The 60,026-nt window shown below is 36.1% G+C and overlaps 5 protein-coding genes and 1 non-coding gene across 8 annotated transcripts; 2 read left to right on the top strand and 4 right to left on the bottom strand.

The window, feature by feature from the left end:
* Positions 1-3,060: 3,060 nt before the first annotated feature.
* LOC122015145 lies at positions 3,061-5,703 on the bottom strand. The gene is made up of 3 exons (XM_042571884.1): positions 5,348-5,703; positions 5,076-5,224; positions 3,061-4,271 (listed from the first exon to the last, which is right to left on the bottom strand). The coding sequence occupies exons 1-3, from the start codon at positions 5,452-5,454 to the stop codon at positions 3,157-3,159; spliced, it is 1,371 nt and encodes a 456-aa protein (XP_042427818.1). The 5' UTR covers positions 5,455-5,703; the 3' UTR covers positions 3,061-3,156.
* A 13,139-nt stretch (positions 5,704-18,842) lies between these two features.
* Positions 18,843-22,556, top strand: LOC122015147 (choline-phosphate cytidylyltransferase 2-like). Its single transcript, XM_042571885.1, has 8 exons — positions 18,843-19,208; positions 19,478-19,591; positions 20,543-20,638; positions 21,132-21,174; positions 21,273-21,428; positions 21,539-21,607; positions 21,977-22,087; positions 22,217-22,556. The coding sequence occupies exons 1-8, from the start codon at positions 18,979-18,981 to the stop codon at positions 22,310-22,312; spliced, it is 915 nt and encodes a 304-aa protein (XP_042427819.1). The 5' UTR covers positions 18,843-18,978; the 3' UTR covers positions 22,313-22,556.
* A 20,174-nt stretch (positions 22,557-42,730) lies between these two features.
* Positions 42,731-44,116, top strand: LOC122016744. 2 transcript variants are annotated; one of them, XM_042574135.1, is made up of 3 exons: positions 42,731-43,166; positions 43,277-43,453; positions 43,535-44,116. In XM_042574135.1, exons 1-3 carry the CDS (start codon positions 43,101-43,103, stop codon positions 43,799-43,801), a joined length of 510 nt encoding a protein of 169 aa, XP_042430069.1. In that variant the 5' UTR covers positions 42,731-43,100; the 3' UTR covers positions 43,802-44,116. The 2 variants fall into 2 exon arrangements, with proteins under 2 accessions (XP_042430069.1, XP_042430070.1); XM_042574136.1 differs by having other exon boundaries at positions 42,734-43,166; positions 43,558-43,829.
* A 3,456-nt stretch (positions 44,117-47,572) lies between these two features.
* LOC122017511 (nuclear speckle splicing regulatory protein 1-like) lies at positions 47,573-50,894 on the bottom strand. The gene is made up of 6 exons (XM_042575149.1): positions 50,745-50,894; positions 50,338-50,532; positions 50,135-50,257; positions 49,196-49,414; positions 48,660-49,092; positions 47,573-47,876 (listed from the first exon to the last, which is right to left on the bottom strand). The coding sequence occupies exons 2-5, from the start codon at positions 50,500-50,502 to the stop codon at positions 48,694-48,696; spliced, it is 906 nt and encodes a 301-aa protein (XP_042431083.1). The 5' UTR covers positions 50,503-50,532; positions 50,745-50,894; the 3' UTR covers positions 47,573-47,876; positions 48,660-48,693.
* Positions 50,895-53,071: 2,177 nt separating this feature from the next.
* Positions 53,072-57,339, bottom strand: LOC122016415 (TSET complex member tstD-like). 2 transcript variants are annotated; one of them, XM_042573710.1, is made up of 6 exons: positions 57,128-57,339; positions 55,070-55,087; positions 54,856-54,969; positions 53,809-53,888; positions 53,595-53,719; positions 53,072-53,408 (listed from the first exon to the last, which is right to left on the bottom strand). In XM_042573710.1, the coding sequence occupies exons 1-6, from the start codon at positions 57,178-57,180 to the stop codon at positions 53,337-53,339; spliced, it is 462 nt and encodes a 153-aa protein (XP_042429644.1). In that variant the 5' UTR covers positions 57,181-57,339; the 3' UTR covers positions 53,072-53,336. The 2 variants fall into 2 exon arrangements, with proteins under 2 accessions (XP_042429644.1, XP_042429645.1); XM_042573711.1 differs by lacking the exon at positions 55,070-55,087 and having other exon boundaries at positions 57,128-57,335.
* A 69-nt stretch (positions 57,340-57,408) lies between these two features.
* TRNAS-GCU lies at positions 57,409-57,490 on the bottom strand. The gene has a single exon. It is a non-coding gene; the product is annotated as a tRNA-Ser (tRNA).
* Positions 57,491-60,026: the final 2,536 nt, after the last annotated feature.

Consider the following 60,026-nt stretch of genomic DNA (forward strand, 5'->3'; position numbering starts at 1 on the left):
TTCAAATGTAAAATAGATAATCATATCTGATTCAATTGAATCTGATCCCAAAACATATGAAAAAGCAATGAAGTTTAGGGATGTTGCATTCTGGAAAGAAGCAATTAATGATGAGATGAAGTCTATTATGAGCAATAAAACATGGAAATTGGTTGATCACTACATGACTCAAAACCAATTGGTTGTGAATGAACCTTTAAAAAGAAGATGAAAATTGATGGAACTATAGACAAGTTAAAGGCAATGTTAGTAGCAAAGGGCTTTAAATAAAAGGAAGATCTTGACTATTTTGATACCTATGCATTCGTTGCTAGGTTTGCTACTATTAGAACCTTGATTGCATTAGCATCAATTTATTATCTTGAGATATATCAAGTGAATATAAAAATAACTTTTCTTAATGAAAAGTTAGATGAGGAGATCTATATGGAACAACCGGAAGAGTATTTTATGCCAAGACAAGAGCATAAAATGTGCAAATTGGTTAAGTCATTATATGAGTTTAAACAGACTCCTAAACAATGACATAAAAGTTTTGATCAAGTGATAATTGCTTATGAATTTAAAATCCATGAATGCGACAAATGTGTGTACAATAAGTTTAACAATGATAAAGTTGTTATTATAAGCCAAGGCATGTTGATCTTTGGAATCGATATGATTAGTGTAAATGACACTAAATCATTATTGTCATCCTACTTCGATATGACAAATTTGGGTCAAACAGATGCGATCTTGGTTTTGTTCTTTCACAATCTCATTACATTGAAAAAAAACATTGAGAAAGTTTGACCATTTTGATTGTAAGACAATTACAACACCTTTTGATTCTAGTGTTAAACTGTATCCTAATATAGGATGAGCAGTTAACCAACTAGAATATGCCAGGGTTATCGGTTCCCTAATGTGTGTAATGATATCGACTAGACTTGTTATTACATTTGCAATTGAAAAATTGAGTATGTATATCAACAATCTTAGTCAATTGCATTGGAATGCAATTTATCAAGTATTGAAATACTTAAGACACATTATGAATTATGGTATACATTATCCTGGATTTTCTCAAGTTCTAGAGGGATATGCAGATGCTAGTTGGATATCTGATTCAGAAGATCGTGTATTTACAAGTGGATAGATATTCAGAATTAGTGGAGAAGCCGTATATTGGGGTTCCAAAAAGTAAACTTGTATTGTTGATTCGACAATGGCAGTCAAGTTTATAGCTCTTGCTTTGTGTGCTAAGGAAGCAAAATGGTTGAGGACCATGTTAATGGAAGTCCCTTTGTGGCTGAAACCAATACCTCCAGTTACTATACATTGTGATAGTGAGGCTACACTATCAAGGGCATATAACAATATTTACAATGAAAAGTCGAGGCAGATTGTATTTAGACATAGTTCTGTTAGACAATTGATATCTTAATATGTCATAACTATAAACTATGTGAAGTCAAATCTCAGCTTGGCTGACCCTTTGACAAAAGGTCTTGCAAGGGATCTAGTTTTAAGAACTTCAAAGGAGATGGGACTAAAGCCAACTTACTGATCATCAATAGTAAAAACTCGAGTCAACTTTGGATAATTTCCAAATCTTGGGTTCAATGAGCAAAGTATATTATATGTATGATTGAAGCACTTAATTTATCCCTAGGGAAGTGCTTGGTTCATATAATGGAATAGTTAAGAAAAGCTTCTAAGTTTTTAATGGAGTTATAAAGGATAATTCTTTAGAATACTTAGTTACGTAGGTATGTTTTTTTATAACATCCACCTATATGAATATAGGAGATGGTGTCGTCTGTAATATGATTTGGTTAACTATATAAATATTCATGAAAAACTAGGATAGTATGACACAAGGTCAGTTAACGTGTCATCAATATGAACTATGAATGAGATCGCTCTAGTTAATAGAATAAGGTCAATGGTTTAAAGTTGGCCTACCAACCACCTTAGTTAACATTTGAGAGGTTTTCATTATGTAAATGTTCAAAACCATTGGGTACCTTTATTTATGAATAAGGCTTGTTGCTTGATAATTAAAAGTTTTCAAAATTTTATTTTTGTGGAAATGGTGAAGGATTGTTGGTGATTTTCATAAAATGAAAAATAATAAAAGGAATAAAAAACTTGAATAGTTGTATGTGTCAATTGTGTCCTTTCATGTATTAGTATCCTTTGATATTTGAATGAAAGGTTATGATTCCAAGGATATATACTTTCATAGATAATATTGCAAATACTATAAAACACGACTTTGTACAAATATCAATCATCTTTTTAATAACAAAATCTTTCCATTCTCAAAGTTACTTGCTTTTCAAAGTGTTGTTTGTATAATATTATACTACACTAACAATATACAAAATCGTTCTCTAATTTATTAAAAAAATTACGGAGTTCCTCACGATGGCAATTCTCCCACAATAGCAAATTTGAAAAAGTAACATTCTGCCAAATAAAAAGCAATAATTTCGAAACAGTATGTGCCATATTTCTTCAGAAATGTTGGAGTCATTGGGGTCCCGACCTTTCCCATAGGATTTTTTTTTTTTTTGTCTTTTCTGAATCTTCAAGTGAGCCCCTCTTCTGGTCAACAATGGGACTGTAATCTAGAGATGCTAAACAATGATCCACTATGTTTATAAACACATGATTATCAAGCAGAGACAAATCATTACACTCGCACGATATTTAGCCATTAAATTAATTTTAAAAATACTAAGATTTACATCTGCAAAATGTAACTAGAAGCTATCTAACTCCGATCAAAAGAATTCTCTTGAAAATGCTAGCATCCAATCAAGCCTGATCTAAATATTCGTGTATCAGCTCTAATTCTTTGTGAAATATACAGAATTAAGAGATAATTAAGAGTTCACATTATCGGTTTTCATAAAGACAAGGGAAAAAGTTAGTCAATACATCTTTGTTTGACAATTTTTTCCTTTTATTGGAGTAGCCACCCAGAGATTTTAACTCTGAAATACTTGGGAAAAAAGATCATTTACAATGCCTTTTCAGCAAAGAGTCCCCAAAAAAAAAAAAAAACTCAGTTAGAGAGCTCATCAGCATTCACACTAAAGCTGCGTATAGTTTTCAAAGTTTCACACAGCGCTGGCACATTTATTTTAGTGTGCATACCGCTATGCATCACCAGGTTGGGAAATAATTCTGACTGTGAAAATGGTCATAACACACTGAATTCTGATCAATGTTATGCTGTGGCATCAGATGATCAAAGGAGTGTGTTGACCAGGTCTCGATATCTGATGCGGGATCAGACGTCCAAGGTATGTGCTGCCGGATGCAGCCCAATCTTTGTTGCTGATCACAGTTTCCAGCTCCAAAAGTAGACATCAAGTTATCCATGTTCTGCTGCTGCTGATTTGGTGTGATTATTGAATTCCTGGACAAATATGCAGAGTCCTGATTTAAATGCTGCGGGTACTGCTGTTTACAGTTTACAGCTCTGAAATTGGGCATCCCGTGTTGCATTCCCACCTGCTGGTGCTGCTGATTCGGAGCTATCATTGAATTCCTTAACAAATAGAGAGAATCATGATTCAAATCCTGCAAGTACTGTCGCTGGTTAGGAGCCATTATCGAATTTCTTGACAAATGCAGAAAATTCTGGTTGGCCGGTTGCATGACAGGCAGAAGATGCTGCACTTCATTAGGCACCAAGCTCAAATCACTAGACTTCACTACTATGCCATGCCTATCACTGAACGTTGAATCCAAAATTGGCTCCTGCATATAACCCAGCCATGAGCTCAGCATGTCTGTAGATGGTACACAAGAGTTATGCCCAAAATATAGTTGTGAACCTAGACGAATGTCTGAATGAGACTCTGGATTAAGGTTAAATGTCTTCTTCCTTGAAGCAACAAGAGGCTCAAACATCAAACAACCATTTTCTTGCTTCTCTATAAGCCACTTCCCAAGTTTAGGAGAATAGGGTTTTGAATTTTCTGGATCTGATAAAAATGATTTGGTTAAGGGACTTGAATACAACTGTTCGCACAGTTGCATCACTGAAATTAATTCTTCCGGTTGCTCCTTAGCTGATCTCAGAGGTGTTCCTGACCATCTCGGCTGCACCTGCCTTTCGGACACCAAAACATTGTCAGACAAAAATCGGCATGTTTTATAGACTTCATACTCTAAGTTAATCTTCGTTTGCATTCTGTCTAAGGCCTCATCAGCTCTTTTCTTGTCTTCTTCAAACGTTCCTTCTGGATTTTTATCCCTCATGCTTATATCAGCTGCAAAGTGATACCCATATTATGGTTAAACTTCCCTAGAGACAAAAACTACTTAAAATCAATAACCAATTAAAATGCAAAAGCCCCTAGTGTATTTAACAAGCGAGGATATATATCCACCTGAACAGCATATTTATTTCAACATAACTCAAAACCTCCAACAACTTTATTCTGTTGGTTACCCTATAAAAATATTAAATGAATAGTAATTACAAAAACAATTACTATATGGAAATCCATATAGAGAATTGATCTATGCTTTCCTAGTTAAATTTACTTAATAAAAGTATTAACAAGCCAAATCACTGCCTTCTCTTTGGCTAAACTATAAAAATCTGGGCTGAACACATTCTTAGATATGAAAGTAATAGCAATAGGAGATATCGGTGATCAACCAACCATCATGGTTTCAATCACTCTTTCCGCAAGTGACAATTATAAAATTTGGCAGATCTATATACTCAATTTCATTTTGCACTAATGGAAATCTATCTTTATTTCAAAATCCTCTAACAGAAACTGTTTCTTTTCTAAACCTAGTTAACAAAACCTTAAAATAGTCTCTCGTTTCTGTTGCATTGTGGAGCTTGGATTCGAGCTGTTTTTTATTATTTGATGTACACATCCTTCCGAAAAATGACAATGTGGTCAAGAAACCAATTGCAAAATCCAAATAGATCATTAGCGTAAAGAAAAAAAAAACGACAAGAAAAAAAATCTCATTCTTGATTGAAAAAAAATTCTAAATAGAGCATAAGCAGAAAACAAATAAACGCAAGAAAAACAGGGAACGGATGAGCTCACCGCCAAAAGGAACGAAATCCCAAAAATACCAGGCATCATCCGTCATTTCCCAATCGAAAACTGGCTCCTTGTAATCTACCAACACGTCGCCGACGGCGCGAACAAAATATCCCGATGACAGCATCGAAGGCGATCTTGGTAACGATAACCTGAATCATAGCAAGCACAAAAGACACACGGGGAAAGACGAGGGGAATAGAGAAAAAATTCAACAGGAAGGGAAAAGCTTCTTCAGAGAAAGATGAGCGGGCGGCATCGCCGTTGCCGAATACCTGGGTTTCTTCTGAGGCGGCCCAGCCTTGGTCTCCCGTATTTTAAAAGGCACATCCTCCAATCTCCGCCTCTTTCTTCTTTCATCGAAGCTTCTCCCTCGCATCATCGCCGCCGGCTTCCGATTCGCTCTTGGCCGCGACCACGAACCTTGTGGCGCTCCTTAAATGGCCATGGCGCTTGTCCATTGAGACGGTACGGAAGAGGAGTGCGGATCTTGAAGACGCTGCCGTTGCCGTTTCCGTTGGTAACTGAATCGGTTGAGGGAGAGCCATGGAGCAATTCGTTGTCGGCGGAGGTGCGAGGGACTCGGTCTCCGGGAAGGGAGCCGCGAGGGTTTAATTCAAGATTAAATGAAAGAATCGAGGATTTTGATCTGATGTTGCCCGGTTCAAGTAAACCCTGTTAGGTTGGGCCGATATGTGGACCTTGATCCATAATCCAAGCGCTTGAAGACCCGAATGTGTAACAGTTGGCAATATCAGATGTAAATTTAACAAAGACATATTTTAAAATAATAAATTACAATGCAAATATATTAAATGGGTAACTTAGGCTATGTTTATCTCGAAAGATGGAAAGGGAGAGAAAAGGGATGGAAAGGAGAAGGAAAGGAATTGATAGCATAGGGAAGAGAAAAGATTAAAAAATAAAAATGGGTAATCTTAGTTAGGGGGCGTTTGGTATGAGCATGGGAATGTGAATCGGAATATGAATCATTATATTATGGAATGAAAATGGGTATGAACATGGATATCATTCTTAAAAGCAATGTTTGGTTAGTTGCATACTTTCTATCGGAATAAATTAATATTTCCTTTTTTACCCTTAAAGAAAAATAAGAGAAAAAAATAGATGTGAGAGAAAGATGAATGTGAGAGAAAAATATGATGAAAGAGAATGATGAGAGAGAAAGTATGATGAGAGAGAAAATATGATGAGAAAGAATGAAGAGAGAGAAAGTGTGACGAGAGAAAATGAGAAAAGAGAGTGTGATAGAAGAGAGCATGATGAGAGATAAAATATGATGTGAGAGAAATTATGATGGGAGAAGATGAAGAGATAGAAAATGTAATGAGAAAAAATGAGGGGAGAGAGAGTGTGTGATGAGAGAGATTGAGGTGAGAGAAAGTATGATGAGAGAGAAAGTGTGATGAGAACAAAAGAGAACAGTGAGTGTGATGGGAGAGATGATCAGAGAGAAAGTATGATGAGAGAGAAAGTGTGTTGAGGAAAAAAAAGGAGGGAGTGTGACAAGAGAGATTGAGGAGAGAGAAAGTGTGATGAGAGCAAAAGTGTGATGAGAAAAAAAAAAGAAAAGAGAGTGTGATAGAAGAGATTGAGGAGAGAGAAAGTACGATGATAAAGAAAGTATGATGAAAAAAAGAAGGAAGAGAGTGTGATTGAGGAGAGAGAAAGTATGATGAGAGAGAAAGTGTAATGAGAAAAAAGAGGAAAGAGGGTGTAATAGGAGAGAGAAAGTGTGTGATAAAATGATGAGAGATAAAATATGATGAGAGAGATCAAGGAGAGAGAAGTGATATGAACAAAAAATAAATAAATAAATTTTGATATTTGATATTAAGGAAGAAAATTTTAGTTTTAGGTCAAGGGTATTTTTGGAATAAGAGAATATTTTGATTGATGAAAATAGGGTAATGACTCATTGAAGAGGAGGTACATGGGAATGAGTTATTACCCAATTTCAAGGATTCATTCCCTTATTCCTATTCCTATTCCTATTCCTATAATTCAAACATTAACAATGACAATCAATAATTCTCATTCTCATTCTCTACTCCTATTCCCTTAAACCAAATGCCCCCTTAATTTTCTTGTTTATACTAAAATAATCAGACAAGTCCCACGAAAGAGAAAAGATAAGAATATATAGGGAATGGTGAGAGAAAAGAAAAGAATACTTAAAAGAAAAGAAAAAGCGACATGTAAGAAAGAAAAGGAAGGCCAAATAAAATAAAATAAAAATCACAGAGTTGGTCGCTCTTTTTTGTGATGCGTCATCGAAGGAATGACTCTTCATTGATCATCTTCCACAGTCGCTCGATCTTCGACGGAATGCCTCTCGATCGAGGTCGTGAGTGGTCATCCTCGTGAGGTTGCTAACCCCATGAGCTCTCGCCCCCACTAGGGCCGTCGGCTCCCTAAGTGTTTGCCCCTGCGAGGGACGTTGGCACTGCGAGCGCTTGCCCTTGCAAGAGCTATTGGTCCTACCATCAACCTTCAAGGTCGCGGTCTTGAGTGGTCATCCTCGTGAGGTTGCTAACCCCATGAGCTCTCGCCCCCACTAGGGTCGTCGGCCCCCTAAGTGTTTGCCCCTGCGAGGGACGTTGGCACTGCGAGCGCTTGCCCTTGCAAGAGCTATTGGTCCTACCATCAACCTTCGAGGTCGCTCACCCTCGTAGTGGTGCTTTGGGCGAACAACCTCCAAGGTCACTTGCACGGAAAAGGACATGGTGTGACGCGACGCAATCAGGTGAGGTCAATTGCGATTTGAAATGTTGGAGGGAATTACTTTTTCACTCGATTTAAGTGGTAATAAAAATGATGAATAATTATTCATTGGTGAATATATAAATATGTCTGTCTATTAAAAATAAGGAAAATATTTTTTTCTATTAATTTTTTTTTTTGTTAGTTTTTGTTTTCTTCGTTCAAGTAAAGTAAATATATCTTTGTGTGAAATTTTTTTTTTATTTTTTTCTTTGAAAATAAGAATTTGATAGTCTCATGAAAAATGTAGAAGATAAGAAAAAATACATAATAATAATAACAATAATAATAATAATAATAATTATTATTATTATTATTATTATTGAAAGTGGTATGGACGTCCATTACCATGCAAATCAATTCATTTAATAGGATATGGATACCCATTTAATATCAATTCGTATCATCCATTCGGAATACAAGGTTAATTAAAAAAAAAATTTAATGTCATGTGTCTTAGTCCTGACAGTTGTCTATCTATATGTATACCTCTCTTCATATTCATAAGATCAATATTGAGAGATTATTAATGTAATAGTGGATCTACATTTAATTAAAAATTTTAATAGTATTATTGTACGTATTTAAGTTTTTAGGTAAATTATAATGTTGGGAAATTTTCAGAATATTAAATCATTTACTTTTATTTTAAAATTATTAAATTATATATATAATTTTATTTTACTCTTTGGACTGTTCTCATTCGATATCAATTGTTCTAGTATAACATTGATAAATTTGTCAATTTACCCATCGATTGGGAACTATCTTGTGACCGTGTAACATTCCACAAATTGATTGAATTTAACTTAATCGAAAATGAGTTTAAAAAAATCACTACTTTTAATATAGTATGTCAATTTGATACTTGAAGATATGAATATAATCATAAAAACTAGACGAACACATAGAACATAATTTCTTATCATTCTGAATTTTTTAGGTACATCAATCTATTTTAGTTGAAATGGGACATAGACAGCTCTGAATAACATGAAATCAATTCATATGAATTTATCTAGTTCTCTTTTTATCCATACCTTCAAACATTAATTTGATATATACAAGTTATTTTTTTAACTAAATCAGATTTTTCGGACACATTTGTATTCAAAAAATTATTATTCTTAATATAGTGTGTAAAATTAATATTTTAGGGCATTAGATAATAAAAAAAATAAGACAAACGCATAATACATGGTTCCATGTTATTCCAAGCTCTCTAGGTCGATCAGCTAGTTGTGATATGATTTTGGTTAAAATCTAATGATGAACTTAGAAAGTTCGCAATGATATGAAACTAAGATATATGTGCTTATCTAGTTCTCTTGATTATATCTTCAAATATCAGTTTAACACATTATATTGATAGTAATGATTTTTTAAACACGAATATATTCAAAAATCTTATTTATGTTTAAAAAATCACTGTTCTGAATATAACGTGTCAAATTGATATTTAAGTGTATCGATATAATCAAAACTAAACAAACATATAGGTCATATTTTTATGTTATTTTGAGTTTTCTAAATTCATCAGTCGATTTCGGTCCAAATCGATTGATTGACTTAAAAAACTTAAAATGACATGTATGTCATATGTATTTGTATAGTTTCTTTGATTATATTTATATTCTTAAGTATCAATTTAACATAATAATAATTTTTTTAATAAAAATCTAATTTTTTAATAGTTCGGAGAGAAAAAAAATAAAATTGGAAATATAATGTGATAATTTTAAAATTAACATATATTTCTAAAATAATCCTACATGATTCAGTAATTTGAGGAATTTTTTATTTTTTTAAAAGTCAACTTACAGTCATCTTTTAAAATCCGTTACGACATTCTATTTTTTAAAATTAATATATCCTATATTTTAAAAATATAAATCTACCTTAACATACTCAAATTATTAAGTTATTATAGTTTAAATTATTTTAATATTAATTAAAATTTCTCAAATCTTACTATTTTATTAAAAATCTCCCCCCTTTATTAACTAACTTTGGTGAAGCCTAAAATACATTTACGTTAATGTCCTTTTTTTATTTACACTAAAAATAATTCCAAGGTTTATTAGTAATTCCACGAGCGAAACAATCAGTGATCTAGAGTTCGAGGTTCAGATACAGTGTTACTATTTTATTAAAAATCTCCCCCTTTTACTAACTAACTTTGGTGAAGCCTAAAATACATTTACGTTAATGTCCTTTTTTTTATTTACACTAAAAATAACTCCAAGGTTTATTAGTAATTCCACAAGCGAAACAATCAGTGATCAAGAGTTCGAGACTCAGATACAGCATATTATTATGAATTTTTCTCATCATTAATTTTCTCTGGTTGTTTTATATAAAAAAATATAGTTCTCTTTAGTCTCATATCTTAGAATTGACAACACTATGATCAAAGAAGCTTTTATAAATATTTTAGGCTGACGATATTAAAAAATATACTTTTCTTAATTTTTTTAAGTAAGACAAGTATAATATTAAATTAAAATAATTTTTTGCATAGGAAAATCTATTACAGTTTGTTGCTAGGATTCTCATCTTACTCAAATAATTAATTTTTGGTTTATAAGGGTGATATTAGAAAATCCAAATAATATTTTTAAAGATCCAAATAATTTATATATTATTATATTACACAAATTTGATCACACACTATTAGATTAATTTTGATAAAAACTATTGTAATGTGAAATATTTTTCATCAAATTATTGTTATAATATAAAATAGTTAACCAAAATAGCTTAGTAAGCTTAATTAAAATTGCTCTCAAAAGAGTAGCTTTACTCCGTTCCAACTCTAGCAAAAATAAAAAAGGCAATGCGTCCACATCAATATATTTTACATCATATAAGTAGTTAGCGGGAAAAAACTAAATATATTATTTAATCACAAAATTGATACAGAGTATAAGGTCTTATATAATTAAGTTAAGAAATTCTAAACTCTATAAAAAAAGAGAAAAGTCCAAATTGTCCTAAAAACTATAAACAAATAAATATATAATCTAACATCTCCCCTCAAACTCACAATGCTACAGCTAGAAGCATTGAGAGTTTGTCAGATAAGAAACGAAAACGTGAAGCAAAATGTGTCTTGGTAAACATATCAGCAATCTGTAACTTTGAAGGAATAAAAGACAATGCAATGGTGTCAATCTGAAGATGGTGACGAGTAATATGATAATCAATTTCAATATGTTTCGTCCGCTCATGAAAAACCGAATTGCATGTAATTTGAATAGCACTCTGATTATCACAATATAACGAAGTAGGTTGATGAAGAGAGACATTCATATCCGCAAGCAACCAACGCAACCAAACTATCTCACAAGAAGTTGAGGTCATGGCACGATACTCAGCTTCTGTGGAAGATCTAGAAATAACATCTTATTTTTTACTCTTCCAAGAAATGAGGGAATCACCAAGAAAAATACAGAAGCCAGTGGTAGATTTGTGATCCGTAGGATCACCAGTCCAATCCGCATCAGAATATACACGCAACTCAAGAGATAAAGTAGAAGGAAATAAAAGACTTTAAATTGAGTGCCCCGAAGATACCTGAAAATATGAAGAACAGCAGCCCAATGAACTGTAGTTGGTGCAGGGACAAATTGACTAACCACATGAATAATATATGCAATATCTGGATGAGACGCGGTGAGATAAACCAAGCTTCCAACAATAGTTTTGTACAAACTAGGATCCGACAAAGGTGAGCTGTTAGATAGAGAATATCGAGCATTAGTCTCAACAACTTTATTATCAGTAAGACGAGCACACTCAAACAGATCAGATATATACTTTGACTCAGATAAAAGAGAACCTTTCGAGGAATAAGCAACCTCAATGACCAGAAAATAGCGTAGTATACCCAAGTCTTTTATAGCAAAATAATGAGTCAACTCAGACTTTAAGGAAGCAATTCCATCAGAATCATCACCAGTAATAATTATGTCATCAATATATAATGATAAAAGAATACGACTTGCACTCGTACATCTGACAAACAATGTTGAATCATGATTACTAGGATGAAAACCAAACGAAGTAATCACAGTAGAGAACTTCTCAAACCAAGCACAAGGTGCTTGTTTGAGGCCATAAAGCACTTTATGAAGCTTGCAAACTTCACCGGGTTTGTGTGAAATATCAGGAGGAGGTGTCATATAAACTTCTTCATGAAGATCACCATTTATAAATGCATTCTTGACATCCATTTAAGATATTCTCCATTGACAAACAAAAGCAACAGTAATCATAGTACAAACAGTTGTCATTTTTGCAACAGGAGCAAATGTTTCTTCATAATCCATGTCATACTCCTGAGAATAACCTTTAGCAACAAGACGAGCTTTATATCGTTCGATAGATCCATCAAATTTAGTTTTGATCTTATATACTCAACGAGAATCAATAGTGTGTTTTCCTGGTGGCAATGGAACCAAATCCTATGTATGACTCTGATGCAAAGCAGTTAGTTCCTCGGTCATAGCACTTTGCCAAAGTGGGTTACAAACAGCTTCTCTATAGGATTCAGGCTCAGAAAGACAATGAATAGATGCAACAAATGAAGCAAAAGAACGAGAATAACAAGAGTAAGCAAAATCTGATAGTTTAGTAGACTTACGAACATAAGTGGATTGACGACAGTAGAGAGAAGGATCATCCGTAACCTCAGAAGATAATTGGGTAGTGGCAGAAGGAGGAACATGTGGAGCGGATATCTCGGGAACTAAAGTACCAGATTCAGTTGAACTATCAATACGATTTGTGGGTGAATCTTCCTCGGTATCGGTATTGAAAGGATCAATGCAAAGCAGATATGACTTTGTCATATTATGCGAACTAGCCGGAATAGAAAAGAATGGAATATGCTCAAGAAACACAACATGATGAGAGACATACAATTTTTGACTAACGGGATCAAAGCAACGATACCCTTTTTGACTAACACTATAATCCAAAAAGACGAAGAGCGGACCGAGAGGCTAACTAATTATTACGCTCTGTATGTGGACGAAGAACAAAGCAAGTACAACCAGAAACACGCAAAGAGGAATAGACAAGAGCATACCCATATAATTTTTCAAAAGGTGACAAATCTGAATTGTGTGAGGTTGGAATTCTATTAATGACATGAGCAGCAGTAAGGATTGATTCCCCTCAAAAGGCACTAGAAACACTAGCAGATAATAAAAATAAACGGACTGTTTCAACAAGATGTCTATATTTCCGTTCAATCACGTCATTTTATTCAGGAGTATCTGTACACGAGGTTTGATGAATAGTGCCATCAGAAGCAAGTAAATGTGAAAATTGATTCGAAGTGTATTCACCCCCCCCTCCCAAATCATAACGAAAATACTATATGACACTAGAATGTTGAGTTTTCATAAGAGCTCTAAAGTTATTGAAAATTGTAAGATAATCAGACATGCGTTTCATAAGATAGACCCAAGAGTAATGAGTGCAATCATCAATAAATGAAACATAATACCTTGACCCCCCCTCTTTGTAGGAATAGGAGATGGTTCCCACATATCAGAATGGATAAGATCAAATAGAGCAGAAGAAAAAGAAACACTTTTAGAAAATGGTATAAGGTAGAAAATTTGGCCAGTTTACAACCACTAAATTAGAAATATCAGAATTTTTTAAAGGTCCTAATGTTCCTGTAGAGACTAAAAACTGCAAACGAGGCGTTGAAACATGACCTAACCGAGAGTGCCACAAATAAAAATCAAAAGATGCACGACTCAGATGAAAAGACGATAAATCCACACTCAAAGCTACAACTTCTGTTAATTTGAGTTGATCTAAAACATAGAGTCCTTGCTTATGGCCTGTCCCAATTAGCCTCTGAGATTGCGGACCCTGAATATAACAATTGGTTGAAGAAAAAGAGATTAGGTATCCAGACTCACATAATTGACTAATAGAAACAAGATCGGAATATAATAAATATTAGTAAGAGATAAAGAAGATGTAATAATTGAACCAACACCTACTAATGACATAGGAATACCATCAGCTGTCACAATAGATATAGATGAACTAGGAGAAAAAGAAACAAAAGATGACAAATTGGATGATATATGATGGGAGGCACTAGAGTCCAAAATCCACAAGGATGAAGATATACCTGAAATACCAGACGACGACAAACCTATATAAGAGGAAGTTGACATGTCAGAGGGTTGTGAATCAAGGAACTATTGAAACTGCTCAAACATATATGAATCAAATTTCCATAAAGCATCTGCACGACTAGGCATGATAACAGAACAAATAATTCTCAGAATAGCCAAATTGTAAGAATATATATTTGTATGATCGCAAAAACTGATGTCAGGACGACCCATGATCACACAAAGAATATAAGGCAGAAAAGGATGACAAATGTAGAAATTAATAGCACAGGGCGTCGGTGTCAAAATCAGTAGAAAATGACGTCAGTGTCGAAATTGGCAGCATAGGGCTTTGGCACCGAAATCGGCAGAAAAGAGCGTCGGCGTTGAAATCGGCAGAAAATAATGTCGGCGTCGAAATTGGTAGGGCAAGACGTCGGCGCCGAAATCAACAGCAGCAAGACAGAAAATAGATGTCAACGCTGAAATCAATAACAGCAGTAGGAGACGACAACGACAACAGGAAGCAATAACAAAGGGCGGTAGAAAAAATTAAGTTAGAGAATGAGAACTTGACTATGATACCATGTAAAAATTAAGAGAAGGAAAAAATTAACTATATTATTGGATCACAAAATTGATGCAGAGTATACGGTTTTATATAGTTAAGTTAAGAAACCTTAAACTCTATAAAAAAAGAAAAAAAAAACTCAAATTACTCTAAAAACTATAAACAAATAAATATATAATCTAACACAACATTCACCTTTCAATCACAATATAACTACCTTATTTTTATCAATACTAGTCAACATTATATTGTAATAACACTTTGGTTTTACATAGTTAACACAAATCAACATCATATTAGAGTGGCAAAAGGTGATTACATTCATCCCAGCGCTTCCGCCGATCTGTCCTAAGGCCAATAAGGAGATAAATCACGAGTAGCTACTAGCCTTTGAAATAATGACTGGCGCATAAAGGAGACATTTACCTCGGCGAACCCCAGACTTTGTGATTGCAACACCTCATACACTATTCACTAGACCGTCCCGAGGAGATAAACAATATTGACAAAAAATAAAGTACTCACAGATTGTCGCAATTATCAACTATAACAGATACAATATAGTTTATTTGTGTTGATTATAGCAACTATGAATCATATTTCATTTGCTACAAAATAGACAATTTTTTCTGATCAATATTATGTTGTAGCAATTACTATGAGATCATAGTTATAATAATTGTGTATTATAACAAATATGATTCCGTAGCTATTATAATATGAGTATTTTATCTCCTATCAACGTTGATCTACATAATATTACAATAACACTTTGACTCTGATCAATACTAATAACATCGTATTATAATAACTACAATTCATAGTTTTTATAATATAGACATTTTATCTCTGGTCAATATCGGTCAACACATATCAACATTATATTATAACAATTATGCATCATCTCTGCTATATAGATGATTTATTTTTTGGTCAATACTAATCAACATTATGTTGTAGCATCTACAATATATAACTACTATATAATTATGTATTATTGTATCATAACTACTGTATAATTATGTATTATTGTAGTTATGTAGTCATAACTGTTTTAATTGTTTAGCAGTTATAATTTCGTACATAGCAGTTAGAATCCGTAATTACTACAATAATACTAAAAAAAAAAAAAAAATAAGAAGAATCATTTTGAAAAATTAAATGTAACAACCATTTTGAAAAATAAAATGTATAAAGACGAGATGAGATGCCATTTTATAATAAATTAAAAAAGGACATCCTCTTGAAAAATTCCAATAAAAAGGAAAGCCCTTATAATGTTTGCTTAAAAAATTTTACACAAGAGGAGCTTAATTAAAAGGTTGACTCTATGTTATAATTAAAGCTTTTTTTTATATATATAATTCAGGTATTCAAGTTTTTGGCCTGATTAATCTCAGAGATGGATAGCATTCCCTCTTATTTTCACATCGGATAAATCCAAAAATACAAGTGGTAGCGTCACCTAGCAACCGACTTTGTCATCACGACGAGCACATTCCATGTCTTCCTGAGAATCAACCCCTAACTACCAAGTTGTCCACTGTGTGTCTTTATCGCTACACTAAACTCAATGACATAATTAAAACATTTCTATAACATATAAACTTGGCAAATTGTAGGGGTGTCAATTCGGATGGGTCTGATCGGGTTGGGTCGGGTTGAGTTTTTTTTTTTTTTTTATAACCCAACCCGAACCCGACCCGAACCCGAGTTCAACCCAAAACACCTCAACCCGAACCCGAACCCGACCAACCCGATCAACCCGAACCCGACCCATATAACCCGAAAATCCGATTCAAAACGACTTTTTTTGGGCTATTTTCCCTATAATTCTTCACTTTTATCTCAATATTCCATCATTATCATACAAACATGATATTAATATACATAAAAACATCTAAATTTTTAAAATAAAATTTGATTTAACCCTAAAAAAACCCACAAAACCCTATATTTAAGTCAACCCGGGTCAACTCGAACCCAACCCGACCCAACCCGAGACTCATTTACTCTCCAACCCTCCAACCCGAACCCGACCCGAACCCGAAAATGCCCAACCCGAACCCGATTTTTTTCGGATCGACTCGGGTTGGGTCGTCGGGTCGGGTTCATTTTTGACACCCCTAGCAAATTGCATCAAATATATTTAAAGACAAATTAAATCAATTAAGTGCATACCTATTTGATGCAGGAGCATCCAGAAACACTATCAATTTATGTCCTCTGATATAGTTATATTCCCTTTCGAGCTATGACGAGAAAAAAATGAAACTACCAACCTCCCTTTTGGATTTTGAAAAAGGACAATTGAGACTATTTACAAAGAAGATAATTAACCTATAGCCTTCTGAAATGGTTGCACTCTATTCAAAGTCTAGACAAAACGTAATTACCTAACTTGATCATCGAGACTACTTAAAAGGAAGATAATTAACCTTCTGATATGATTGCACTTTATTCGAAGTCTAGACAAGTCTAAATTGACTAACTTGATCATCTAGACTAATTACAAGGAAGATAATTAGCCTACAACCTTCTGACATAGTTAATTACACTCCATTCTAAGTCCAAACAAAGACGGAATCAATTAACTAGATCATTAAAATTCTAGAGTTGGTCTTTTAACTTTTTCTTTTATTTATTTTAAAATTTTAAGATTAATTTTATTTTTAAAAATTAATTTAGATTTTATCTTGTTTTTTGAGATTAGGTTTCTTTTTATTTTTCTTCTATTTTTTTGCTACTTTTTCTTATTTCTTAAAGTACTTAAAGATGGATTAGGGTTCTTGAAAAAAATATGTTAAGTTTGATTTTGATTTGAATAAAATTTATTTTCGTTTAAACCTATTGACAACTACTCTTTCTTTATAAATTATCTTTCTATATCTTTTTCTCCTCAAACCTCTAATTTAAACGTTACACCCTGAATTTCTTCCCCTGTGTCACTATTGAATTTAAGACATCTAACAATTTTAACTAACTAATAAATAACGGAGTAAATATCAAACAAATTAAAGTGAATTACATGTAAGCATAAAATTAAAATTAACCAATAAAAAAGCCAAATTAGCTATTAATATTTTGTGTCGGCAGATTAATTTGATTTATTAATCTCAGTATTACATTATAATTAATTTAATGATTAAGTTAAATTTAATAAATATCCATAGAGAGTCCTAATCAATGAAGCTGCCAAATTACCATAAAATACACGTTAGCAAATCATTCATTCCAAGTTTATCCTAATAATTCTTATAATTAAATTTGGATTTCCGTGCCCACAAGTGAAAGAACATAATCATTAATGCTTTAATCAACTTGATAAAGAGTGATTTAACATATAATTTATAATACTTAATAATTTTAATTAAGTTGAAATATTTTTAGTTAATCAAATTTATAGTGCCGTTTGTCTCTCGCTGCGATTGCGTGGGCGATGAGTTGAGCTGCTGAAATTAAGGCTCGTCACATGTCAAACACGTGTATCGTCACATGTCAAACACGTTTCCGGCTTACTTACGTAGTCCGTGAACCAGGTAGACGGGACCACGTCCTCTTAAAAGGCTCTTGTAGTCTTGTGTCTCAAGTCCTCGACCTCCGTATATTTGCATGACTGCCACTCTGCCGTCCCGCTTCCTAAAGACTATTTAATCGAATATAAAAAAATAAATATAACTTAAAATACAGAACCAAATTATTGCTGATAAAAGAGGGATGGTAAAAAGAGCGCTCTTACTTTATTAGACGGCATTTTTTTTATTTTTAATCGAACGGCCCATCACACTGTTATTATCTTCTGTGATAAATTCAAATTTTAATAACTATAAGATAATTCCATAATTATTACAATATAAATATTATATGAACAAGTCAGTTATAATAATTATGATTTTCTAATTATTATAATGTAAATATTAGATGAATGTATTAAGGATGACCTTATACTCTATTATAACGATCTTTTACATAGAAAAAAATTAAATACTCAATAAAATATTTTATATTAATTAAAAATTAATTTCAAAATATATAGGCAACTGTAGCGAATGGTAGCCTTCGTTTAATAGGGGATTGATAAGGTGGGGGTGCTTAAAGAGGTGCTCCTTTTAAAATTCCTATAAAAAGAGACGCGCTTTTTATTGTTGCCATTTAAATTTTGCTATCGTTTGAGCGATAGTTTGGTAATTCTCTTATCAGGAAATCAATATTTAGTAAAATATCTTGACCAGTTTGATTGCGTTTGTTTATTAGGTTTATTTTTATAGGGAAAGGGCCGAAGTCAACCGAACCACCGTTCCTCTGCGTGCGCTCTCGCTCGCTCGCTTTGTCTCCCGCTCCGTGCCGTCGTCTCCTCCGCCTTGGGATTCTCGTAGCTGGAATTTGCTCAGATTGCACGCCTCCGATGACGAGGTTGCAGAGCAAACGCCAGGGTGACGCTGTGCCGCCTGGATTGGCCGAGGAACCCCCTGCGTCTACCGTCTCCGAGTCCGAGCCGGTGGAGTATGCAGCAGCGCCGCCGCCTCAGATCCAGAAGGAGGTTCCTTCGGATAGGCCCGTCCGCGTCTACGCTGATGGGATCTACGATCTTTTCCACTTTGGGCACGCCCGGGCTCTCGAACAAGCCAAAAAGTCGTGAGTTTTCTTTTTTTGCCTTTTGGCACCTAACATCTCGATGAGGACGATATGTTGAAGGTGGTTGTGGTTGATTTCTGTTGCAGCGATTTTTAGGTTTGGTGATTTTTAGGTAGCATGACATAATTTCGGTTATTGCCGACGATTCTGAAATTCCATGAGCAAGAAATGTTATAAGGATTTTGATAGAACTGAATGTTTATATGATTTTGACTTATCGGTGCTTGTGAATGATATCTTGATTAACTGAAAAATCATTTTATTTTCAGATTTCCAAACACCTATTTACTCGTGGGTTGCTGCAATGATGAAATAACCCATAGATACAAAGGGAAAACGGTCATGACAGAATCTGAGCGCTATGAGTCGCTTCGTCATTGCAAGTTTGTAACATTTCATCCTTCTTACACTGATTTTTTTTTAATCCAATTCTATATTACTGCTATTGTTATGAGTACTTTTGGTGTTATAAATCTAAAAATTATGGACTTCAGGTTGTTGGGGAATTGTAAGAATTTAGAAACAAGGATAGAATGTAAGAATAACAAAGAAGAGTAGATTTATTCTGAGGGATGACTTGCTTGCTGTGTTAACATCTAATTATAGTCTTTTCCCATACAACTATGTTCAATGGCTATTATACAAATTGGTAAAAGGGCAACAAAAACTATTGAAAAGACAACATATACTACTTGAATATTAAGTGCTTTAGAGCTGTTATATCGGGTGACTGGACTGCTGCAATGGCTGTTGTAGCCTTCTAGCGATATTTGAAGTTTGATACTCCCTCTCAGATTGGACGTATATATTAGTTATGCTCAACTCGCATAATGAAAAGAAAAAATTATTTCTTCCTTGTGCCTTGGTAAGATAGTAACTATTTGATGGTTGAGATGTGACCTATGAAATAGCCTACGAAGTGGTAGTCAATTTCAAGTGGTAACTATCAATCATAAAACACAGGATTGGCCACAATGTTAGAAAGGGCTAGCTAATTACAATGAAGGCAAATTGATTGTGGATGATCACCTCTGAGCAATGCCTTTATCCTTTTATCCATAACATTTTTCTTGTCATTACTGCCATGGAATTTTTCACTTTGCTTCTGTGAGAATTTTTAGATGGTTCTTAGTCTTTAAGAAAATAGGACAACTTCTAAGTGTGATAAAGAATTATGAGAAAGAACACTAAGTCAACAAGCAACTTGCCCAATCCAAGTCATGATTGGTAGGAAACGTCAAGGGAAGTCAACTTTGAGAACACTCGTGCATTGCTACGTGCTTTATATTTTCCCCTTCAGTTGCATTTGATTCATTACAATGTTGTCATCTTAGGTGGGTGGATGAAGTGATTCCAGATGCTCCATGGGTTATCACAAAGGAGTTCCTTGACAAGCACCACATTGACTATGTTGCTCACGATGCCCTTCCGTAAGATGCATATCATCTTTTCTTAATTAACAAGTTCATAAAAGTGTTGTCTTTTAGCTTGGATCAATCATGTATGCTTCTTGATTTCATCATAATATGCAAGATCACACCATTCATGCAGCATCTGCAAGTGAATTACTTGCCTGTAGTTTCTCTGCTAATGGATTGATTTATGTGATTTCTTTTGCTTAGTCAATGTGATTACTGATGTTGCTTTTCTTGTTAAAATTCTGCCATCAGGTAAAGATAAGAGTTAATCAAATTGATAGGCTGCACCGCTTATTATCAACTGCAGTACCTGAGTGAATTTTACGGACTAGGAATTGTTCCATTTCATGTGAACTAAACTTTTTGTGCCCACAAGGGCATTCTCCATGGTGTTTGAACTCCTAACAATATATTGCTAACCATGCAATGACTACTGGCCAATTATTTATCATCAAATACCCTATAATTATATTTTATTATTGCTTATCATGGTGGTACTTTGCAGATATGCAGATGCAAGTGGAGCTGGAAATGATGTTTATGAATTTGTTAGTTCTCCTGTGGAATGTGCCATAAATTCAATCTAATTATAATAAATTTTGAATTCAAACTTTCACTGGATAATCCTAAGTATATTCTTGTGCAGGTTAAGTCGGTTGGAAAATTTAAGGAGACAAAACGGACAGAGGGCATATCTACCTCAGATATTATAATGAGGATTTTGAAAGATTACAATAAGTACGTGATGCGCAATTTAGCGAGAGGATATACAAGGAAAGACCTTGGTGTGAGCTATGTGAAGGCAAGATATTGTGTTTGTAGCCCACTTCATTTTATACCGTTGCCTTTGCTGCGGTGTTATCTTTATTTCTTTGCATTATTCAATTGATTCTATTATCTTACTACTGTCAGGAGAAGCAATTGAGGGTGAACATGGGCATAACTAAGTTGCGTGAAACAATGAAGGCTCAGCAAGAAAAGGTATTCTGAATTGTTAGTTATTTGGTATTAATCAGTAAATAGTTTGATATAGTTGATGTGCCGATTTTTCTTCAAATAATTGATACTATGGGAGTGTGTTTCATTCTTATATGTCATATTAGAGAAACATGCGATATCCTTTAACCATCTTTTTGAATACAATGAATTTTCAACGCATACAGGAAATGAATATGCACGATAATGCCTACACTCTTTATTATGTTCTCATTTTTCATACTGAATCAACACGATAATGCCTACGAATATTCATAGTTTACTGTCTAAAACTAATTTGCATGATGTAACAAAAAATGCTGGGTTTGTCAAATTCTGTTCGGAAATCTTACAGCGTTCAACTTCCTTCTGCAGCTACATATAGTAGCTAAAATTGCTGGGATGCATCGGGATGAATGGGTAGAAAATGCCGATCGTTGGATTGCAGGATTTCTTGCAAAATTCGAGGAACACTGCCATATCATGGTCAGTAATCTGATCTGTCTATCAATTTTCTTTGACAAAATGGTTCGCCTCGGTTCTGCAAAATGCCTTTCTTTGTTCTCTCTATTTGACACTTGTGTATACTAATCTGTCGTCGGATAAACACGACAGGAGACCGCCATCAAAGACCGAATTCAGGAGAGGCTCAGGAGACAGTCAAGCAAAGAGATGGATGCCGATCTTCTGCAAGAACCGTTAGCCTCATAGGAATAGTATGCTTGAGTAAGGTTCCCTTGTAATTGAGTGGTGTTGATCTGGTTGAATGACCACGTAATGCAAAAGCTCTAGGAAAAATCAGTTAAGAGTGCATCAGATACATATAAAAATATGTGAGTGGGCACTTGCAGGGTCTATCGCTGTCATTTTTTTTCCCTCTCCCGCTACAAGAATAACTCACCGTCACCATGTTTACGAATGACAATAAATAATGGTATAGTTTTTTTTGGTCTAATTTGTGCTCTTTGTCATTCTTTCCAACAGGAGCCCAAATGCATTGACCTGCTTAGCCAGTTTCTACATTCCGACAGCAAAGGAAATATTTTTTTTCAAAAAAACAGAGGTGATAATTTGCCACTCGAAAAAGTGGCCATGTGTTACTAAGGGATGATAATAGGACGGGATAGACTTGTCCTCTTCACTTTTGAATTGTATCTCCGCCTCTATCCCCAGACTTGTCCTCTTCACTTTTGAATTGATCTCCGCCTCTATCCCCTACCCCAATCTTGGTTTTACTTAATCAGAGAATTTTCATCCTGGTCCCGTCGGATTAAATCCCCATCCTCGTCTGTATTTCTATTTTAAATGATTGACTTGATCAAAAAGATTTTAAATTTTCAACCCCTTCAGTATTAATACAAGAAATTATATTTGTTACGGTGATAAAAAAGGATTCATCAAAGATAAGTCAAAAAAGGAAAGAACGATTGATGTGGAGATTAAAGATAAGACTGTCAGAAGCCTAGGTCCATCGGTCAAGCGTAATTGGCCGAACGGACCTTGAGGCCAGACAGACATAGCCGTCTAGATAGCCATCCACGGAAAACTTGCGGCTGTGGTTAAAAGACAAACAATGAATCCTTCAGAACATCATCCCGGCCGACCGGACGTCGCGATCGATCGGATGAAAAACAACCCTTCGACAACAGGAAAGCTGAATGAAGGAAAATGGCTATGTTCGATGCAACTAAGCTGGGATGCCCCCGTCGAGTGGCCTCTGTCCCCATCGAGCGGCTTCTGGTCGGCTTACAGGGGGATCCACCTACATATCTTTTCAGCCTCTTTTCGAGATTTGTATCACTGACAACAGAGTATGTCCAGCAGAACAATCATACTTTAACAACTTCTAGCTTGTCACATCATAGATTTGTGTACTCGCTTAATGAAAGGTGTCAGGGACACTTTTTAACTCATCTTTTCGTAGGATGCTTTGGAAAATATGCATACGCTTTGAGATGCATGCATAGACGCTACAGTGACACTATAAAAGGCGATTCCAATTCACAGGTGGAGGTATGTGATATCTTGTGATTCTACATGCTCTATTGTTTACTACTGTTATTTTTCTCCACTAAGTGAAGGAGAGACGAGATTGTGAGAGATGTCGAACCGGCACACAATATTTTTCAATAAGAATTTGAAAACAATCTATTCGGTTATCATGGCGAGTGGCTCGGCCTCCACCCATTTAGAGAAGTAGTCCACAGCTATGAGCAGACATTTTCTCTGACCTGTAGCTATGGGGAAAGGTCCGATGATACTGAAGCCCCACTGGTCGAACGAACAAGATACAATGGATGCTTTCAGTTCTTCTGTAGGTCGGTGTGGTGTGTTCTGATATCTTTGACAGGATAGGCAAGTCGATATTATCCGGGTGACATCTTCTTACAAGGTAGGCCAAAAATATTCAGGCAATAAAATTTTTCGAGCTAGAGAACGACCGTTTGAATGACTACCACAAGAGCTTCTTGCTAGATGTATTAAATGGCTTCTTATCCGATGTACTTGAGCAATGGCCTCGAGAAACTCTTTTGTATAGGTGATCTCTAATTAACGTGAACTGTCCGACTCGCTTTTTTATTAACCGAGCATGTTCCCGTTCGGCTGGTATGCTGCCCGATCAGAAGAGCTCAATCAAAGGTGTCCTCCAATCGCTTAAGGCTCTTATTTCAACTATTCTCTCGATGTGAGCTACTAACATCACTTGCTCGATCGACTTATCCAACACTACAGGGCTTAAGGAATTGACTAACTTGATCAGTTCGCCCGCATATTGGTTGTCTGCCCGGGGGATCTTTTGCACAACCTCTTGAAATCTCGTCTTTAACTTTTTAAAAGCCTGAGCATATAATTTCAGCCTGGCATTATTTATTTTGAAAGTACCTCGGAGTTGTTGGACTGTCAGTTGGGAATCCGAGTGGATAACAACCCGTGTGGCACCCACATGCCTGGCTTCTTGCAAACCGACGATCAATGCTTCGTACTCTTTCTCATTGTTTGTAGCTCGGTAGTCCAGTCGAACAGACAACTACATTCTATTTTCCCGTGGTGATATTAAGAGTATTCCCACTCTGTTGCCTTACCGAGTGGATGAACTGTCTACATATATTCTCCAAGTTACCTATGGCTCAACGTTTTGTACTTTAATTACAAAATCGACTAAGGCTTGAGCCTTGATCACCAATTTGGGTTGGGACTGTATATTAAACTCGCTCAGCTCTATAGTCCACTTGATTAACCGCTCGGATGCCTCTGGGTTGAGGAAGACTCTCCATAGTGTGCCGTTAGTTAACACAACTATGGGATGCGAAAGAAAATAAGGGACCTCCAAGCGGCGAGGACCAACCTGTATGCCAACTTCTCAAGACAAGTGTAGCAGCATTCGACATCTTTCAATAAGTGACTCAAGAAGTACATCAGCTGTTGTTCAACGTCGTTCTGTCACAACAACATCGATCCGACTGCTTGCTTTGTGGATGACAGTGTTGGTGCAATTTACGCTAATGATCTAACTCATGTTTTGATGAATGAGAAGTTGATTAAAGTCAGAGTGTTTTGTGGGCTAATTGCTTTACCAAGTGTGCAGGAGTTGACAGTTCTAAAAGGACCTGACACCAGGCTAAAATATAGTTAGGTCCGCGGGATCTGATAGTTGGTGGGAATTTCAGATAGGTCTGTAGGATCTGATATTTGGCGGAAAGTTCGGTTGGATCTGCGGGATGTGACAACAGGCCGAAGTCCAGTTGGGTCTACAGACCTGACAACTGCTGGGAAGACCTGGTGAGTCAAAGGCAAGTCAAGCGACTATAGTTTATAAATAAGAGGTAAGCAATTGGAGGAGAGATCCAGTGAGGACGCATTTCCGATTGAGAAGACTGTAGGCGTCGGTCAAACTTAGGTTCATTTAGGAAACATAAGTTGAGACCTTGATTAGATCTTGTTCTTGAGAAAATGGGACCTAATTACTATTCCTATTTTATTAATGTTGTGCTAACTTTGTTTTACAGGATAAAATATATTTTTATTTACCTGGATTAACTCCTTTTTGTAGGAATTCAAAGGCTGAAAAAGGGAGTCCGGGCGCCCGGAAGGAATCCAGACACTCGAAAGGGATCCAGGCTCTTGGACCAGTGTCGCTCGGGTCGGTGCCATAGGCACCCAAGTGGTCCAGGCGCCCAAAGTTGGTCCAGGCGCCCATACCAGAAAAGTTATCTCGAAGCTGAGTCGGAGCGCGATGACTGGCTGAGCCCATGTCAACAGTCCAGGCACTCGGAAGTGGATAAACTTCGCGGATGAAGTTTCGACAAGAGATTGCCACGTCAACAACTAGTCCAGTGCCCGGAGGGGTTCCAGGCATCCAGAATGAGTCAATATAAGGATCTTCGACCAACAACTTCAGAACATCATCTGTTACGACTTTCATTCCTATGTTGCGCTCCAAAAAAGCTTCTACGATGCTGTAAAGCTCCTTCGACAACTGGCGATTAAGATCTATTTATTTTCTCTGTTGTCAGTAACATTTTCTTATAGTTCTTGTGCTTAAATTTTGTAATCATTCGAACTATTAGTGGATTATCTAACAAAAGCACTCGATGAATGCGGACCTTAGAGTAGAAGTCGTCGAAGGTTCCGAACCAAATAAAAAACTACTTGTGTTAGCGCTTAATTTTTCTTTCTCCGTATTCTTTATTCTGCTATGTAATTTGATTTTAATTCATAATTTTTGACGATCGTTATTCACTACCCCTCTAGTGATTTTACAATTCTCCAGACAAGTATATCCAGAGCGGTTCATCGACGATGGGCTTTATTAGTATAGGTAAATAAGTTAAATAATTCTTGAGTTCCTCTAGCGCCCTGTCGCATTCTATGTCCCATTGAAACTTCGTAGCTCGGCGTAGAATTTTAAAGAATGGATGGCTTCGATTAGATGACTTGGAGATGAACCTTGACAAGGCTATAATCCGTTCGGCTAGCCACTGAACTTCCTTTAAATTGCGTGGTGGGGGCATGTCATGTAGCGCCTTCACTTTGCTTGGATTAACTTCGATCTCCCACTCGTGACAAGGAATAAGATAATGTAACAGACCTACGCTGCCCAAACAATAAAAATAAATAAATGTAATTAAATGGTTACCGACACTAGGAAGCCGAAGTGGAATGCTCATGTGTCGGTGTTCGGCCTACTAGCAGTAGTCGAATGTAGCGGAGCAGTAGCACGACAGCAGCACAACGTAGTCGGAGTCGCAGACTGATCGTAGTAGCTCGTAGAAGAGATGTGTCCTTGTTGCTAATTGAATAAACCTTTTAATTAAGCAATGTTGAGGGCACCTCCAACCTCCTCGAAGGCACCTCTAATTGTAAAATTGATCACCAAAGCTTCGGTCACAAAAAGTCACATGAACTTCGGCTTCTATCCACTTGAGGGCATCTTCCAAGCGTTCTTAAGCACCTCCGAAGCACTCTAAGGCGCCTACAGCGCATTTCAAGGTGCCTCCCCACCACGAGAACTTTATCCTCAAAGTTTATCCACACGAGGGCGCCTCTGCTGGATCCAAGGTGCTTCCACGCCACTCAGAGGCGCCTCCGAGCATCTCTGAGGCGCCTTAGAAACTGTTCATCCGAAGCTGATTCTGCGCACTAACTGCTACAATGCATTTTAGTCCAAATAATAAAAAATAACTTGTAAAATAGAGTTAGCACAATACAATATAATGATTATTAATTATATTTATCTTCCCTAGACTAGGATCTAGTCATAGTCTCAACTTAGACTTCTAGAATGGATCTAAGCAGGACCAACACCTAAAGTTCCTAATTGAGACTCGCCCTCACTGAATTATTCTTCTCCAGTGACTTACCTTACCATGCAGAGAATCGCTTGACTCTCCTTTGACCCACTAAGTCTTTCTGTCAGTTGTCAGGTCTATAGACCCAACTGAATTTCAATTAGCTGTCAGGTCCATTTCGACTAGCTGTCAGGCCCCGCCAACCCAACCGGACTTCTCGTCAGATATCGGGTCACTCCTTGACATATCTAGATTTCCCACTAGCTATTAGGTCCAACAGACCTTATTGAATTTTAGCCTAATATCAGATCCCCCATACTTATTAAATTCTACACATTTAGTAATAAGGTTAGATAAAATAACATCTAATTTTAATTCATTCATCATTCTATAATTATTTTAATAAAATTTAATAAAAAAATATTTTGATATAATAGTATATAAAATTTAAGATTTAAGATTTAAAATTTAAATACAAGTGTGTACCAGTTGATACAACGTATCATAATTATGGAGCAGCTATTATAACACAATGTAAAATATCATCTATTTCATTTTAATAAAAATAAATCATAAATAGTAAATTCTAAATTTAAAATTCAAAAATACATTACAGTAGCTATATAGAGTATTTTCTATTCGTAATTACCGATAATTCGTATAATCATACTGGAATAATGGGTATTTATTTGATAAGTCGTCCTTTTTAATTATTTTTTTCCAAAAAGAAACGTTCGATAATACATATAAGTTGGGATGTCATTTTCATTTTGATCCAAAATTCATATATCTCAATTATTAAAAATAAAATATTATACTCCTTTAATAGATCAGACTGATTATACTCCTTTAATAGCTTAAAATATTGTACTTTCCATATATATAAATAATCATTCAAAAAAATTATTAAATTTACCGACAAAATAATATTGTATCAATATTTATTCGATATTACTTATAAAAATTAAATTCTATCTATAATTATATTAATTTATAAAAATAAAGAGGCTACTAACGGAATTTTAACTCAATCGATGAATTTTTTCTAGATTCCCGACGGAATCCCAAAATTATTAGGGTACCCGTGTCCTTCTTTCCTTTTGTGCGCGCATGTCTTCTCTCCGGTGATGATTTCTCCATGTAATTTATTTCCCTTGTTTTTTTCTCCTTGTATTTTGTTATATTATGTTTTGTTTAGATTGTATTTGTTTATATCTATTTTTCTATCCATAATACTATTTGTTTATTTATGATATATGAATTGTTACAATTATGTTAGTTTGTATATATGGATTGTTATGATGTGTATCATATGATTTTATGTATGAATTATTAGGATGTATAAAATATAATTGTATGTATGGATTATAAAATGTGATGTTTGTATATATGAAATGTCATCATGATTTTATATAGATATATAAATTGTAAAGATGATAGATCTCGAATATAAATGGTTTCATTTATTTTTTTATTGACGTAATACTGATGAAAATAAAGCTTTCGTCGATAATCAGTTTCCATAATCATGGACGAAAATATCATTTCTGTATGTAAATTTGATTGTGGGCAACAATGTTCCCAGAAGTGTTTATTAATGAAATATTTATTCAGTCAAAAAAATTACCGACGGAATATTTATTGAGTCGGAAAAATTATCGACAAAATTTTGATTTCCATTGAAAAATTCTGTTTCGACGAATGGTATCCCAATAAATACTTTTCCATCATAGTGCTGTCAGTAAGCGAATATTCTGACGAATTTTTGACGGATTTTTCATCAGTAAACTTAATTATTATTTTTTTTAGTGAATTCCCCTTAATACAATATATTTCTTCTCGTATAACACAATATTAAGTAAAGACACGTCAATCAAAGGGCTCTATGCTTTCTTTGGAGGTGAGGATTGAGGAAGAAAAAAAATTCCGAAAAAATCCCTGGAGCAGAGGAAAAGAAAAGGAGAGAAAAGAATCTATGTGAAAAGCTTTGGAAAGAAATGAGAGAGAAAAAGAAAAATGGTGAAATTGTCATGACCTAAGTAAAGTTGTTTGCGATTCATAGCCGCATGAGGCGGTCATGTAGCTAGGGCCGATTGTGGCTCACGATCACGCGAGGCGAGAGGCCATGCAAGCAATGGCATATGTTGAAATTGTAATATGTCCGGACTAAAAATGATCTCCGGTGGGCCGTCAGGTTAAAGGTCATTTCTTTTGAGTTGAAAATTCAAAACCTATGTAGTGAACGGTTAAAATTAAAATAACCTCAAGTAGACCCCGAGCTAAAGCACGGGTAAACATGTACCTGGCTCTGCCCTTGCGAATTAGGTTTGTTGGTCCCTGGTCAATCGATTAGAAGGGGGTGAATAATCTAAATAGTAAAAATAAATAAAATTTCTCGAATTTTACAACATTATTAGTCTAACACTTGCATAAAAAAAAAAGACTGAAAAAGAAGAGGCACAAAAGAGTTACTTGATTTGCAATCAGGGGATTACTAATCCAAGGAATTTGAAACTTACTAAAGAATCTCCTTTAAGCGAAGAAGCTCTTACAGCAGTTGAAGCACTCAATTACAGAACAAAACTAAGAGGAATCAATTACAAGTGTTGTGTTGACATTCTGGGATCAGGGTTGTATTTATAGCACTGATTGGAGCACCTAGAAGGGGTCCAAGCGCCTGGAGGCGGATAAAATTTTATCCCCATCGTAACAAATCATGCCACGATGCAAAATGGTGAAGTTTTGATTTCGGGCGCCCGGACTAGTAAAGTTAACTTCCAATTGACTTTTTGATCCGGGTCTTCCGTTCCAGTTCCGCTCACTTGGATGATTTCGGCCATCCGGAATAGGGCTCATCCGGACCTATTTTTTGGCATTCTCGAGCAATCTTCTGCTTCGGCTTCTCATCCCTCTGAAAAGTCGTGCCCCTCCTTCTCGTTCGTCCATGTACTCTTCCACAGCACCTCGTCTCTCGGATGCATCGCGCTCTTTGGCTCTCTCCCGTGTTGTCCTTCTGGCTAGCTGCATTTTTCGCTCAACTTCCTGTGCTCTTAAGTTCCTGTACACTTAGACACAAGGGTTAAACCACAACAAAACCTAACCTGACTTGGTTAATCCCATCAAAACTATCTTGGGGCACTAACAATCTCTCCCTTTTTGATGTGAGCAACCCCAAGTTAAGTTAGGGTAAATTACAAACAAATAACAGTTATAAATATTAACAAGTACAAAATTACAAAAAAATTATAAATTGTACCACCCTCCCCCTAGACTTAACCTTCACTGTTCCCCCTTTGATCACATTAAAAATAGGGTACTTTAAAATATTACTTGGAAAGTCTAAACTGAAAATTCTAAGGGAACACTCCAAAAAAAAAAAAAAAAAACTGAATTTACAAAGTTTTTTCTTAAAAAAAACTTTCAAAAAATATTCTTAAAAAAATTGGATAGAGAGAAATGACTCTCAAGCTAATTTCTAAATTCAAAAGTATGAAAAAAAAAATATAGAATAATAATGCTTTAAAAAAAATTTAAAAAAATTTGAAATTTTTTCAAAAATAGAGAATATGATATATTTTTAGAGAAAAATAAATTTTAATGAATAATTAAAAAATTTTAACATTCAGAAAAATTTGAAATTTTTCCTACAAAGAAATGATAAAGTTATTTTTCTTAAAAAAATTAACTTCTAATTAATCTCTAACCAAACATTTGAAATCTTTAGTTAACAATTAAATGCTTCACAGTTAGTAATTAAATATTTATTTTAGTAATTAGCTTCCTGACTATGGCAAGGCACTAGACCTTCTTGGTTATTAGAACAACAACCACTAAGACTTTTAATAAAAATAAATATTTAATTTTTTATCTGAAAGTCCAAAAAAATAATTAATCTAAATATGATTTTGGAACCCAAAATAAATTCCTTCCTAACGGATTAATAAAAAATTTCTTAGGAATATATTTTTATGATATTTTCTTAATTTGACTCTTAAGGTATTTAAAATACCAATTTAAACCATTATATCTTCTAACATTCTGAATATGTGAGCATGCACGATCTTTCAATATTCTATTTATATTTTAAATTTTAAATTTTTTATTTTTTATTTTTATTTTGTCGAAATCTTCTAATCGACAAGATATAGCTAAGGTTGATTACAACTTTTTATTTTCTTTTTCTAACTTACAGTAATTTTTTGACAATATTTTTATGAATTAAAATAACTTGTCAGGAGAAACAGACCTACCTGAGTTACCTTGTCGATCCCATAATCTGAAGCTCTCCTTGAAGTGCTGTTTTCTTCTGATGTCGCTTCTTCTTCATCGATGCTCTCAATGATCATTTCAAACGAGCTTACTTTATCTTCGTCTTCTTGGTGACTTGCCACTAGCGCACGTTCAGCGAGAGCTTCTATATTTGATTCAGACGACGTTTCGTCCCACGTCGTCTTTAGATTTCTATACTTGTCGGTTTGAGCTAGCTTCTTCTTCTTTTCCTTGTCCTTGCTCTTCAATTTTGGACAGTTATCTTTCATGTTCCCTTCTTCATTACGATGGTAGCATCTTAGTTTTCTTTTTCTTCTTGTACTCTCCACATGATTAAATTTTTTAGTTTTAAATAACTTTTTAAAATTTTCTTACCAACCACAGCATGACCTAACCTGACTTGGTTGATCCCATCAAAACTATCTTGGGGTACTAACAATCTCCCCCTTTTTGATGTGAGCAACCCCAAGTTAAGTTAGGGTAAATTATAAACAAATAACAATAATAAATATTTACAAGTACAAAAATTACAAAAAAAAATATATAAATTGTACCACCCTCCCCCTAGACTTAATCTTCACTACTCCACCTTTGATCACACTAAAAATAGAGTACTTTAAAATGCTACTAGGAAAGCCTGAACTGAAAAGTCTAAGGGAACACTCCAAAAAAAAAAATTGAATCTACAAAGTTTTTTTTAAAAAAAACTTTGAAAAAATATTCTTAAAAAAATTGGATAGAGAGAAATGACTCTCGAGCTAATTTCTAAATTCAAAAGTATGAAAAAAAATATAGAGTAATAATGCTTTAAAAATTTTTGATTTTTAATAGAGAATATGATACACTTTCAAAGAAAAATAAATTTACTGAATAATTAAAAAATTTTAACATTTAGAAAAATTTAAAATTTGTTATAAAGATAAGTGATAAAATTATTTTTCTTAGAAAAATTAACTTCTAATTAATTTCTAACAAAAAATTTGACAAACATTTGAAATCATTAGTTAACAATTAAATGCTTCATAGTTAGTAATTAAATATTTATTTAGTAATTAGCTTCCAGACTGTGGCAAGGCACTAGACCTTCTTGGTTATTGAAATAAGAACCACTTCTAGATAAAGACTTTTAATAAAAGTAAATATTTAATTTTTTATCCGAAAGTCCAAAAAAATAAATTAATCTAAATATGATTTTGTAACCCAAAATAGATTCCTTCCTAATAGATTAATCAAAAATTTTTTAGGAATATATTTTTGTGATATTTTCTTAATTTAACTCTTATGGTATTTAAAATACCAATTTAAACCATTATATCTTCTAACATTCTGAATATGTGAGCATGCACGATCTTTCAAATATTTTATTTCTATTTTAAATTTTTTATTTTTATTTTGTCGAAATCTTCTAATCGACAAGATATAGCTAAGGTTGATTTTAACTTTTTATTTTCTTTTTCTAACTTACAACAATTTTTTGACAATATTTTTATGAATTAAAATAACTTGTCAGGAGAAAGAGACCCTACCTGACTTACCTTGTCGATCCCATAATCTGAAGCTCCCCTTGAAGTACTGCTTTCTTCTGATGTCGCTTCCCCTTCATCAATGCTCTCAATGCTCATTTCAGACGAGCTTACTTTATCTTCTTCTTCTTGGTGGCTTGCCACTAGCGCAAGTTCGACGAGGGCTTCTAACTCTGATTCGGATGACGTTTCATCCCACATCACCTTTAGATTTTTATACTTGTCGGTTTGAGCTGGCTTCTTGTTCTTTTCCTTGTCCTTGCTCTTCAATTTTGGGCAGCTATCTTTCATGTTCCCTTCTTCATTACGGTAGTAGCATCTTAGTTTTATTTTTCTTCTTGTACTCTACACTTGATTAAATTTTTTAGTTTTAAATAAATTTTTAAAATTTTCTTACCATGAGTGTCATTTCGTTGTCATCGAGAGAAGATTCAGAATCTTATTCGTTCATTTTTTCCTTTAAGGCAATGTTGTGCTTTGACTCCTTCAGATATGCACATTTTATTTCATGGACTTCAAATATTGAAAATATTTCTTCTAGAGTACTTAATTCTAGATCCTTAGATATATAATAAGCATATACTAATGATGTTCATTCAGTAGTCCTAGGAAATGCGTTAAGGGCATACCTTAGCGAATCTCGGTAGCTTACCTTTTCTCCAAGATTCGTGAGTCCGGTGATAAGTTCCTTTATTCTTAAGTGAAGGTGTGCAACAGTTTCTCCTTCTTCTAATTTGATGTTACTAATTTGGTTCTTGAGCATATCTCGTCTCGCGAGTTTTGGCTCAGAGATTCCTTCGTGTAATTCCAGGAATTTCTCCTAGAGCTCCTTGGCAGACTCGTAGGCTCTAATCCGATTGACTTCTTGTGGCGATAAGATGCTCAGCAGATGGAACTCTGCTTTATAGTTTGCCACGAAGTTGACTTGCTCCTTCTTCATCCATTGATATTATTCTTTACCCTCAGGTGCTATAAAACTAAATTTCATTATTAAAAGTAAATCGAAATATATCTTAAAGAATACATTCTTTTTTTTCTTCCAGCTTCCGAATTACCCCTTAAATTTCGGTGGGTTGATGCTTGGTCCGACCATCTCCTGTGCTTCGTTCGACGATTAGTCCTCCTGAAGCTATTGGGCTCTGATGCCACTTGTTGGTCCCTTGCCGACCGGCTAGAGTGAGAGGGGGGAGAGGTGAAGAGCTCGCATAGGAAAAACAAACAAAACCCCTTCTCGAACTTTACAATTTTATTAGTCTAACACTTGCATACAAAAAAAATAAGAGACTGAAAAAGAAGAGGCACAAAAGGATTACTTGATTTGCAATCAGGGGATTACTAATCCAAAGAAGTTGAAGCTCACTAAACAATCTTCTTCAGGTGGAGAAGTCTCTTACAGTAGTTGAAGCACTCAATTGCAGAACAAAACTAAAGAGGAATCAATTACAAGTGTTGTGTTGACCTTCTGGGACTAGGGTTGTATTTATAGCCCTAGTCGAGGTACCTGGAAGGGATCCAGGCGCCTAGAGGGGGATAGAATTTTATCCCCGTTGCAACAATTCGTGCCATGTTGCGAAATGATGAAGTTTTGATTCCGGGCATCGAGAGTCCGGGCCCCCAGAAGGGTTCCAGGTGCCTAGAGTCCGAGAGCCCAAACCAGTAAAGTCAACTTCTAGTTGACTTTTTGGTCTGGGTCTTCTGCTCCGGTTCTGCTTATTTGGGTGATTTCGATCATCCGAAATAGGGCTCACCCGAACCCATTTTCTGGTCTTCTCGAGCAATCTTCCGCTCCAGCTTCTCATCCCTTGGAAATGTCGCACGCCTCCTTCTCGTTCGCTCGCATACTCTTCCACAGCACCTCATCCCTCGGAAGTACCGAGCCAGTCGACTCTCTCTCGTGTCGTCCTTCTCGCTAGTTGCGTCATTTGCTCGACTTCCTGTGCTCCTAAGTTCCTGCACACTTAGACACAAGGGTTAAACAACAACAGGACCTAACCTGACTTGGTTAATCACATTAAAACTACCTTGAGGTACTAATAAGGCTGACCACATGGTGTCGTAAGAGGTGCCACCCTATGTGCAGTGCCTCCAACACAGCCCGTGAGTCACTCACATAGTTGAGGAAGAGATGCAATAGAGGATAGATCATGGCTTTCACTACAAAAAGAAACAACAAATATCGACGACATTAGCGATAAGCATTAACATTTTTCGTTAAATAGCGACGGAATGTTAATTTCCGTAGCTAATTAGTGACGGAATGTTAATTTATGTTGCTAATTAGTGACAGGAATGTTGAATTCCATTGTTAAATCCTTTAAATTAAGTTGTTGGGGCCACTAAACTCCATTTTTGGTGAAGGATTAGCGACGAGTGTACTTCGTCGCTAATAGCAATGGATTATTTTAGCATACGTCGCTAATAGAGATGGATTAATATTTTTCCATCTATATTAGTGACTCATTAGGTTATTTTTCGTCGCTAGCAGAGAGAGATCAATTTAGTTTCCACTGCTAATAGTGACAACTTAATTAATCCATCTCTATCCCTTTACATTTAATCAGAGGAAAATGCAAAACCTCTAATATATGCATTTTGCGAAGGATTATATTTATATATCTCTAATAGCGACGGATTATTTGATTATCCGTCGCTAATAGTAACAAATTTATTTATTTTTCATCACTATTAGGGATGAATTATTTTATATTCCATCGCTATTAGAGACAGGTTATTTTATATTTCGTCACTATTAGATATAGAATAATTGATTTCTATAGCTAAACCTTAGTATTTTAGCCAATAGAAAATGTCATTTTAAGACAAATTAGCGGCATATTTGTCATCGCTATTAGCAACGGATAATTTTATTTTCCGTCATTAAATTTGGGATATTATGTCTTTATGTGAACTCTTCTCTTTATGCAATCGGTGATTTTTGACGAATCTAGTGCTCCGGCGAATTGAGTGCTCCGGCGAGCTCTCGATTCTCTCCTCCCTCCTCCCTCCTTTGGCTTCTCCTCCTTCCCCCTCCAGGTTCTCTTGGTGAGATCAATAGTATGTCGATCCCGCTTCCTTGCCGAGTGGAAAAACCATCCATATATATTCTCCAGGTTATTTCTGGTTCCATGTTCTCAACATCTTTGACAAAATCAACTAAGGCTTGTGTGCTTTAATTATCATTCGGGGTTGATATTGAATGTCAAACTCGCTTAATTCAGTTGTCCATTTGATCAGCCACTTGGACGTCTCTGGGTTAAGGAGGACTTTGCCCAAGGTACTATTGATCATGACGATGATCGGGTGAGCAAGAAAATAAGGGCGGAGTCTCCGAGTGGCAAGCACCAGAGCGTAAGCTAACTTTTCCAAACCAGTGTAGCGAGATTCAGCATCTTTCAATATATGGATTAAAAAATATATAGGTTGTTGTTTGTGGTCGTTCTACTTGACTAATGCTAAGTCGACTGCATGCTCAGTGGATGACAGATAGATCCAGAGAGGTTCTCCGACTATTGGCTTAGCTAACACAGGCAAAGAGTTAGGATACTCTTTGAGCTCTTTTAAAGCCCGGTCACACTCTGTGTCCCATTGGAATCTTATAGCTAGGCGAAGCACTTTGAAGAATGGCAGACTTTGATCAGATGTCTTAGAGATGAACCTTGAGAGTGCGGTGATCCGTCCGGTCAGTCGTTGGGATTCCTTTAGGTTGCAAGGTGGAGGCGTGCCTTGTAGGGCCTTCATTTTGCTTGGATTTGTCTCGATCCCTCGCTCAGTCACGATATACCCAAGAAAATGATTGCTCCTCATGCTGAACAGAAATTTGCTAGGGTTCAGCTTCATTCCATAGGTTCTTAGTGTTTGGCACGTTTCCTCAATGTCCACACAGAGGTTGGCCGCTCGGAGGGATTTTATGAGTATATCATCGACATAGACCTCCATATTTCGGTCGATCTGCTTACGGAACATTTTATTCATTATCTTTTGATAGGTTTCTCCAACATTCTTCAGTCCGAATGGCATGACGTTGTAGCAATAGGTTCCATCGGCCGTGATGAAACTAACCTTCTCCTGATCTTCTCGAGTGAGCGGCACTTGATGGTAGCCCTAGTATGCGTCGAGCATGCATATTAATTCGCAGCCCTCTGTGGAGTCCACTCTTTGGTCTATCCGAGACAGCGGATCGAAGTCCTTCGGGCATGCCTTATTTAAGTCACGGAAGTCGATGCAGACCCACCATTTATTGCCTGGCTTGGAGACTAATACCACATTAGCGAGCCAACTTAGGAATTGGACTTTCTATATATGGCCCGCCTCCAGTAATTTCTCTATCTCCGCTCGGATGATCAAATTCTGCTCCGGGTTGAAGTTTCTCTTCTTCTGTTTAACCGATCGGGAGTTCAATCGGACATGTAGCTCATGCTGAGCCACACTTAGAGAAATTTAAGACAATTCATGTGTCTACCAGGCGAACACGTCATAATTTCGTCTGAGGCAGGCGACCAATTCTGTTTTCTTCTTGCTTTCTAAATCGGCGGCGATAAAGGTTGTCGCCTCCGCTTGGTTTGGATGTATCTGGTTCTCCTCCTTTTCATCGTAGACCAGAGCAGGAGGCTTCTCCGTGATGGCGCTCACCTCCAGGCGAGCTGTATTCCGAGCGGCTCATGCTTCTGTTCTGACCATCTCGACGTAACAACACGAGCAGCCAACTAATCACCTCTGACCTCGCCCACCTTGTCCCCCATCGGGAACTTGATTTTCTAGCAGAAAGTGGATACCATCGCTCAAAACTCATTCAATGTCGGTCGGCCCATAATGACGCTGTAGGCTGAAGGCGCATCCACCACGATGAAATTGGTCATCCATGTCCTCTTCAACGATTCTTCCCCAAGCGAGACGGCCAATCGTAGTTGGCCGATCGACAATACTTCGTTGTCAGTGAACCCATAGAGTGGAGTCGTCATGGGTAGTAAGTCACTCCGGTCGATTTGCAGCTAGTCAAATGCTTTCTTAATGATGATGTTTACCGAGCTCCCCATGTCAACAAAGGTATGGTGAATAACATAATTAGCTATTACCTCTCGAATAATCAGGGCATCATCATGAGGGATCTCTACCCCCTCCAAATCCTTCGGACCAAAGTTGATCTAAGGTCCCTCAGCCCTCTCCTTGCTGCAGCTGACTACATGAGTTTCGAGCCACCGTACGTGCAACGTTCTCACTCAATTGGAATCACCGTCGGTCGGCCCCCCGGCGATCATTTCTATTTCACCCTAGGCGGCGTTGCTTCTATTTTCTTCCTCTCAAGCTGACTGTCGTCTCCGCTCAGTCTGCTCTCGAACAGGACTTGGACTGTTCTGTCATTGAGATTGATGGCGGCGTGGTTTGACCGTTATCTTTTCTCCTTCCCTTCGCCCAGCTGATCGACGCCTATATCTCCGATCAAGCAATGGTGATTGACGATACTGCTTTCTTAGGGCCGACCTGCTAGCCAAGTAGCAGTCTCGTGTATTATGAGTTATCGGCTGATAAGAGGAGCAAAATAGTGGTGTCCATATTTTGCCCCTGGAGGCTTTTGGGTGTCCGACCCCAAGGTGCTGCACGGCATACATCCTAGACTCATGTTATGGTTGAGTTACTCCCGATCAAGGCCCTTTAGAAGGTTAATGGATGCTCGGTTGACGCGCTCGGATGCCACTGCTGGTTCGGCAAGTGCCTTCTTTTTCCTGGCCGCCTAGGCTTCTTCTACATTGATGTATTCATTGACTCTTTTTTGTAGATAACCAAAGTCCTTTAGCGGCTTCTGAATGAATGACCAAAAGAATTCTCCTTCAGTGAGTTCCTGGATGAAAGTGTTTACCAATACATCCGAAGAGACCGCCGGGATGACCATCGCCACCTGATTGAAGCGTTGGATATATACCCTTAAGGCCTCTCGCGGCCCTTGCTTTAGTGAGAATAGATTCACACTCATCTTTTTGGTGGCAACGACTGCTAGCAAAGAGATGTAAGAAGGTCGCTTGGAAGTCTTTGAAGCTGTGGATCGAGCTGCTTGGCAAACGTTTGAACCAACATTGTGCCGATCCAGATAACGTGGTAAGGAAGACTCGACATTTTACCCCGCCCGTGTATTGATGTAGCATGGTTGTGTTGTCAAACTTGGCCAGGTGGTCGTCAGAGTTGGTCGTCCCATTATATTCCCCAATCGTCAATGGGGTGTAGTACTTCGGCAAAGGATCATTTAGAATCCCCTCTGAAAATTGTTAGTTGACCTGTTTGGGCGAGTTGTCCACCATGGGTTTCCTTTTTCTTATATTTCTAACGGGCACCTCATCAGAGGATAATTCCTGATCTCTGTCAACCCTGCCCCTCTCTTCTGCCGGGGGTCCAAAACGGCGCTCGACATGGGGGGTGGCACATGAGGTTCTTCCCCATAGGTGTTGATCGACCTCTTTCCATTTTGATCCCGAATGGAAAGATGTTCCGTTCGGTCTTCTTGCTCAGCCCGACGACCTTCCGCGGAAGCTATAGGCTCTTGTACTTATCGTTCGGCCAGCGCCTGTTGTTGCTGTTACTCCAATATCTTTGTCACTTGAGCTTGTATTAATACATCGAGACCCTCTCGTATCAGCATCACTGTTGTGAATCGTCCAATGTCTTCTATCTTCTTGCTCGGATGTAGGTTAGATTCCCACAGACGGCGTCAAAATGATCCTGTTCTAAGGCGCGAAGCTGTAAAGCCGGGGAGATGGCAGTTTCACTGACTAGGTGAAGACCTCGCTCTCTGCAAAACAAAACTAAAAGCAAGGAAGAGGCCCCTGTGTTAGCCCTCTGCCACTCAAGTCAGAATCAGGAGAGGAAAATAGTGAGTACTAAGGATAAAGATTTTCTTGCCTTCTTCATACCTGGCGTGCCTTTTTTATACCTTTTCTGGTGACTCTTCATCTTCCCCTATTTAATGATATTGATTGCCGACAGAGAATATTTTTGTCTTGACTTCTTCTTATTTAATGATAGATGGAGTGTTCTATTTGATTTTCTTTTTCCCTTATTAATTATCCATTTTATTGCTTCATTAAGCATATAATGCCAACGTCATTCTTCGAGTCAGACGAGTGGCCCGCTCAACTCGGGTTCCCGGCCCACGTAGCTTGTTCTCTTGTCGATCGGACAAATTATACTTGTTTACTCAGATGGTCGATCAGACAATGATCCCTCTGATCGACCGATGAACCTCTTCCCGCTCCGATATCGCAGATCCTTGCTTAAGTTCTGATGTTGACCATCTGAGCTTTGACCTATACTATGACAATTGACTCATGCGAGATATGCTCTTCTTTATCAATTCAGATACTCTGTCCCCGAATTTCTCTGTCCTCGTGTCCCCTGCCGATCGGACGGACCAGATTACATCTCAAGGCATCATGACATCCTTAAGATGTGTGCAGTATCCTCGTGATGTGCAAGGCATCCTTAAGATGTGTGCAGTATCCTCGTGATGTGCAAGGCATCCTTGAGATGTAATCTAATCCGTCCGATCGGCAAGGGGACACGGGGACAGAGAATCCGAACTCCTTCTTCATCGCCGCATCATGGGACATTATTTGTTGTGTTCCATCCAATTTGAACGGATGAAAATACCACAAAATTGATCTATTACGAATCCATCCATTCATTATTAAGGGAAAATTGTACTTAGTTCTTAAATTCATCCTCCCAAATACATAGGAATAAAATATCTGTGAGGTCCAATAAGCTGATGGAGTCTGATCGATGAGTAGGAAACATAGCGAGAGTATGGGGCCACAGGAAGTCAAATTAGAGACGACGGAGTGTGGCTGGCTTTGGCACCGACTCACCCTCTCTCTTTATTTCCGAGGGCTGATGCCCCACCATGAATCTCAGTACCGTATCCATCCCGGAAGTAGCTAAGTTGATATTCTAATGGTAAAATTACCACACAGGAGGAAGGTTCAAATTCTGAGAGATTCATTTTCTAAGAATAAATTTCTAGTTTCTCCCATTCGATAAGACTTTGAAACGGACCATTAAGGAACTCTAAATTGAGTGTTATCATGTTTTAACGCATATTGATTTTGTCTTAAAGTTTGGAGTAAGATAGTGTACTGGTTAGATGACTGCGTGAATATGAGAAGACTTTGAGCAAAAGAAACCTAGTGCAGATGATCATGCATGTCAAAAATAAGAATTGGGAGAGAAAAATGTTAATAACCATGTCAGATAATGGTCCCGACGCAGGAACTCTGACACTCAAGTCAAGTAAATGGTGGAAGATGAAAATGAAGAGCAGAGATGATGAACAGTGAACTTTGATGACGAAGCTTAAGTGTGTTTGTAGATGGAGATCCTCTTATATAGTGTTTACTTTTACTCTCTACACGAATATTGATGCATTATCAAAATAGGACCGAATGTTATGTCATTCTGACAACTTTCCTAAAATAGATCCACCATTTATATATTTTTCGTGATAGAAACTTCTACCGTATGACTTGTGCATAGCATATCCACTTGATTCTCTGACAACGGTTATACAATATGTCAAAAAGGAATATTAGGTCGTTGATATGATGAGTCATTAATACGTTTTGTCGGTCGGCCAGCTGAGTCCCCTTTAATATCTGCTGACCTTGTTCTTGAATGGGGTCGGGTCGGCTAAAGAGTGTTGACCATCTCGATGACTTAGCTTCTTTGAGGACTCGGTCATTTGGAGGACTCAGCTCTTTTAAGGCCTCGACCCTTATGAAATCTCGGCTTAGGATTTCGTCAAGCCTGGAGGACTCGAGATCCAATCTGGGAAAATGTTCGATTGGTCAGATTATTTTGCTGGCCTATGCAACCATGCCACTTGATTCTGAATTAAATTAGGGCTCGGCTCGGTATTTTTCGTCAAATTGGGAGAATTCAGGTGTCCTATAGGACAAGAGGTCCAATTAGTTGGAATATTCGATCGAGTCGTACGTTCGTGCTGGCTCCGAGTGTTGACTCCTTAATTTTGACCGTCATATCAACTAATTTTCTTGACTTCGGCCCTCACATGAGAGTAGAGATCTCCTAGTCCATAAAAAAGTGGATCAGGAGATGGACCACTTGTAATTGCAGTTGGATCATGACCGCGATCCGGTCACAATTAGTTGTGATCCCTTCTTGGGTTCGTCGTCTCCTTCATATTATAGTTTGAGTCTAGACGGATAGTCGGAGGTCGCCCCCGCTCGGCGTCAGGCTACCTAGCCATTTGCCTACTATCGGCTGCCTCTGGGTAGCCTTCGGTCATGCGTCCCGACTTAAACTATAACTTGAGGAGGACGATGAACCGAAAGAAGGATATAACTAATTATGATCAGATCGCGACTAATTATGATCGACCGTAATTACTAGTAATCTATGTCTGATTTTTTTTTACGGATGAATCTGCCCTCCCCTACCTTATCCCCGTATCACACGCATGAACCTCGTTACCGTGAAAACTAAACGAGCCCACAATGCTGTTTGGTGGAAGGACATGCCAACTCCTGACGCATTCCGCCTGCTTCTTGCTTCTTCAACTCGTCTATTCTCCATCCGACATTAATTGCCTGCCCAAGGGCCGGTGGAGCAATCACTCCTTCCCCTCTCTTCGCTGCCATTACGCTCTGCCGGGAACGACTTCCGTTAGCTTTGATTAGGCAACGAATCTGATGCAGACATCCACATGGAGCTGGTCGCCACTCCAAACGTTAGCAGGCGACAGGCTGAGCGGCAGGACAACCGCCGTGTCCACCTCCTCCTCTGTCATAATTCTCATTCAAGCCACCGATCGAGATCGAGCGATCCCCCTCCTGATGCTGCACGCCTCGCTCGCGGCTCCTCCTTTAATCGAACCCCTCGCTTGCGGATTTCTTTGCTTCGACTCCGCTGAGGGAGATGGTCGGGATCTTCTCCCGGTTCGCCGCCGGAAGGACAGGCCACCGCCGGACGAAGAGCGCGACGGTGAGTTCCGCCGACAAACCTCCCAAAATCGCATCTTTTACCATCTCCCATCGGAAAGATCGGATCTTGATGGATCTTTGACGAAATCTCGATCGCTTGAATCTGATCAGGAAACGAGGGGAACGCAGTCGTCGGCTTCCATGGAGACGGGAGACGAGTCCTCGACTTCGACCTGTAAAGATAACGATAACTCGAGAGCGGAGTTCAAACCGATTGAGCACCCGCTCGAGCCTTCCAACCATGATCGACCGATCAGATGCCCACTGCCAGATCCTTCAATACTAAATGCAAGTGCTAGCTCTACGATCCCTTTAATTTATATATGTTTCATATATATTTTATGATTCAAATTTATCTTTTCTTAAAAGGTCCTCGATCGATCTGATTCCAGGATGTCATGGCGGGGAAGGAGAGGACATCGTCTTCCTCCATTGAAGGGACGAGTGCAAGAACTAGAGCTGATGATGGCCCCAATATTCCAAATTCTATCAGCGAACCAGAGCGCCACCTTATTACTGCGCCGGAAGATCACTCTAATCCTGCTCGTGGATGATGATGATGATGATGATGATGGCCTTGACTGCTTTGCTTCTTCCACTCCATTCCAATTAAGTGTGTTCTTAATTTTCTTCTAATAGATCGAGATCTCCTACAAAAGTGTTGCCGCGCGTGTAGTAATATTTCTATAGTATTAATTGTATATATTGAATGCAATCTTTAATGATTAAACTTGTGGTGCATCGTCTCACTCGCCGCTGGAGTTCCGGAGCACGGGGGAGATGGTGAAGAGGCGGAGCCCGAGGCGGCGGGAAGGGTCAACGGTGTAGTCGGAGGTGGAGACGCCGTGGAGAGCGAATGAGCTGGCGGGCGTGGGAGGGTCGAACTGGTCGAGAGCGGCGGTTGATGGTGCCGTCCGGCAGCAGGCGCGCTCGGAGAAGGAGGCGACACCGGAGGTGCGGAGGCGGTTCTTGACTTGAGGGGCCGGTCCCAGAATTAATCAGTTCAAAAAATAAATAAAATAAAATAAAATGAAGCAGAGCGGAGTGGAGCGGAAGAACGATTAATTAAAATCAAATTTAAATTGAAAATTTATTTTGATCGATTCATCCTATTTCAAAATCAAATTTAAATATCTTATTCCCTAAATTTAAAGAAAAAATAATGATATATAGAAGAAAATCTTAGAAAATATTAGAAATAAATTTATGATCCACGTACGTGTCTATCAAACTTTTCTATAAATTTTTTTCTCTATTATTTTTTATTAAAAAATTAGATTAATTTTCTCGACCTAAGCACGTGACCATATCATATGCAACCCGCTATTGTTCGTTCTAAAGAATCTCGTGACTTCTTTATGGTAAGCCTAACATGGCCGACCACTATTTGGTCGGAGAGAAAATGAGATACATTTTGGTAGGATTTTTTTATATTTTCAATAAATAAAAAACATTCTTATTTAAATTGACCTGAATGTTAAAAAACTAAAAATTCTTATTTTGAGTACATTCTTATATACAGAGGAAGTATATCATCTATTGACAAGAGCTCTTCATATGTGTAGGACGATAAATGAACAAATCATTCGTGTGATAAAAACTTATTTATATTCGTTCAATATACATAATATTAATTAAATAAATAATTTTAAATAATTTGTTAAACTAAATAAATAAGCTTGAACACATATGTGTTTAGCTGTTAATGTTCGTGAATAATATTCAAGAATTATATTCATTAATAAAACTCTTTTCAATATGCTAAATAAATAATAAAATAAAATAAATAAATAAGTTTAAATTATTAAGCTCAACAACCAATCAAATAACTAAAGTTTTTAAATAATCAAACAAGTTTGAATTAAGAGTTCGATAACATCTAAATAAATCAAACTCAAACCAAGCTCGAAACAAGCTCATGCTAAGCTTGAATTGAGAGCTTGATAACATCTAAACAAGTCAAGCTTCAAACAAACTCAAACTCATAAAAAATAAATCAAATCAAACTTCAACAATCATTTTAAAAACTTAGGGGGCGTTTGGTTCTTTCCTAGAAATAGGAATCAGAATGGGAATCATTGTATTGTGGAATGGGAATGGATATGAGCATGGATATCACTCTTAAAAGCAATGTTTGGTTAGTTGTATATCTTCTATCGGAATAAATCAAAGTTTCCTTTTTTACCCTTAAAGGAAAATAAGAGAAAAAATTATATGTGAGAGAAAGATGAATGTGAGAGAAAAATATGATGAAAGAGAATTATGAGAGAGAAAGTATTATGAGAGAGAAAGTGTGATAAGAAAGAATGAAGAGAGAGAAAGTGTGATGAGAGAAAATGAAAAAAGAGAGTGTGATTGGAGAGCGCATGATGAGAGAAAGTATGATAGGAGAGGATGAAGAGAGAGAAAATATAGTGAGAAAAAAATGAGGAGAGAGAGTGTGATGAGAGAGATTGAGGAGAGAGAAAGTATGGTGAGAGAAAAAAGAACAGTGAATATGATGGGAGAGATTGAGGAGAGAGAAAGTATGATGAGAGAGAAAGTGTGTTGAGGAAAAAGGAGTAAATGTGGCAAAAAGGCGAAACCCTCGCCCTCAGGGCCCCCGCCGCACCCTGCCCAGGGTCATCACGAGGGAGGTAAATCACGGTAGCTCGGTGGCAAGTACGCAGTGGGCCGAGACTTTTTTTTTTTTTTGCACGGGGATAGGGAATAAATCCCCGTTGCCCTGCGGACTCGAACCCATGTTCTCAGTGGCAAACTTCCACGCCTTTACCAGCCGAGATTAGGGCTGCAAATGAGCCGAGCCGAGCTCGAGCCTGGGTCGGCTCGAGCTCGAGCTCGAGAAAATTGAAGAGGCTCGGCTCGAGCTCGAGCTCGAGCGAGTTTCAGAATTTAAGCTCGAGCTCGGCTCGACCATTTAATGATCGGCTCGAGCTCGGCTCGAGCTCGACTCGAAAATGGATTGTAATGTAAAAATAAGTTGCGGAAGCTAGGATTTGAACCTTCAACCTCTAACAACCCAATAAAACACTCTAACCACCAGCACCCCTCAACTTATTAGATTATTTGAAAGTAATAATTGTTTTAAACATTAGAATATTGAATTTTAGCCTGGCTCGAATAGGCTCGACGAGCCCTCGAGCCTATGTTAAATAAGCTCAAGCTCGGCTCGAACGTTAAACGAGCCGGCTCGAGCTCGGCTCGAGCTCAGTCAAATTCGAGCTCGAGTCGAGCTTTGACCGAGCCGCTCGCGAGCGGCTCACGAGCGGCTCGGCTCATTTGCACCCCTAGCCGAGATAACCCCGTGGGGCAAAAAAAAAAAAAAAAAAAAAGGAGTAAATGTGATAAGAGAGATTGAGGAGAGAGAAAGTATGATGAGAGAGAAAGTGTGATGAGAAAAAAAGGAGGAAGTGTGATAAGAGAGATTGAGGAGAGAGAAAGTATGATGAGAGAGAAAGTGTGATGAGAAAAAAAGGAGGAAGTGTGATAAGAGAGATTGAGGAGAGAGAAAGTGTGATGAGAAAAAAGATAAAAGAGAGTGTGATGGGAGAGATTGAGGAGAGAGAAAGTGTGATGAGGAACAAAAGAAGGAAGAGAGTGCGATGGAAGATATTGAGGAGAGAGAAAGTATGATGAGAGAGAAAGTGTAATGAGAAAAAAAGAGGAAAGAGAGTGTGATATGAGAGATTAAGGAGAGAGAAAGTGTGTGATAAAATGATGAGAGAGAAACTATGATGAGAGAGAAAATATAATGAGAGAGAATAAGTGATATGAAAGAAAAAATAAATAAATATATTTTGATATTTGATATTAATAGAGAAAATTTTAGTTTTAAGTCAAGGGTATTTTTGGAATAAGAGAATATTTTGATTGATGAAAATAGGATAATGACTCATTGAAGAGGAGGTACATGGGAATGAGTCATTACCCAATTTCAAGGATTCATTCCCTTATTTATATTCCTATTCCTATAATCCAAACATTAACAATGGAAATCAATGATTCTCATTTCTATTCCCCACTCCTATTATCCTAAACCAAACGCCCCCTTAGTTCATTTTAAGTTCAACTCAATTATTTTATTAAACAAATCTGAACACTCCAAAATTCGACTAGACTTATTTATAGCCCTACTTGTGTGGTTGTGGCTGACCGTTTCACATTCTTTGTTTTAATTCGCCCTCCTGCAGAATGCTCATCAACTATATACAGGAGAATTGCCGAGAGCATAATAATGTTAATTGGTCAAGACACGGCAAAGGTTTAATGCTATATGACTCCATTAATCAAAACTCCTCCCACCTATAAACTAATCAGATGTGACAATCTAAAATAATGACACCATGCATGTCTGATTCACGGGCACAGGATACTTCGATACACACTATATACTATGAATAAACAGGCTGCAAAGAAATCGATAAACATCTTGAAGCATGGACAATTTAATGTGGTTTCTCAAGGTAACTCTAATAAACAAGGTACAACAGAAACAAAACTATACTCGGATAATCAATGATGAAATTGTTCCTATTTTCCGCTGCAGGTGGGAAATCGCACCAACATGGTGGTATCATGATGCTTAAACAAACACAATTTGTTGAACACATTGCTCAGCTGACTTTTGTCCAAGTGACTACCTTGTGCCGCTTTGGAAAGGTCCAAAGGTCTCCAGTTCCAAGAACAATAGTGTGCCAAAGAGAGCCAAATTCTGAAACATATTAAAGCGAAATGAGTCAATTTGATAGAAGTCCTTAAAACCAAAATACAAAGCGAAGGAAAAAAAAAATGAAAGCCCCAGGATAAACTTGCTTGGGTTGGGGTCAAGTATTCAGCACCCAAATTAACAGCTAAGAATCCAAACTCGACTTTTAAAATCTCTTTGGAGCATCTAATACATGTAATGAGTTATACTAATGGATAACCATGTTGTGATGTTGACCATAAACACACTAGTTCTTATATGGTTAAATTATAAATTGATATAGAAGCCAATCATACACTATAGAAAACTTTTAGAATGGAACACATATCTAGTTGTGTTATGTGCGTCGAGCAAGCAAACTGAGGGAAAACAGGCAGCAAATTATCTTATAGAATTTGAGTTAAATCCTTCGAATGGATAAAGTGAATAGCAAGAAAGTGACTAAACCATAAGTAGAAGCTAGGATGTTAAAGAGAAAGCACAGGTATGGAGAAAATGCAATGGAAGTCCACACTTCCTGAGTTCCAAATTTCTTTGAATGGATTATGTTTCAAGAAACTTTCCAAAATAACGTAATATAGCTTCAAGACGGACCCAATGACAAGCTTCAATAAGATTCTGGAAGTGCATAGTTTATGATGAACAACCAAAACTAATCAAATTAAGGACAAAGTTTATAAGAAAAATAGCAATGTTCTACACAGTGTAGGCAAAAGCTCTCTATTTTGGGCAAAAATGCTTCCTGTCAGGAAAAACTCATCAAAAAGTTTGCATTTGCTCAAGACATACCAGGAGATTTGAATGAAGAATTGGCTCCGGTGCTCTAAATTTGCACTCTTGCCCTTTTTCGAGCTAGATAACGCTCTCTGGCAGCTGCCACTGCATCCTCATTTCTCTTGTACTGCTCATTGTTTGTAACTGGAGCTGCAGGTTCATTCTTTCCATCTAAAGCTGTGGACTGCTCACTTGCATGATCAGCAGCAACTTTATTTGATTTGTAGGGTGAATGACTAGAAGACTCAGCTTGAGTACCGTCTTGCTCTCTGTTTTTGCTATTGTCTCTACTTGCACTAGTTTCAGTAGGGCTATAATCAGCTTGCTTTGGAGTATCTTTTGCTGGCTCTCTTTCATGCATTTTTGTGGTCTCTGCCGATTGAGCACCAAAAGCTACATTCTTTTTGAGACCAAAGTAAAAGTCACTAAGATCACTCTTCTTTGTTACCTGAAGAAAAGCCAGAGAAATTCAATGTGCTTGACTGGAAACCTTGTTTATTAGAGCAAGAAAAGACAAAAAAGGAGCAATTTAGAAGAGATGAACTACTTACATCTTCCCTTTCCTCACGAATTTTGAGCTGCCTCTCTTCTTCTAACCATTTTGCCTGTTCTGCTAGCTTTTTCTTGTAGGCACTGGTTACAAACTTCTCCTTATCGGCATAAAGGTGATCTTCTTTACTTCTCTCTTTCAGCAACTTCCTTTCATATACAATTTCATGTTCACGCTCACGTTGTTTTGCCTTCTCCATAAGTGTTTCTATGTATTTTGACTGCAACAAAGCCAAACACAGGAATAAACTTTTTCAGATGCATCAATGTGAAAAATCGATGGACCTAATCATACACAGAAATTGTGAAGGATCTATACAAGGGCATCAGCCTTCTTCAATTAGGAAACGCATACATTGTAGCCCATGAAAATATGTGCCAAGTGATACAAGAACAAAATAAATAAACAAACAACATAAGAAGCACCTCTAAATTGCTAGGGGTTGACACCACAAAATTTTGGGTAGAGTAGAATTGCTGAGAATAGAAAATTGATATTGTACCAAAACAAAAACAAACAAAAAATAGTGGGTCGTGTTATTTTAACAAAAATACAAAAACAAAACAAAAACAAAATTTGCTGATTTTCATTTCATATAAATTTGCTAGAAAATGCAATCGAGGTTGAAAAACAAAATCACAAAATAAGGAATAGTTAAATGAATTTTATTGCTTTGAAATCATGAGAATTTGAACTTCTCAACAACAATGGATTTATAAAAGGGATTAATTATTAGATGCAATCTACAATCTCAAAGATAAGGTGAAATGAAACTAGTTTTCGTGCCTCTTCAAACAGACAAATTACGTTTTGATTTCTAGAGAACTTTACAGATTAGAAATTTTACCTTACCATTTATTGACTCCAGACAGGGCGGGTCTATTATAATCAAATTCTTCTTATATATAATAAATTCAAGTTTTCAACAATAAGGTTGTACCTTTCTATCGGTCCGATCTTGAATCTTAGGGCGTGCAGCCTGCTCTTTCATCGTATCATAAACCCCATCGTAGTCAAATACGGAGGGATCCTCTTCCATGGCCTGTTTGTGCTGCTCCTCAATCTACCAAATTCCACCCTCGATTAGACAATATGAAAACCATTAACATCCTGTCGATGAAATGAATAAAGATAAAACAATACCTTCTGCAGAGCCTTATTCTTGGACGCTTGTCGAGATATTTCTCTCTCAACGTCATCCTCATCGTCATCACCAAAACCGAAGGCAGGAGGTGGAGGGCGAGAAGGAGGAGGCTTCGAGGATTTGTTCGCCGGTGGAACTCGAAGCTGGAGTCCATACTTCTTCATATTGAGCCGCCGCTGTGGTGATCCTCAAGGCTGCAAGCAATTTGAAGAGGTGAGGCGAAGAGAGAAGGGGCTCGTTCGTCGGAACGGACGTGGAACGGTCGGAACGGGCGTTCCGGCGCGGGAACGCCTCACGCCGTTCTAAAGTTCCGGTAAATAATGGCGCTTGCTCTGAAACGACGTTCTTTGACGTTATAACAGTAAATGAACGGATCGGAAGGCCGGAACGGATCGGAAATGATTACCTCCGGATGAATCGGACAAGGACGTTGGGGGCGCTCCGGCGTGGCCTGATCGGGAAGTGGCGCGCTGTCGAAGAACAAGCGGCGATTTAGGGTTTCGAGGTGAGAGAAGACAGAGAAGACGCAGGTGAATAGAAATTTAGAACTTAGATTTTAATAAATAAAATTCATTTTCTAAAATATAATCATTTAATATATTATATAATAAAATATAATAAAAATCATTTTAATTTTTTTAAATCTAAAAAAAATCTATATAATCATATAATTTTTTGTATTAACTATTATTTATATTATTTTTATTTTTATAAATAAATTTAATTAGATTAAATTTTAATTAATTTTAATTATTACCATAGATTTATTATTTATTCTTATTATTACGTTGTTTAGTATTTTAGGTATATCCTCAAATAATTAGTACATTATTAAATATTTAATATGTGCTATTTTTATAATTCTTAAATTACTAATATACTAAACACAAATTATAAATTTAAAATTTTATTAAGTCAAAATATATATATATATATATATATTCGTTTTATGAAATGATATTGAAATTAGAACTGTAGAATCCGTAACAGTTATCACGACTATTTCAACAAAATACGACTATTTCAACAAACCATACTCAAAACATAAAAGGGATAGAAGGATTCTCCAAATCTGAGTTTAGGGTTTGGTAGTCGAAAATCGTGAGGTTGAGGGAAGACTGAAGAGGGAGACAGTATTGTTTTTAAATTCAGTTAATTCGTTATTAATTTTGTATAAATTTTTTCAAATTATTTTTTAAATAAATTTAATTAATTCGGTATTAATCGAAATAATTAATTTTTAATTTGATTTGGTTAATTCAATTTTAATAAAACTTTGATTAAATTCGATTAGTCAATATAAATTAATTTTTGATTAATTTAATTAATTTATGGACCAAATTAACCGAATGTTTACCATTATATGTGACAGATGAGACCGCCAGAGATATGTGACAGATGAGACAACCGTAGACTATTGGACACGGGGTTGCAAAATTTTGACATTTATAATAAATTATTTTAAAATAATTGGAAGCTATAGATTTTATTGTCACTTTTTTTTAGACACTTTGATTATTGTTTTTTAATTTAAGTATCTAGTTCTAATCCGGATAGTCAATCCAATTTGATGAAAAAAAATTATCAATCATTAGTATAAATTAAGAAGTACTCAAGAAAATGCATCTAAACACGATGTTCTTGGATGTATGATATCATAGTTAAAATTCAAATCTTAAATACCTAATTAACCACTTACAAAATCCAACTGCTAATGCAACACTCTCTTGACTTCGATCAAATGGTCGAGTAGGTCTAAATTATCATTCACCCATAACCCTTTTATATACCTTACTTCCCTCACAATTATATAATCTAGTACGACATATTTTAATTTCTTTCAGAAATACATTCATTCATATATTTGTATTCATATCTTTTAAATTTAATTTAAAATATGTAAATTAATTATTTATACAATAATAATAATAATAATAATAATAATAATAATAATAATAATAATAATAATAATAGTCCAGTCATATCCCACTATTTTCTTCAAAATTATTTGATAGGTATATTTATAATAATTTTACATGATCTAAATCTAAGTATAGAATCATATTATCTTAAATTTAAATTAATTATTTGTAAAAAATAATTTATATATTCTAATATATTTTTAATATTTTACTAGATTTAATTAATAAAAAATGGCTCTTAAATATTTATCTAGCTCCAAAAACTCTCAGAACAAAAGAAAAAAAAAATCAAAACATAATAATATGTTTAAAAGAGTTTTTTGTTTAGCCCCGGGCTATAGTGAGCGGCAAAATATTCATATAGTGTCCCAAACACTAACAATTACATGACATTCTTCTTCAGTAAAACAATAAATTTAAAATATATAGTTGTTTGACGGTCAATTACCAGCACTTTTGAATTTATCTAAATGATCAATAAATTTAAAATATCGAGTTGTTTGACCGTGCACTTTTGAATTTATCTAAATGATGACCGATAAAAACTTCCGTATAACCACATTCATCATGCCAAGGATTAATCTTCCCAAGGACGGAATACCTAGCTAAAATAACAGTATTTTTTTTTTTTTTCAAATTCTCTCTAGGCTAAAAAATATCAAGTACTTCCTGCGCCACAATTCTGAGCAAGAGAATATAACCATCTATATATCACGATCTTATTATCTAAACAAATCAATTTAGAAGCGAGAACACGTAACCATTTTTTAGACTGCCAATATCACTTTAATAGAGTTAATATCTAAGCAAATAAATCGTGAATGCCATAATTTAGAAGTGTAATTCAGACATAACTGAATCTTCTTCATAGAGTTCGATAAGCCTGAAAGGCTTCTTTTTATCACAAACTGTTTTTTTTTTGTTGTGTCAATACAATGTGAATTCAAATCCGAACGCATCAAAGCAGCAATATACTACGCATACGTATCTGGAAAGCCATGACTTGCCTTAATCTACAACAGCAATCTTCCCTCACAAATGCCAGTAAAAGGTACGACGGGCAAAGCAGCTCCATTTTATATGTCAGCGGGAGCCTTTAGCCTTATCAACCTTCGAATCCTATCCTTATCCGTGTTCTCCAACATCCCCTGAAATGAAATGCATGTGAAATGGAGATGTTACAATCACAATCATTCAAATGAGGCTACACGAGGTCATTTAAATAGAAACATGTAGGAGTTTGCATGGCTATTTTTTAGTTAACTAGTCTTTTTCTTTTTTGTGCACTCTTCATAGTGACAGGAAATAAAGGCATGATTTAAATACTGTCCTACCTTCCAAATAATCTCGTCCAAGCACAGGCATATCTTCCCATAATGATCAAGGAATAGCCGCTCACTTGGAGGTTTTCCGCACACATCCTTCACCGATGATGTGATAACAAAAATCACTTCTGCCACTAGAAGAAATCAAATACAACAATTTACGACAACCGCTAATGACTTAAGTTAACCATAATCCATATGCTTATTGGACCCAGATACTCACAAGCAAGTTCATCGTACTCATCCTTGCCAATCACATAGATGCAAACATCGCCAAGCATTGTGTAGACGACAAACACAGATCTAAAGAAAAGGGAGAAGTTAACTTTGCGTGGGAGCAGCAAAACTGAAGCGCAATTATAATGCAGTAAACAGAAAAATGCATCTTCAATCCACCTAAGATGATGTTAAATTATCACAGAATAACCTGCAAAGACTGGTAATTAAAAAAATCACATTGCCTTCATCAGTACCTTGGCAAAGAACTATAAAGGACATTAGAAGATAGTATTTTAATAAAACAAGTGACAATAACAAACCCCCTTCATCGTGTGCTGTGCTTGATGGTACAAAGTACAAAAAATGTGATGTTCAATCTACTGTGAACATGGATCCAGGAGCAGCTGAGAGAATAAACACAATTGATGGCCTAAATGACTTGTTATATGACCTTAATCCTAATTAGTGATTGTTTATCTATGTGTATACACCCTCACAACTTGTCCACTGTTTTTCAGTGTTGGATCAAACCATAGCGCCAATAACCTCCTCTTAGAAGTTTCTATCTCATGAAAGCCAAAAAACTTTAGATTCACTTTCTTATGACAACTATTTATCATTCTTCTCAAGGCTCGTCTTTCAATTCCATTTTTTATCACAGCAAGAAGATCAAATACTGGCATTCAGCGAAACTGGCATTCTTCTCAAGTCTTAAAAAATTATCCTACAAAAATCAATAGTCTCATGCATGACACTTATTCTGGCATTCAGCGAGATGTTTAGCATGCTTTGATAACTCGAATTAATATTTTAATTCAATTTTCCAATTAATATAGGTTTATATTTAGATAAACAAATAAGTGAAAGCGGATTAAATGAGGGGTCTTGGTAATTACCAATACTGCATGCAAACTACTTTGGAAAGCAAACCACATAATGTGTTCTATTTCCAAGATATCTTCTATTAACCAAAGGCTACAGAAAAAATATGCAAATGATAATTGATTAATTTTTCACATGGAATTTGACTAGTGCAAAAAAAATTACATACTTGTGAGAAGCAACAAGGAGTTCTTCATTTTTGGTTCCTTTAAGATTCTCTGCACCTAGTTTTACTAGAAAAGATCGCCAATGTAGTCGCTCCTCAGATGGAACTCCATGAAAACTGCAGAAATTTCAAACTAAAAAGCATTAGTTTCAATGCAGGATTGAAAATGTAAATAAATACCTGTGCTTATCCATTACTGAGACAGACTACCACACACTTGGAAATCAGACAGCATCTACAGTTGGAAGCACAATCAAAAAGAAAGAAGTTAAGAAATCCATAGCAGAAAATGTAAACATACAGCATCAACAGTTGCAATTTGTCTATTTTTATTCTTTCAAGTGACAGAAAAAAAATAATGCAGGCCATAGGATGAGATCTATAAACTTTTCCAGTAATTAATACAATAAGGAAGAGAAGTTCCTACATATATTCCATTATTCACAATTGTTTGAGAGAAAGGGTAAACACTTAAGTTGATATCTGGATCCAAATGGATAAGTTAAACAGATACTGAAATTGAAGGTGTTGAAATATTTGCAGTGATGAGAGTTTCTTCATACTTTGAAAATCTGCACAAATTTTCAGAAAAAAATATGAAATACTGTGGATCAAATAGCTGGTACAGCTGATAAAAGAGACCTTGCAGGAACCAAAGACCCTGTTAAAAACTCAAGTAGAGGGTGCTGAAGGTCCCTTTCTCATCCAGTCTTACCTACTTCAGTTATGGCAGAAAAAAAACATGTTTGAAGAAAATGCAATGAAAAAATTGTTTCGGAAATAGAGCAACAGACAAGGAAAAGAATGGAACTCATATATCCTCATTAACCTTCTTTGTATCTTTGTCTTGTTAACTTGTCATTTGTCCCACAAACATATTTTCTAGACATGACTTTGTAGGACACCACTACAAGTGAACAAAAGTGAGACTCGCCAAGTAAAACTTAGAACCTATATATATATTAAAGCATCAACTAAGATGGCAAACATATTCTAAAACTAGGTGGACATCTTTATGAAGAAAATTTTAGACAAGACAAAAGGATAATATCCAAAAACAGAAAACTTCAAGAATTAGTGATTGTATGAATTAAATGAAACCCATGAATTGTACCTCCAAAACTTAAAGGAAAATTCTATAAAACCGTAATTAGACCTGTCATGTTATATGGAGCTGAATGTTGGATTATGGCTAGAGCACATAAGCAAAGGATAAAAGTTGCAGAGATGAGGATATTAAGGTAGATGTGTAAACATACGAGAATGGACAGAATAAAAAATGAGAGCATTAGAGAGAAAGTCGGAATTGCATCTATTGAAGAAAAACTCTGAGAGTCACATTTAAGATGGTACGGGCATATACTTAGACGACAATAAATGCTCCAGTTAAATGAAACTATGACAAACACGCATATCAAACGAGGAAGAGGAAGACCAAAAAAAACTTGATTAACAACAATAAAACAAGATAAAATTTATTTAAATATAGATAATGATATAGTAGGAGATAGAGCTTAATGATGTAAAAAGATCCATATAGCCAACCCCATGGGATAAGGCTTGCTTGCTTGCTTGTTGTTGTTGTTGTGTTGTGAAACCCCATGAATTAAGCATCAAGTAAGATGGCAAGTGCATCCTAAAGGTACAACTCTTAGGTAGCACTGTGGTCTTTATAACATTCATAGTGAAAGTTCAAAGACAAGACACAAGGAAAATATTCAAAAACTAAGGATTTCAAGAAATTAGTTAGTTAACCAGGATAAAGAACGTAAACAAGGGGAAATCTACAAAGCGAGATTTTGTCCCCATAAATTATGCCTACGAATAATGTGATCAGGAATTCTTCATTCTTCTTCGACTCACTCACATCACATAAACAAAAAGACATTCTATTGACATGCCCCAAAGTAGATCACGATTAAAAGCCGATGTTGAGTATAAAATCTACACAATTATTCAACGGCATGCAACTTTCCAGTTCTTTAGAACTACTGCTAATATTAGATGAATGCAATACGAGCGAAATTAAGCAGGATGGCCACAAGATATAATGGTACTTTTAATTATTCTAATGTGTCGCGATTCGATCATCCTAATAGATCTAACACCATTAGAAGCCTCCGCAGGAGGCCATACATGAACAAAATACTAGATACTGACTGAAGGACGAAAGATCTGAGATATTTGTTCAAATTCAAAAAGGATCCGAACGGTAGAAGCAGAGGAAAAATGGTTTACGGAAGAAGTAGGACAAATCGGAGAAAGAGCAGCGTACCGCTCGACTAGGATGTTGCCTTCGGTGTTGGTGAAGAGAACTGCCAGAATCATGGCGCAGATCTAGGGGATCGATCAAAATGGGACGGGAGGCGACTCCTCTCACCGATGGCGAAACGGCTCTCTCTGCACCTCCTCCGCTCCTTTCTCCGTTTCTCGTGTTCTGTGACCCTGGTTCCGGAAGGCACACGAACGGGCTTTGGAAGAATGGGCTGCGCGCTGTCGGGCCAAGGCCTTCTCCCTATTAGTTATGTGCAAAAAAGTCAAGTATAAAAAACATCACGTCGCCTGAGAGATTCGAACTCTCGCGGGGAAACCCCATGTACTTAGCAGGCACACGCCTTAACCACTCGGCCAAAGCGACTGTATGTCTTATTTTTGTTTTAGTTTTTAAAGTATGTTTAAATTATGTTTTGTTTAATTTGACTGACTTTATGTTTTTTCTTTAATGTGAAAGAAACTCAAAATGTGATAACTCAGTTTAACGGCCCGAGAAATTTACACAAAGGTAGGATGATAGTTTGTAGAATTGTGATCCTACATAGAATTGATTTAAGATTATGATTGAATTGATCAAGATCAGATTGATTGAAATTGGATCATAGAATTGTACGATCCTATCAAAAACCTTTAAAATCTTATCATACATAACTAAAAATTTCATTTACATATAAATAGATAATTAATTTGTATATATATATATATAAAATCATTTAGACTCAATACCTCGTATTGCATTACTATATGTACAAATTTAAATTAACTAATAATTTAACTATCATTTTTACCTAGTAATAATATTTATATTTTTATATCATAAAATGAAATAATATAAAACTTTTATTAACACAATAATAATAACACATTCAATATCAAAAATATTCCCTTGGTTTATAAGATGATTCAATTTAATGGGCAACAAAACTCTAATGTACATAACAGAAGTTATTAAATCCTTTGATTCAAATATGAACGCTGGAAATAATCTTCTAAAGACTAGTTGATGTCATACAATAGACATCCAAAAACTCATCATTTTGGAGAAAAGAAATGACAAAATGTTATTGATAAAAAAATTAACTAAAAAATAATTAAACATATATTTAAATAATTTAAAATCCTAATAAGATGAAAAAAAATGATAATAAAAAAGATAAAATCTTTTGGAGATCCGAAAAGGATTTAAATAATATTTTTTGGGTTTGAAATAGGGTGGTTAAGGATAAACTTTGAAATTTATTAAAGATCTCTGAACAAATTTTGATTTGATATATTATAGGCTCCGTGGTTCAATATGAGTTAAAAAGTTATGACCTCTCTTAAACTTCCACTAATCCTATTCTGATCATATTACGATCCTATTGATTCTGTTCCGATCCTACTGATTCTATTCAGATCCTACCGATTCTGCTGCAATTCTACTGTAAAAATCGATTCTACACGATCCTAAATTGATTTTGAGTTTTTGGATCGTAGGATCATACGATCCTACGATCCGGATAGTGATTTTGCAAACCATGGGTAGGACTGTCAAGCTCCAAAATGCTTAAGATTATATTTGAAAATTCAAGTCCAGATAAAGTTAAAATAAATTAATTTGTTAAAATAATTATTTAAATTTAGCTTAATTTATTATTTTAGAGTTTGAGTTTAATTTGAATTGAATTTGATTAAGAGATATCAAACTTTCCATTCACATTCTAAATTTATTTAATTGATTATTTAGTTTAATAATAAAATTTATTTTAATCCTTTAAAAATTATTTATTTATTTAATATATTAATAAGTATTAATGAATTGAATGAATCGAACGGCAACCAGTGAATTATTAATGAGTTGACTTTATTATCAATTTTAATCATCAATCGCTTGATGAAAATAAGGATGATACGGTTCTATGAGCCTACATAACATTAAACAAGAAAAAATAAGTTAGAATGATAGTCAAGGGTTCTTCAATGTACCCACTCCAACGCTCAAATTAAAAAACGAAGAAGAAGAATATTAAAATTTTGATGTGTGTATATGTCTGTAACTTGGATGTCGAAAAGGATTATCTTTTATAGGATGACAAGATACTCTTTCTTCCGTTCCAACCTCGACGTTATTATTATTTAATTTTTTAAATAATACAAGAATTATTCACACGGCTGTCTTTTTCTCGAAATAATATGAAATTTACATAATGGTTATCTTTTTCTCGAAATAATTCAAGATTTACATAATAGTTTTTCTTTTCCTGAAATAATATGAAATTTACGCGCCGATTATTCTTTTCATAAAATGACCTTACATTCTACGTCGAGACACCAAGAAGACAAGAGACCAAGGAGTCGAAATGCGCCCAAAAAGCTTAGATGCGTCTAAGAAGTCAGGGTGCACCCGAGAAGCCAGAGTACACCCGAAAAGTCAGGATGCGTTTAAGGAGTCCAAATGCGCCCAAGAAACCGGAGTGCATTCGAGAAGTCAAGGTGTTCCTAAGGAGCCAAGGATCAAGGTGTTCCTAAGGAGCCAAGGATCGACTAGATTTTCCCTGTGTGGGAACCATCATCTTAGCAAAGGTCGTCAACTTCTCTTATCTATGTAACACCCACTAATTACCCTCCCAATCAATCTGCGTTCAAAGTTATTCATTTAAGTTAATAAATTATTTAAGCTTATTCAATTAATTAGTCTTATACGTATTAAATGAGCATAAATAAACTTTTACCTAACTGAACACAAATTTATTCACAAATATTCAATTTATCAAACTGAACACAAATTTATTCACAATATTCGATTCATTTACCATTCTACTTGAGCAACACAGTCATGGGAGGAAAGCTTTAAATTATCATGAACCCGGCCTTTGCCAATGTTAACCATGCAACGAACCATAAAGTTATGATTTCTAACA

Source organism: Zingiber officinale, chromosome 8B, assembly GCF_018446385.1.
Source record: "Zingiber officinale cultivar Zhangliang chromosome 8B, Zo_v1.1, whole genome shotgun sequence".
Lineage (NCBI taxonomy): Eukaryota > Viridiplantae > Streptophyta > Magnoliopsida > Zingiberales > Zingiberaceae > Zingiber > Zingiber officinale.

Excerpts from the sequence above, each read along its gene's own strand:
- LOC122016415 (XM_042573710.1), bottom strand. The coding sequence starts at position 57,180 with ATGATTCTGGCAGTTCTCTTCACCAACACCGAAGGCAACATCCTAGTC. Across the intron at positions 53,889-54,855 it reads CTCCTTGTTGCTTCTCACAA|ATCTGTGTTTGTCGTCTACA; the intron begins GTATGTAATTTT and ends CCTTTTCTTTAG. Across the intron at positions 53,409-53,594 it reads TGGACGAGATTATTTGGAAG|GGGATGTTGGAGAACACGGA; the intron begins GTAGGACAGTAT and ends ATTTCATTTCAG.
- LOC122016744 (XM_042574135.1), top strand. The coding sequence starts at position 43,101 with ATGGTCGGGATCTTCTCCCGGTTCGCCGCCGGAAGGACAGGCCACCGC. Across the intron at positions 43,167-43,276 it reads GCCGGACGAAGAGCGCGACG|GAAACGAGGGGAACGCAGTC; the intron begins GTGAGTTCCGCC and ends GAATCTGATCAG. Across the intron at positions 43,454-43,534 it reads CAGATCCTTCAATACTAAAT|GTCCTCGATCGATCTGATTC; the intron begins GCAAGTGCTAGC and ends TTTTCTTAAAAG.
- LOC122015145 (XM_042571884.1), bottom strand. The coding sequence starts at position 5,454 with ATGATGCGAGGGAGAAGCTTCGATGAAAGAAGAAAGAGGCGGAGATTG. Across the intron at positions 5,225-5,347 it reads CCGCCTCAGAAGAAACCCAG|GTTATCGTTACCAAGATCGC; the intron begins GTATTCGGCAAC and ends GCTATGATTCAG. Across the intron at positions 4,272-5,075 it reads GGATTTCGTTCCTTTTGGCG|CTGATATAAGCATGAGGGAT; the intron begins GTGAGCTCATCC and ends ATCACTTTGCAG.
- LOC122017511 (XM_042575149.1), bottom strand. The coding sequence starts at position 50,502 with ATGAAGAAGTATGGACTCCAGCTTCGAGTTCCACCGGCGAACAAATCC. Across the intron at positions 49,415-50,134 it reads AAGATCGGACCGATAGAAAG|TCAAAATACATAGAAACACT; the intron begins GTACAACCTTAT and ends GCTTTGTTGCAG. Across the intron at positions 49,093-49,195 it reads TTCGTGAGGAAAGGGAAGAT|GTAACAAAGAAGAGTGATCT; the intron begins GTAAGTAGTTCA and ends GCTTTTCTTCAG.
- LOC122015147 (XM_042571885.1), top strand. The coding sequence starts at position 18,979 with ATGACGAGGTTGCAGAGCAAACGCCAGGGTGACGCTGTGCCGCCTGGA. Across the intron at positions 19,209-19,477 it reads CTCGAACAAGCCAAAAAGTC|ATTTCCAAACACCTATTTAC; the intron begins GTGAGTTTTCTT and ends TTTTATTTTCAG. Across the intron at positions 21,608-21,976 it reads TGAAGGCTCAGCAAGAAAAG|CTACATATAGTAGCTAAAAT; the intron begins GTATTCTGAATT and ends TTCCTTCTGCAG.